Below are 72,089 nucleotides of genomic sequence, written 5' to 3' on the forward strand. Positions count from 1 at the left end.
AATCGCGTTGCGATGGTCTACATTATCGTTGCGATTTTCCCAATTCGCAATGCGAATAAGTAAATCGCAACGCGAATTGGGAAAATCGCAATGCGAATAAGTAAATCGCAACGCGAATTGGGAAAATCGCAATGCGATACTGACTATCGCAATGCGATAATAAAAAATCGCAACGAGATACTTACTTTCGCAACGCGATACTGACTTTCGCAACGCGATTCTGACTTTCGCAACGCGATAATACATAATCGCAATGCGATTTTCAAAGCGCCATTAGTATCCTGGCCAAGTATTTTATTTTTAAATTCCAAACACGAATATTAATATATTGGAACACTGAACTGTCCACAGTATATCCCGTAATCGCAACTCATAACCTAAAACCTAAAATCACAACTCAGTCCCATCTCCATCTCTCACTCTCTCACCCATCTCCGACAAAATCCGTCCCCATCTCCGACGAAATCCGTCTATCTCCATCTCTCAGAGCCACCCTCACAATCAGAAATGGAAAATAAACCAAATCAACCAACGAGGGTTAGTTTTTTTAATTATTTTCTTTTTGAAATTTTTGCATTATTATTAGGTTTTTCATATTGAAATTGATGATAAGTTTACTGGTAATTTCAATAATAGATTAACCATTTCACTTAGATTGCTTATTAAATCAACCGAGAATCGCAACGCGAAATGCAAATCGCAACGCGATTTTAGTTTCGCGTTCGATTCTCTCGTTGCGATAGTCGAATTCGCGTTGCGATTTTCATTTTCGTGTTGCGATTTTCATTTTCAGAAACTATTCTTCTTCTGCAAATTGAAACTTGAATGAATTGCATTACTTCAACCAAAAAACAAAGACAAATACGAAATTCACAGTGTTGCATATTTAAGTTTGAAGAATAAACTACTACTATTTATGTTTATTATTGTTTTTGGTATATCTTCACAGTGTAGTTTTTGGTATATCTAATTTAGTATGTTTATTGTTTTTGTAGAACTTTTATTCGGCTCAATTGACCTTGAGAAATAAAGTCAGCCTGGCCAAAACAATTGCGTCGAAGCTTTCACCTGCACAAAGAAAAATGTTTGAGGATACATGCTTCGGGCCATGGCTGAAAGTACAACATCCCGGTGGAGATGCGATGTTGACACACCTGTTTCTTCAAACCATGACTAGCGATCTACCAGAGACTATACAACGTCGTGATGAAGAGATATGGTTTGATTTTCCACCGGCGTATACGTGTTTTGGGCGGGAGGAGTTTTGCTTAATCACCGGTCTACGCTTCAGACACGATGATGTAGGTCGGTACACTAGACACATTACCCGCCCATCATGGCTATCCCGGGTTTTTCCTGAGCTGGAGAGGCCGAGTCTACACGTAGAAGACCTGACAAGATTTTTGAATAATAAAGATGGTTTTACTCGGATGGATGACGTCGACGTTGTCCGAGTATGCCTTCTAATTCTTTTGCATGCCGGCTTTTTAGGCAGAGAGGCCAGACAACCTATTCCAAATGATCTAATCAAATTGGTAGAAGACCTAAATGCGTGGAACCTGTTTCCGTGGGGCTCGTATTTATGGAAAGCTACATGGAATAAGTTATCGTCTGCCTTGGATGATCGAAAAAGTTTGCATGGCGATGGTTCCAAATACACTTTGACAGGCTTTATTTGGGCCTTTAAGGTAAGAATTTTTATATGATGTTTCCAAAATTATAAGTAATTATTTAACAATTACTAATGTTTGTTATTATATTGTTTGTAGATTTGGATATTTGAGGCCTTTCCCGCCATGAAGACATATGCAATAAAAACTTCAAATGATATTCCCAGGGCTATTTCCTGGAAGAGGAAACAGACCTTGCAATGGGAAGATTTACTATGATATACGACAATAAATAATGTAAGTTAACATAAATACTACCATATGTTTATAAACAAGTTATTACTAGTACACGTTTAACTTTGTTTGAGCTTTTATTGTTAGGAGGCCAACACTCCTCTACAGAGGCTGACACCCACGGAAGCTGAGCTTGGCACTGATTGGTGGCAAGCTAGTAAGCATTTTTTTGATGGAACGGTTGATGAGCAGTCTCCACTTCGGGAGCCATCACCTCGCCCAGAGCTATCACCTCACCCAGAGCCATCATCTGATCGACCCGACTATACACCTCCACAACGACAGCCATCACCTATTCTGTCACATCATCGAGCCTCTTCTCCACCATCACCGCAAGATAGGCGACCGGCAAAGATGCCACGACGTTTATCTCCCTGTTCTCCACCTCAACGGGATGAGTTAGGGGAGTTACGTGATGAGGTCAATGCCTTGCGTGAGGAGGTCGGTACTTTACGCAAAGACGATGGTGCATGGCGTGTTGAGGTGTCTACATTACACGGTGAGGTAGCCGCTCTACGTGAGATGGTAGCATCGTTGCAGAATGAGGTTCATACTCTACGCAACGAGGTAAGTTTAAGATTTTTCATACTCGTAATTCATTCGGTTGCTGCCAATACTGCTAAACTATTTTTGTTAGTATTTGTTTTTGGTTTTGTTTTTGTCTTTTGGTTGAAGTAATGCAATCCATTCAAGTTTCAATTTGCAGAAGAAGAATAGTTTACTTTCGCAACACGAAAATGACTATCGCAACGCGGAAATGGATATCGTAATGTGAAATGAAAATCGCAACGAAAAAATCGCAATGCGAAATGAAATCGCAACGACAAAATCGCAACGCGAAATGAAAATCGCAATGCGATTTGTGTTTCGCGTTGCGATTTTGTCGTTGCGATTTCATTTCACGTTGCGATTTTGTCGTTGCGATTTTCATTTCGCATTGCGATAGCCATTTTCGCGTTGCGATAGTCATTTCGCGTTGCGATTTTAAGTTTCGTGTTGCGAAAGTAAACTATTCTTCTTCTGGAATGTTTATATATGTTGTCCTTTTAAATGTTTATATAAGTGCTTACTTCTAGAATGTTATCTAAGCATTTTGTGAACTATGATAGAATAATGATTTGGGTGAATACAATGCTAGTTTGAAACATATTTGTCTTTGTTTAATATCATGTCTATTTATTTACTGATTTATGTATTAATTTTTTTTAGCGGCCCGATAAGGTGGATGCTTTACGTCGGGTTTTCCTTGCACGATGGAGTTCACACATCAGACGGCGTGGACGTGCTATTACGTCTCCGTTCACCCCAATGGTGCGAAGACTCCGCAAGAAGAAGCCCGACTCACCGGTCATCCCTCAAGAGCCCCCTCCAATCGTTCAAGAGGCCCCTATTCTCTCTCAAGATTCCCCCCCCCCACCGTTCAAGAGGCCACTGTCATCGTTGAAGAGGTCCCTCCCATCATTCCAGAGCCCGATTCACATGGGGTAATATATCGAAGTATTGAGAAACCCCCACCGGTTCCGGACATGATGGATGAGAGTTGGCTCTCGTATGAGTTACCGGCTAGTACCCTTCCGGTATCTGAAGTGGAGAGGAGACAACTACCGGAAACAATTGTGGATAATACCCTTTGGGCTAAGACCGCAGTTGATTTTTATCTACATGAGCGGAGCCAAGGGTGTTACACTGACATCAGTAAACTCAACGATGAAATGTTTTTGTTGCTTGATCGGTCATGGTGGGGTGTGCTATTAGGGGTTGAAGACAGTGGCTATTTGGATGGGGAGGTAAGTCTTATATTTGTCTTATATATGATTTTGATTAATTTGTTTAAAAATTAATGTAATTCACTAATATATGTATTTTTTTGTAAAACAGCATATCGATGCGTGGGTGTCACGTCTACTAATAATAAGGAAGCTTAGGAAAAATAAAAAAAATTCGCTATATACAATAATGCCGACGGCTTTTCACGCAGTTCACTTGAAGAATCAACGAGATGAATCATTTTTGTTGGGCAATGGACAAGCTAAACTTTATCCTGCATGGTGGGAGGTCGATAAGGTTAGTGTTTATTTTTTAAATTTTTTAAAGGTGTTCATAAATAAGTGCGCAAATAAATGAATTATTACTTATGATCGCAGGTGTTTATCCCTGTTTTGGAACGTCGTCACTGGCTTCTCGTCCAACTTCAGCTCCCATCCCTGAAGATAATAGTGTATGACAGCATGATCAATTACATATCACTGTCTGATTTGAGAGATATTTTCAAGGGATGGAGCTCTCATTTGTCTAAATTCTTGGATGGGATTAAGTATTGGAGTCATTCTGGACACAAGAAGCCAAAGAAGTTCAATGTCACAGTTGTCAGAGACAAGACCGCGCCACAGCAATCGCCGGGAGCCAGAGGGGATTGTGGTCCTCTCGTATGCCTTTGCTTGGCGCGTTTGACGACGGAAAGCACAGAGTTTTTACCTCCCACCGATAGAGATAGAACTGCAGTAGGCTTGTGGTTTCGGCATTATATGGCTAGAGCAATATATTTGAGACGTTGCCTACCTGTATCCGCGTTATGAAAGTGTCCATTGTTAATTGGTAAGTCAAATGCAAGTTTTGTTAACATATATACTCCTTTTGGTTTGAAAATGTTTGGTTAAGTACCTAGAATTCAATAATTTGCTGTTTGTAGGTTTTAGATGTGTAGGAAGTCTTGTTTGAGCAAATGTTTGGTTTCTGCAGGTTAATCCTTAAGTGAGCTGCGTGAAATGGATGTACGGGGTCACAAAGTTGTTGATTCATTGATTCAATAATTGATGAAGAAATAAGAATTATTATTATTTTTTGATTGTTTAATTGATTTGTAAAAGATGATTTGTAAATGTTGATTTGTTTAATTGATGTGTACATAATTTGTGTTGAAATGTAATTGTTGATTTGTTGATTTTCAATCTGCTTTATGTTGAAGGCAAAACATACTATCGCAACGCGAAATGGCTATCGCAACGAGAAAATCATAATGCGAAATGAAAATCGCAATGCGAAATAAAAATCGCAACGAGAAAATCGCAATGCGATTTTCATTTCGCATTGCGATTTTCTCGTTGTGATAGCCATTTTCGCGTTGCGATAGCCATTTTCGCGTTGCGATAGTCAAATGAATGTCTAATAAGTGATAACAACTGAACAGATCATAGCAATGTTCAAACTCAAGTTACTAATACATGCGTAACTGAAAATGTTAAAAGTGCACACATAAAATACACATAATGCAAGTTTTGTTAACATATATACTCCTTTTGGTTTGAAAATGTTTGGTTAAGTACCTAGAATTCAATAATTGTTAAAAGTTTATGCATGTTAATCCTCGTTGCCTTTTTCATTTCGCATTGCGATTCTATCGTAGCGATTTGCATTTCGCATTGCGATGGTCAAATGATTGCCTTTCGCAACGCGATTCTGACTTTCGCAACGAGATAATACAGAATCGCAATGCGAGTTTCAAAGTTCGCAACAGGTTTTAGTTTCGCAAGCCAAATTTTTTGTGTATATATATACGCAGCATCAACAACTCATAACCTAAATCCCTAAATCGCAACTCATTCCATCTCCATCTATCACTCTCTCCGGCGACATCCATTCCTATATCCAATGACATCCTTCCCCATCCGGCAACAGGTCTTAGTTTCGCATCTCGTTTGTTTAGTTACAACCATGAAATCATCTAATGTTGATCACGTTTGGATAGATTTGTGTTTTGGAGGGTCATGGGAGAATGTTCATGGTGTTTTACAATATATGCCTTTACCCATGAATCTTCAACTAAAACTGTCATTAAAGAAGTTAACTTATGAAACCCTAATGTTACGTGTTTCAAAGAAATTGAATTTAGAGCCCCTAGGTGGATTTAGGCTATCTTATCAGAGAAATGGTAAAGTTTATTTGTTAACCGACAATGAAGATGTTGAACGATTCATTACTTACATTAATGTTTCAAGTGATGATGTTACATTATATGTTGTTGAACCTAGAAGTAGTATTGTTGGGTCAGTAGCGGGTAGTAATCAACTAAGTGGGTCTCAAAACCCACAGCCTTTCTCTAATCCAAATCCAAATCAACTTTCAGCACCAAATTCCGGTTTTCGTATTGACCAATTAGACGATGATGAGCCAAGAGAAAAAATTGTGAGTACTAGTCAGTATTCGAAATTTGATCTTGGTCAATACCCGGACTTTGATATTGGTCAATACACGAATTTTGATGATGTTTCAAAAGAAGAAATAGACCCTGCGTGTAATGATTTTGATATTGGTCAATACCCGAATTTTGATGATGAAACACCCGTTGCCGAGGAAGATGTTGTTGATGATAATGAGGAGGAAGTTACGACTGTGAATGAACATGTTGAACATCCATTCTGTAATTCATATAATCCTGAAGAAGAAAAAGAAGAAGAAAAAGTCCCCGAAGAAAAGAAAATGCCACGGGAGTATAACTGGAATATGCCAGAATTACTTCAGTTACCGGAAGAAGAGTTGGCAAAGAAAGCAGTTGATTGTTACACAAAAGTTATTCGTATCAAGAAAGATGATTGTTTTGATACAAAGGAAGACTTGAAGATAGCTTTGTATACGAAATGTATGGAAGATGGCTATCAACTAAAAGTTAACAAATCAAGCAAAGATCGTTTCGAAACAAGGTGTACGATTGACAAAAACTGTACGTGGCGTATAATTGCAAAGAGGATAAAAGATTGCGCAATGTTTCAAGTTAGGACTTTTATTGATAAACATACATGTTCAAGAACCCAAGTTTTTCCTCACCATAGACAGGCAAACAAAAAGGTGTTGGGTGGTTTTCTGGCTGAGTTAATGTTTTTGAATGGCAGGGTATATCGGGGACATGAAATTATGACTGACATGAATGCTCGGTTCAAGATTAGTATATCATATTCTTAAGCTTGGAGAGCCAAATGTTATGCCTTGGAATTGTTGAGGGGGTCGCCAGAAGCATCATTTGCCCAACTGCCGGCTTATTGTCATAATTTAAAGTTGAAAAATCCTGGGTCGGTAACTCATATCAAAACAGATAGAGATGGACGCTTTGAGTTGTTGTTTATCGCCATTGGTGCTGCGGTTAGTAAATCAATATAATTCTGTTGACTCATTTCTGTTAGTTACATGCATTTCACATTTAAATGATTATATTTCTTGTGTATATTATTTTGTAGATTCGTTCGTTTATTACTTGCATGCGCCCAGTTATTATAGTTGACGGAGCACATTTGAAAGGTCGATACCTTGGAGTAAACTTATTAGCAGTAGCCATGGATGCTAACAATGGGATATTACCAATAGCTTACGGGGTTGGCAAATCTGAAACCTCTGATTCATGGACATGGTTTATGGGGCATCTTAGGGATTGCATAGGTCCTATTAGCAATCTGACAATCATATCCGATAGGGCAAACTCAATTGACAACGATGTTAGAAGGTGTTTCCCATATGCTTTTCATGGACTTTGTGGTGTTCATTTGTATAGAAATCTAAAATCAAGGTATGCTGGTATAAAAAAGCATAAATGGATATACTGGAAGGCTGTAAAGGCTTATCGGGAAGTGGATTTCAATAAGCATATAAACTGTTTAAGACGTGTTTTGCCTCAGTGTGCTCAAACACTAGAAGATGTCGGGTTTGAAAGATGGTCAAGAGTATATCAACTTGGAGCAAGATATGGTTTCATGACGTCTAATAGTGCAGAATCAATTAACGCTCTAAGTCATCATTCCCGGAAATTACCCATTACTATGTTAATGGAGTTTTTTCGAGCCTCTATTCAACAGTGGTACTACAAGAAAAGAAACCATGCAGGTATTATTTCTTTGAATTCGTAACTTATCATGTATTTTACTAAGTATTATTTATTTAAATTTACAGGAACATTGGAACATCGTGTTACACCATGGACTGAAAAAAAGATAACGAAACGTGTTGTGAAGTCAACGTCATGGAGAGTTGAACCATGTTCAAACACTTTGTTTGAAGTACTGGATAATAACTTAAATGGGCTTGTCGATCTAAATGCAAGGACGTGTAGTTGTATGAAATGGCAAACATCTGGTTATCCGTGTGGCCATGTTATAAAAGTTGCTCTTCATCTAAACCAAGATGATTCAAGCACATACGCTATGGATTGCTACACTACAGAAGTATATCGACAGACTTATGCCGAGATTGTCTACCCTATTTCATCCTTCTGAGTGGGACATACCAGATGACTTACAAACAGTTTTGCCACCAGCCATGGACAGAAGGCTACCTGGCCGACCAAAAAGTCACGATCGTATACCGTCTAAGGGTGAAGAGAAGAAGAGATCGACATATAGTCGGTGCAAGGAAAGTGGTCATACAAGGTTGACATGTGGATCACCAGTGCCATCATAATCATCTTTTCCTCTACCAAAATATGGATCATCATCAAAATCCAAAGCTCATATGGTGTCAAGAAAAAGGCGATCAAAATCGCAATCATCTTTAAAATCCCAATCACAACTGGCTTCACCTTTTGGGACTGTTAACTTAGGTGATTTTTAAATGCAAACGTTGTATTATGTAGATTTTATGTGTGAACTTTTAACATTTTCAGTTAGGCATGTATTAGTAACTTGAGTTTGAAAATTGCTATGATCTGTTCCAGTTGTTATCACTTAATAGGCAATCATCTTAATGTCTATCGCAACGCGGAAATTACTATCGCAATGCGAAATGAAAATCGCAACGAGAGAATCGCAATGCGAAATGAAAATCGCAACGCTAATTTCGCAATGCAAAATGAAAATCGCAACGAGGGAATCGCAATGCGAAATGAAAATCGCAACGCGAATTTAATTTCGCGTTGCGATTCTCTCGTTGCGATTTTCATTTCGCATTGTGATAGTACTTTTTGCCTTCAACATAATGCAGATTGAAATCAACAAAATCAACCATTACATTTCAATCAATTAAACAAGCACAAATAAGAATTATGTTAACATCAATTAAACAAATCAACTTTTACAAATCACCTTTTACAAATCAATTAAACAATCAAAAAATAAGCAATAATTATTAGAGAAAATAACACTTCTACTATTGAATCAACTTTTGCAGCCATACATCATTTTCACGCAGCTCACTTCTGAGATTAACCTGCATAAACCAAACATTTGCTCAAACAACACTTTCTACACATCTAAAACCTACAAACAACAAATTATTGAATTCTAGGTACTTAACCAAGCATTTTCAAACCACAAGCCTATAAACATACCAATTGTTTATGGACATTTTTATAACGCGGATGCAGGTAGGCAGCGTCTCGTATATATCGATCTAGCCATATAATGTCGAAACCACAAGCCTACTGCAGCTCTATCTATATCGGTGGGAGGTAGATACTTTATACTTCCTGTGATCAAACGGTCCAACGCCAAGCATACGAGAGGACCACAATCCCTCTGGGTCCTTTCGTTTGTTGTGGTGCGGTCTCGTCTCTGCTAACTGTAATATTGAGCTTCTTTGGCTTCTTGTTTCCAGAACGAATCCAATAATTTATCGCATCCAAGTATTTAGCCAAATAAGAGCTCCATCCCTTAATAATATCTCTTAAATCAGCCAATGATATGTAATTTATCATTCTGTCATATACTATTGCCTTAAGGGATGGGATCTGAAGCTCGACGAGAAGCCAATGGTTACGTTCCAAAACAGGGATAAACACCTGCAATCATAAGTAATAATTCATTCATTTGCACTTATTTATGAATACCTTTAAACTCAATCTAAATTAAACACTAACCTTATCGACCTCCCACCATGCAGGATAAAGTTTAGCTTGTCCATTGCCCAACGCAAATGATTCATCTCGTTGATTCTTCAAGTGAACGGCGTTAAAAGACGTCGGCATAATTGTATACCGTGTATTTCTTTTATTTTCCTTAAGTTTCCTAATTATTAGAAGACGTGACACCCACGCATCGATATGCTGTTTTACAAAAAAAGACATATATTAGTAACTTACATAAATTTACAAAAAAAAATAATCAAATGAAAATATAAGAAAAATATAAGACTTACCCCTCCATCAAAATAGCCATTGTCTTCGACCCCTAATAATACGCCCCCCAAGACCGATCAAGCAACAAATAGATATCATCATTGAGCTTGCATATGTCAGTGAAACACCCCTGGCTTCGCTCATGTAGATAAAAATCAACTGCGGTCTTAGCCCAAAGGGTGTTATCCAGAATTGTGTCCGGTAGTTGCTTCCTCTCCTCTTCAGATACCGGTATGGTACTGGCCGGTAACTCATACGAGAGCCAACTTGAATCCATCATGTCCGGCACGTCAGAGGGTTTCTCAAGAATCCTACATATGACGCCATGTGAATCGGGCTCTTGAATGGAGGGAGGGACCTCTTCAACGATGACAGTGGCCTCTTGAACGGTGGGAGGGGACTCTCGAGGAATGATAGGGGCCTCTTCAACAATAGGAGTGGACTCTTGAGGGATGATAGGCGAGTCGGGCTTCTTCTTGCGGTGTCTTCGCACTATTGGGGTATACGGAGACTTAATAGCACGTGCACGCCGTCTGATGCGTGAACTCTGTCGTGCAAGAAAAACCCGACGTAAAGCATCCACCTTATCGGTCCGCTAAATAAAAATACAAATATCAGTAAAAACAGACATGATATTTAAACAGTGAAAACAAAGATAAATATATTTCAAACTTTCAACCAAAAGACAAACAAAGACAAACTAACTTCACAGTGTTAAAGTAAAAAGTTTAGCAGTTTTGGCAGCAACCGAATAAATTTACTAAGCAATCTAAGTGAAATGGTTAATTTAAGTGAAATTATGAGTAAATTTATCATCAAGTTAAATATGGAAAATCTTAAACTTACCTCGTTGCGTAGAGTATGAACCTCATTCTGCAACGATACTACCATCTCACGTAGAGCGGCAACCTCACCACGTAAAGTAGACACCTCCACACGCCATGCACCATCGTTATCAAGTAGAGTACCGATCTCCTCACGCAAGGTATTGACCTCATCACGTAACTCCCTTGACTCATCCCGTGGAGGTGGAGAATAGGGAGATAGAAGTCGTGGCATCTTTGCCGGTCGCCTATCATGAGGTGATGGTGGAGAAGAGGCTCGATGATGTGACGGGATAGGTGATGGCTCTCGTTGTAGAGGTGTATAGTCGGGTCGATCAGGTGATGGCTCTAGGTGAGGTGATGGCTCTCGAAGTGGAGGAAGTGGAGGTTGCTCATCATTCGTGCCATCAAGAAAATGCTGACTAGCTTGCCACCAATCAGTGGCAAGCTCAGCCTCCGTGGGTGTCAGTCTCATTAATGGAATGTTGGCCTCCTAAAAATATAAAAACTCAAACAAAGTTAAACGTCTAATATTAATAACTCGTTTATATATGATAGTATTTGTTTTAACTTACATTATTTATTGTCGCATATGGTATTAAGTCTTCCCAATCCAACAGACGTTTCCTCTTCCAGGAAATAGCCCTGGGAATATCATTTGAAGTTTTTATTGCATATGTCTTCATGGCGGGAAAGGCCTCGAATATCCAAATCTACAAACAATATAATAACAAACATTAGTAATTGTTAAATAATTAATTATAATTTTGAAAACATTATATAGAAATTCTTACCTTAAAGGCCCAAACAAAGCCTGACAAAGTGTATTTCGACCCATCGCCCGCAAACTTTTGCGGTCATCAAAGGCAGACGACAACTTAGTCCAGGTAGCTTTCCATATATACGAACCCCACGGAAACAGATTCCATGCATTTAGGTCCTCTACCAATAATATTAGCTCCTGAGGAATAGGTTGTCTGGCCTCTCTGCCTAAAAAGCCGGCATACAAAAGTAGTAGAAGGCATACTCGGACAACATCGACGTCATTCATCCGAGTAAAACCATCTTTCTTATTAAACAATTTCTTCATGTCGTCGACGTGTAAGTTCGGCTTCTCTATTGACTCATCAGGAAAAACCCTGGATAACCATGATGGGCGGGTGATATGACGAGTGTACCGGCCTACATCATCGTGTCCGAATCGTAGACCAGTGATTAAGCAGAACTCCTTCCGCCCAAAACAAGTATACGCCGGTGGAAAATGAAACCATATCTCTTCCTCACCACGTTGTATACTGTCGTGTAGATCGCTAGTCATGGTCTGAAGCCACAAATGGGTCAAACTAGCATCTCCACCCGGATGCTGTACTCTCAGCCATGGCCCGAAGCAGGTTTCTTCAAACAATTTTCTTTGTGCAGGTGAAAGCTTCGAAGCAATTGTAGTGGCTAGGCTAACTTTATTCCTTAATGTCAATGAAGCCGAAAAAAATTTCTACAAAAAAACAATAAACATACCAAGTTAGATATACCAAAAATTACACTGTCAAGATATACCAAAAACAAAACAATAAAACATAAATAGTAGTTTATTCTTGAAACTAAAATTTGCAACACTGTTTTTGTCTTTTGGTTGAAATGAAAATCGCAACGAGATAATGAGAATCACAACGCGGAAATGACTATCGCAACGAGAGAATCGCAACGCGAAATGACTATCGCGACCAGATAATCGCAACGCGAAATGAAAATCGCAACCGCGAAATAAAAATCGCAACGCGAAATGAAAATCGCAACGCGAAATAAAAATCGCAATGCAATTTTTGTTTCGCGTTGCGTTTTTTATTTCGCGTTGCGATTATCTCGTTGCGATAGTTATTTCCGCGTTGCGATTTTCATTCTCGAAACTATTCTTCTTCTGCATTACTTCAACCAAAAGACAAAGCAAAGACAAATACTAACTTCACATGCTAAACAGTTTAGCAGTATTGGCAGCAATCGAATGAATTTAATAAGAAATCTAAGTGAAATGGTTAATCTATTATTGAAATTACCAGTAAACTTATCATCAATCTCAATATGAAAAACCTAAAATAATGCAAAAATTTCAAAATAAAAATAAAAAAAACTAACCCTCGGAGGTTGATTTTCCATTTATGAATGATTGTGAGGGATTTTTGACTGTGAATGGTTGTGAGGGATTTCGCCGGCGATGGGGACGGAAATCTTCGGAGATGGTGACGGATTTCGCCGTAGAGAGTGAGAGATGGAGATGGGACTGAGTGTTGTGTTTTTGGGTTTGAGGTTATGAGTTGCGATTACTGTGGACGGTTCAGTTTCCGATTTATTAAGAAAAAATTCGTGTTTGGAATTTGAAAAAAAAAATACGCGTTAATACGAATGGCGCTATGTAAATCGCGTTGCGAAAGTCAGTATCTCGTTGCGATTTTGTATTATTGCATTGCGATAGTAAGTATCGCATTGCGATAGTCAGTATCGCATTGCGATTTTCCCAATTCGCGTTGCGATTTACTTATTCGCATTGCGAATTGGGAAAATCGCAACGACATTGTATACCATCGCAACGCGATTTCCAACTATCGCAACGCGAAATGCAATGTGAATTTGCGATAATGGAGATCGCGTTGCGAATTAGCGATCGCATTGCGATTTTGTTGGTCATTTTGGCAAATCCAGAAAAAGTTGGTTAAAATCGTATATTATATGGGATTTTTGGTCACTGAGGTTATTTTCTCTAAAATAATTGATTTATTTTATTTTATATGCATCATACTATTTTATAATAAGTATTAAAAATAAAATAGATTTATACTAATGTAATTATATACAAAAAAATGATCATTGTGAAATAATTATATTATTCAGGGTTACTGTTGAACTATATTTTGATATAACAAATCAAGATAAAAATGTTTTTTGGACTTGAATTGAATTTATTCAAAAAATTTCAAAGTTTTCAAAAAATAATTCAAAGTCCATTAAAAGTGAATTTGAGCACAAAACTGATTTTCAACGTACGTAGTACCAATATTGTTCTTACAGAGTACCGATATTGTTCACGTGGTACTGATACCCTAGGTAAGAGAAGTATTGATACTCTATAGGTAATATCGATACTACAAGCATTGCTCAAATTCAAGAATGCAAAAATGGTATCGATACCCAAAGGGGTATCGATATTACTTTACATAGTATTATCAATACCATAGGCTTAGTATCGATACCGTCAGGCCCAACCGCTAGTTTTATTTAAATATTACAAAGATAGTATCGATACTCCCTATAGGAGTATCGATACCTTTGTCCTGGATAGTTTTATTTTGCAGAGAAAACATCCCCAAACGGCTAGAAATCATCCCAACAGCTAGAAACAACCACAACCTCATTCCAACTTATACATACAAGTTCAAGACACTTGAATGAGGGTTAGAACACATATCCAAGCAATCAAACACAAGAGAAGATTTTTCATTCTTATTTTACTTTCTCTTGTAAATATTGTGTTTTTGTGAGCTTTAATTCTTTGTAAACACCCTACCTTGTAGAGGTTTTATTGTTTACTTCTTTTTACCTTTTGTAAAGGGGTTTTGGTTCTATCTTATCAAATTGAAAAGATAGGGAGTTGTAAAGGTTATCTCTTTGTCCTTGAAAAAGAAAGAACAAATTAGTGAATTTATTGAAAAATCCCTAGTGAGGAGTTAAGGTAGTGGAGTTAGACTTAGTTGAGAAGTCGAACAACTATAAATCGTTGTGCCAAAATTGTTTATCTTTTCCTTCTCCTTATCCCCTAAAAAATTTTGCCAATTCACCCCCTTGTATATTTTTCGATTGTTCAAATTAAGTTTCATCAATCCTAATAGGTACTATTGTTCAAAGTGGAGGGAATTGTCTAATACCTAAGAAAAGGTGGAATGGGATTCTTGGGAATATAAGGTAAAAAGTGTATTGTTGGTAATGTTTCATTACCTCCTGGTGGGAATGCTTTTGAACCAAACATGAGTATGTGATTCTGAAAAAGAATATTCTCCTCGATAATGATTTTTTCCTTGATCCGAACACCCCTAAGGGTGTGTTTGGTTGGGGAAATGTGAGATTCTCATGGGAATGGAATCCACATTCCCCCGTTTGGTTGGCCGGGAATGTCATTCCCGATAATCTTACATTACCAATAGTAGATTTTTTGGGATATATTACCGGGAATGTCATTACTTTCATTTCCTTAGGTATTGTTGGATTACCGGCGTTTTGGACTAAAATGCCCTTAAAAAAATTCTTTCAAAAATATTTATATTCTGTCATTGAATAATAAAAATTCTACGAGGGTTAAATTACAAATTTATCCTTAAACTATTTTAGATTTATAAAAAAAAACTATAATTAAAATTTTATATGAAGTTCATGGGTAAAATAAAATTTTACCCTTTCATTAAACTTTTTTATATTTTCAATTTTGTAAAAACAATTATATAAATTTTATGAATTTAAATTTTTTAAAGAAAATATATAAATATTTTCCAACTTGTTAAAAAAAACAAATATATAATAAGGACAATTTTGTCAAATATACATTTCAATAATCTTTTATTCATTTAACCAAATACGGTAATCTTACATTCATGCTAAACCAACCAAACACAAAATACAACATTCTCAGTCATCCTATTCACTGATAATCTTTTATTCTCACTGGTAATCTTACATTCCGTGAACCAAACGCACCCTAAGGGGTAAATTGATGCAAAAATATGATAGGAGAAAAAGTGATAAATTAAATCTACTACAAGAGCACAGACACAAGGAAATTATTCAGTTCCATAGCCAAATATCGTAATTCGTGAACTATCAATCAAAAAGATTCTAGAGCATCTTCAGGTTTAGGTATTGTTCCCCCAATGATTGTAGTATCAAGTACTTCTTGGCGAGCTAAACATTTCTTGTAAAATATGAGAACACCAAATTCCTCTATGGCCCAAACCTCCATTTCTCCTACCCACTGTCCCCCTTGCTTGGACCTTCCTCTTAAGTAGTGGTGTTGTAACAAGTGCATAATGTCCACCGAAACGCCCATATATTTTATCAACTTGATGAATTAATTTCAAGATATAAGATTTTCCTATTAAAACAGGAGGTTCAAAAGAGTCCCCGTTCTTCCATCAAATATTCTGTTTTTTTCTGGATATTCGGGCTCAAATACCCATGGATTTGCTAAGTGGCTGACGCCGAATTATTTTTCTAAATAGGTGAAACTTAAAATGTTCCCTATCATTCCGTAGGTGAACTTTTATGCAAATAAAAACCACTAGTTTTATTAAGAAAAATAGATAGTATCCAACATTACACTAAACATCTTATAATCATTAACACAAAAAACTAATCAATTGACATAATATAAGAATCATACAAAGAAATAGTTAAGACAAAAATATATACAAACAAATCTCACTATATTGACAAACAAATAACACCAACAATCGCAAATCAGAATCTTTTATCGGGGAGTATTTCATGCCTTGCTTCACAGTTTCAATTTTTATTTATGATGTAGTAGTAGCGCGCGCTCGCACTTAGAGCAATTACTCTCTTCCAGAGACCCGAGCCAGTAGAGTGACTTTTGTAAGGCCAAGCGAATACGTCAAGGCTCCACACCTGTTGTTCCTAGGAAAGATTATGGTTCTCGGGTATCCAAACAATTAATCCCCCAAACCGGGGTTGGATCACCTTTTCAGGGAGAGCTAATGCTTGTTGGGTATTTTGGTTTTACACTGCTTCACACCGCATGGGACGAGTTTATGCCCCATACAGCTCGGGCCGAAGACTGGGGGAAGTTTAGGAGAGATGGGGCTTCTATTCCCTGATTCAAACTAGACTGACCAACTTCCCATCAGATGAATAAGAAAGTGGTCCAACGATTCCAGCTGAGCACAGATCTACTCTTCGAATAGCAAGCAACAATAGAATAGCAGCAAAACCCGATCCGGTTTTCTTATGTTCTATATGGGGGTATTATTTTGTTAAACTATCCCGCCTTCTGGACATCTGGAGGGAGTTCGAGCAGCAGGAGCAACCGGCACAGGATGACTTCTTTGTTTTATTGGCGAAACGAAGGGCTAAATAGCGCCAATGATTCTCTGACCCCCACAATGTATTGACAGGTTGGAGTAGTAGGATATAATAATCACTTTGAATGCCGAGTTGCAGACCAACCTCAGCGATCGGCCTCATTGCAGGAGGAAAGGAAGGTGCGATTCTAACCAACAAAAAAGCGGTATTCCAATTATTTTTCCCGCGTAGGTGCTAGGATAATTGAATAAAATCGAGTAGTAAAGTGAACTTGAGTTTTTTTTTTCTGCTTTCAATTGAGCGTAGTGGCTGTATTTTTCCACCCCTTCATCATACTCAAAGTCGAAGTGTCAACATGGGAGGCTCGGAAAAGTAACGAGAATTGGCATCACCTCAAATGGCGTGAGCCGCATGCGGGGAGACCCGCACATACGATTTTTAGGGGGATCTGGTCGAAAGAACGACCAGCCTTTTCACCGCTCCATGGGTAGCCCTATGCATACTCAGTACTATAGCCCCAATCATGACTACTAATAAAATCAGACTAGGAACAAAAAAGCTCTAACAATTTTTAAGCTGGGTAACGGGTAACTAGGGATGGCAACTCAACCCGAATCCGACGGTTCCGACCCGACCCGACCCGATCGGGTCGATTTTTTTAAAAAAAAAATCGGGTTCGGGTCGAGTCGGGTTTTTTTAAATGTACTGTTCGGGTCGGGTTTAGGGTGAAAAAAATCCGACCCGACCAGACCCGAAAAATATATATAATTTTATCCTATATATTTAGAGATAATTACAATAATATCCCTCCATATATAATTTTTTTCAATTAAGTCACTGTTTTCATTGAATAAAAATTTTTTTATTATTATTTCGGGTCGGGTCGGGTTTCTAAGTCATATATTCAGGTCGGGTCGGGTGAAACCTTAATTTCGTCGGGTCGGGTCGGGTCACGGGTGAAAAACCCTTTCTTCTCGGATCGGGTCGGGTGGCCCAAAAACCCGACCCGACCCATTGCCATCCCTACGGGTAACCTATCGGAAAGGGGTTTTCATCTACCCCAAAAGTAGATCCCGAAACAGTCGCCGAACTCCAAAGAGTTCAAGCAGACTTGGCAGAAAACTTCGTGAGAATTATCTTCGAATCTAAATCACGTATCCAAATCTAATCCAAAAAACTAAAGCAGATAAGATCCCACGTTGAAATGTCTATAATTGTTGAAATGTCTCGTTGGAGACTTCCAAAACGAACCGAGTAAAGCATTATTGGCCCAAGTTCTGATAATCGACATTGGAATATATTCAAGTACAAATAATAATTAAAAGCGTCCTCCAAGTATTGCCTCCAAAAATGAATGTAAACAAATATGAATTATCTTACATTTTGGTCATATGGAATAAAAATCTAAACTCTGTCGAAATAAAAATCCCACGGTGAAACATGTCCTCGTTCGCCACCCAATGTAATGTGGTTCAATCAAAGCCAATCAACCTTTAAACCTCGCTTCGTACTCATGGGGTCGCTGCATCAGTTATTCCAAAACTTAATTAACGCATAATGCACTCAACCATTACTTAGACTCAACCTAACGGCACAAAGGGAAACTAGAGATCGAAGTCCATTCAAACTTCAGTCAAGGATCAAGGAGACTGTAAAAGCCATAATATTTACCATAAATAATGCTGATATTGATCGCCCTGCAAACCATCTCATGTGCATTGCACGTTGAGCTTTACCCGCTGCTTCTGTGGAATCAAATCGGAGATACACACAACCAGCACTGTTTCTGTAGATTGAAAAAAAATGTTATACCGCAGCTGGGAGGGGGCAATGTTAATCCCTTCTTCTCCCATAACACTTTTCAGTTATTAGTAATATATGAATGGGGAAATCAGACGAATTAAAATGGTAGACCAAAAAAGACATAATACACAGAATAAGATGTCATTAGTCATTGATTATCAGCTACAAAGACTAGTCAAGTTTGTTCAATGACAATTGGAAGTATGTGAATTTCTTCTACCTTGTGTTCAAGAAAGTTGAAATACCACCAGATAAAAACTATGTGTGATCTCCACAATTTCCACACGTATGTGTACATAGTTTCTTAAAACAATAAAAACAGATTAATAGATGTGAAAAATGTGACTATCCACTGGCATCGGAGAGTCCTAAGTTTCCAGTCTATGGAGAACCTGATTGAAGGGTATAAATTTCAGTATCAAATCCATTTGCTAGTCTCTCCGTACATGATTTATATATATAACACATGTATTTGGCAATTTTAGGAACTCTAATGCAAAATCCTGCAACAATGAAAATGCAGAGTACAGATATGTCACTCAACTTGATAGTTCATTCTGATGTAGCCATCCAAAATGCATTCTCAATTACCGATTTATAGGGTAACAGAGTTATCGAGTAAAACAACCAACAATAGGTTGACAAATAGGTCCCTTGTTCAACATAGATAGAACATTTGCTCTATAATAAACAATAAATAATGGCTATACAAGATACTTATCCAGATTTGAGAAAATAAAAACAATTACTGAAATGAGTTTATCCCAAACAATAGACAGTACATTGCTTACTTGTCAACATAAATATGCTTCACCCTGCCATGTTTGCTGCATTCTTCTTCAACATCATCTTTGATATCCAAGTCAAAATCTGACTCCGTCTGGCAATAGAACTTGCAGAAAAATAACTACCTTGTACAAGGAAGCAGAAAAGAACACAAGTAACAATGAAATAGCATGTTTAGAACAGGAAAATCCAAACCTCAGTTGCAGGATCAAACATATTCTTCAACAGCAAACACTCACTGGGCTGTCCAATAAGATCAAGGGCTGTAGTAGACATGATTGGTGGTAGAACTAGTGCCGGATATGCCCCCTGGCCATTGACAGGCAATGTAACAGTCTGCTGAGCTGAAGCAGATCCATTAACGAGGGATAATCCAAGGGATCCCGTAATGCTGCAAAACTATTACATTAGATTATGATATTATTAAAAACTGGATAATACCATCTGAAAGGGTAAACGAACCTTGTTGCAATACCAGAGCGATCCAGTTTCTGCATAAGCAATGCTCTTGATTGAGCATTCAAAGCCTGGATAAAAGATACACGGGCCAAAAAATACCCACAACACTACTATAAGAATGAGACTAACTGGGAACAAACCTGTAAAATCAGCATTCTTTAAATACTACTATCTAAAATAATATGCATTTCAACTAACCAAGCCACCCCCCTCATCATCGTCAAAATCTGCAGATTTTGCTGTAGTATCTTGAGTAACAACATGGTCTGTAACAGATGAAACCTATATGCAATTTTAGCCATAAAGAAGTTAATATAATAAAAAGGCAGTTGTAGTTTTTATTTCTTTTTCTTTTTGCATTTTTTGCAGCTAAAGATAAAAACAGAGATCAGACACTGAAATTAGACTAACATAATCCTCAAATTTCATGAAATTATCAAGCCTACCTTAATGGTTCGACCAGCAATCTCCAGTTTCCCATTCAAGGCACTTTGAGCTGCTTTTGCATGTTCAAGTTGAGCAAACTGCAAAAACAAAAAGGCAACAACTACATGCATAATTATTACTGTACAGGAAAATGAACATAAGCCAAGTCTTCATCTATATCTAACCTGAACAAACCCAAAACCTTTGCACTGCCCAGTCTCAAGGTCAAGTGGTAGTTGCACAAGCTCCACAGGTCCAAAAGGTTCAAATATCTGAGCCATCAACATAAGATACGAAAAGGGTCTGAGATGAAAATCATGCACCTTAAAATGACTAAACACTAGAACTAGGTAATATCAACATGGAAAATGTGAAAAGAAATAACATTTCAAAATCATCTATGGTACTCCTTCCAATTTTCCCCCTAAGCAACTACTATTAAAATGTGCTTCATCGACATTTTTTTTCTTTTAACAGGGAGTTAAAATCCAGTCAGCAATTTGAAAGAGGGTTTAGAGAACATTCAGTCGTATTACCTGTCTAAGCTGCATTTCTGTCATGTTAAAGTGCAAATTCCCTACATATAATTTTCTATCAACAACTCCATATGTTCCCACGACACTGCCTGCGCCTGCACCAGAGGTAGTGGACTGAACAAGGTTCTTTTCAGCCTCTGAAGGTTTAACCATCACAGGTTGACTGAGTAGTAGTTGACCAGACAATGCTATTGCCATTGGCACAGACATCACATCGTAAAACTCAATATACCTGCAATTTTATCAGCATCTGTAATTAGTTTCTCTGAATATACAAGAAAAATTGCGACCAAAAATCTACAAAGAGAAGCGGGGAAAGGAAAAGCATAGTGTGGAGAGCTGTGCTGAGACTCTTTGGTTGAATCTGATGTCTCATGCAATAAAAGGTTTGCTCAGTATAACAATATTAGAAAAGTAAAATAGACTTCATACACCGAGATAATCTAACAATGATAATCAAAAAACACAAACGACTTGAAAATGAGATTAAAAGATTGGCATGTCTCAATTTCAAACGAAGGTAAAAAGATGGGGAAGATACCATCTTTAGCTTACGATTATACTCATGGAACAAAGATGTTAGAATGAACCCAAAAAATACCAAAATCAAAGGTGAACAAAGAAAACATCCCAAACACTCCAATTTATCAACCAAAAAAACAAAGTTTAACATATTAAAAGAAAAAGAAAAAGCCTAGCGATAAGTAAGTCAGTAATAAAACCATTTTAAGGTTAAACTGTATGGAGTATCTATAAATCCTTATCAGAACCACTAACAAATTGAAGAGAATTAGACACCCATGTTTATAAGATGCATTTAATGCTAAGAAAAACTGAAAGGAAAAAGTTCACATTTCTGTTATCTAATTTGTGATTTGTGAACGCAACATGAGAGCTATTCTCATCAATCCTCATCATCATCGCATTGCTAGTGCATTTAAGAATAGACTTAACCTTGATTTTGAAAGGAAGTTTTATTTCAAATGATTGCAAAACAAAGTCTAACTTTGCTCAACATGAAGGCACGTACCCAACTCCCTTTGATCGTCTTGAATTCCTATCCATGATCAGCCGAACATCCCTCACCTAAACGTGATAAAGGCAAATAGACATGAGATCAAACGTAAGATGATAACTTCAAAACATAAAATATGCAGGGAGATCCCAGACTTCCAAGCTTCCTGATGAGACACCTTTTAAGGAAAGTCCGCAAGTTTATATTGTTTAACACATGCTTTTAACTCACCCACATATATAGAATGTTGAGACACAAGAAAGTCATAATACTACTTGAAACTGAAGGCAGGGGATCATATGCTGCAAGACGAAGCAGATGTATCTCAATTATATGCATTCACATCATTCTAAACATTGCTTATGCATTAACTTATAGTTGGCAACTTGGCATCGGAAAGACAGATGAATTTCAAGACACATAGCAGATAATGCAAAATAGATATTGCTGCATTTTAGAAATTTTAAAAATAATTTGTTTTTTAAGAAAATAAACTCAGTATTTCAAATGTACAATAATTTTCAAAACATTCCATGAAGTTCTTCCCAGACCAGTCAATGTGGTGGAATCTTAGAATCCTTGAAAGCAGTGGTTGATAATCTTAGTACAACCAATGTTTCCAAAGGTGCACAGTGCATCTAGGTGCAAATACCCTTATATCGCTTCAGGCACAAGGCTTAAAAGAAAAATCAAAGAATGCTCACCTGAGTAATGAAATCCGCAATAAGTATACATGTCTCTTTGTGCGTGTGTGTGTGTCTAATAAGCTTAAGATATACGATTATGTTAATAACTCTAAAGAGTGGTAAAGTTTATTTACAGGACATGCAACTTGTTGGTAAAAATACATGATTTCCTCAGTATCATGTCTGTTGTTGAATACTTAAATATAAAAAAGTAGAGAGTTTGATACTGTCCCCTTTTATTCAAGTATACGCACGTCTAGTGGAAAAGGATGGTAAAAGAAAATATAACTTCAATTAGGCAGCCTTCCTTACTCATATTGCCTTCTAAAAAAAGCACACCTAGACGCACCAAGCATGCACCTGATCAACGTACATCAGTTGAAAGGGTATTGAGGTGCTTTTATTATCTACTGCTAAGGTCAAAGGAGTAGGGTCAACATAGACTACAACCTTCGCAAAGAAACAAAATACCAAGCTAAACCTGACTAACCTTGCCTGCTTTTGAGAAGAATTCATAGACATCTCTCTCAGTTGCTTTTAGAGGCATCTGTCATCAAACAATAATTAACAAATAGTGCAAATGAAAAGATGGGGTGCAAATTTATACACACAAAAAATATTTATGTCTGATAATCCTCTGAAGATGAAAGGGAGAAGTACAATGTATCTACCTGGTAAGCAAAAACTGTTCTCTGGTCCCTCTCAGGATCAGCTTCAGGCTCCACTGCATCTTTCTTATCCTTAAATCTCCTGAAACATCCAAGTTCATGAGATAATTTAGAATATTACGAAAATTAAGCTCTAGAAAACAGATGCAGAATATTACTAATATTAAGATCTAGAAAACAGATCTGCACAAATTTACAAGACATTACCATCCTCATTATATCAAAAATGCCCATACAAAAGGCAAAACGGTTCTGTAAGTGTAAAGGATACAACTAAGAAATCACCTCCCTTATTTCGTGAATATAAATCTCTCAAATAAATGAATTCTGAAACAGCATAAACTAGCAGGAACTTGCTTGCATAAGGGGAGGAAAGCGACCACTCCAACCATGTTTCTGTGCTAATCAAGATGGATGCAAATTGCAAATACATGTTTAATTGAACTAGCCAGTCATCTTTACAATTGGCATAAGCATTTCAAAACTACAATATAGGTTCCTACAACTCAGTTAGAATATATAATTCATTTGGAGAAAATAATACCTGCTATCCCTGATGTCAATGTCACGCTCCCTCTCTTGCTCGCGCTCACTCTCGTGCCTCCTCAACCTACTACTGCTTCTCTCTCTCCTATCTCTCTCCCGCTCCCTCTCTAGCTCACGATCACTCTCATGCCTCCTCGACCTACTGCTGCTTCTCTCCCTCCTATCTCTCTCAATCTCACGATCACTTTCGTGCCTTCTCGACCTACTGCTACTTCTCTCTCTCCCTTCCCTCTCTTTCTCCTTATCTTTGTCTTTTCTTTCCCTCTCCCTTTCCTTATCCCTCTCTCTACTGCTCCTCCTCTCTAAATCCCTATCAATATCTCTCTCCCTTTCCCTATCTCTGTCGCGGCTGTTTCCGTGCCTATCCTTATCCGGATCTCTCCTCTCCTCGTCGTCCTCAACGCGGCCGCTTCTCGATTTCTTGCTGCTGCTCTTTCCATCCCCCTCCTCTTCCTCTCTATCGCCATCTCTCTTCCTATAGCTTCTCTCACTCTTATCCTCCAATCCTCCTCCGTCTTTCTTCTTCTTCTTCTTCTTCTTCTTCTTCTTCGAATCTTCAAGTTCCTCAACGGTTTTTTCCAGATAGTCGCACTCGTCGAAATCCATTGATTCGTTTTTTGAAAATTCGAAGATTTCACCTCTTCTTTGAGGTAAAGAAGTTGGAACCTTGAAGAAATTAATTGCAGGGCTAGGGATGAGATGTTAGGGTTTTATTGGAAGGGTTTGATTTAATTTAGGTCCTCGAAATCTGGGAATTGGATTTGGATATAATTTGAAAACTTTTATTAGGTTAATTTCCAATTCTAGTCATTTTATTATGTCTAAACTATGAATTTATCCATTATAATTTAATTTAACATCTATATTATTTATAATTCTTTTTTATTAAGTTTATGTCATTGATTAATTGGTTTTCAGTTTAAGGGTATTTTTTGAAATGCCCTTATTTTAAATAACATTAAATATTATTTTATAATTATCCTCGTCTTTTCATATATATGGTTGTGAAAAATTTTAATTTGATTAATTCGATCAATTGATTTTATCTAAAAATTCAAATACTCAATTTGTTTTTCTTATTTTCAGATAATTTGGAATAGATATTTTAAGAAAAAAAATAGATAATCGGATTAAAAATCGATTAGCTAAATTCTAATTTCATGTTATCCAAAAAATGATAAAAATTGAACTTTTATAGTTTATATAACTTATATCCCAATAAGTAAGTAACCCACTAAGCCTCTAGCAAAAAAATAATAATATTTTTATAACGTCTCAAATCCCGAGTTAATAGTTTCGGGCTAACCCAATAGGATTTTAGGTAAATTCATTAACCTTGTGGGAAGTTTAGTACAAGTTTTGGTTGAATTGTATTTGGTTTGAACTTATTTGGATATAAAAAAAGGTGTATTTTTTAATAGTAACCAAAGCTAAAGGGACCAAGGAGGTAATTAACTCATTAACTCTTTCTAGTGGCGGATCTGAAAATATTTTAGGGTGGGCACACATATATTAATAAAAGAATTTTTTTTTGATACGATAAAATTTCAGGGTGGGCACCATAGAATTTTAGGGTAGGCACACATGCATTAATGAAGAAATTTTCAATTTTTAAAGAAGAAAATTTGAATTCCATAATATTTCAGGGTGGCACGTGCCAACCCTAATACCAACGTGGATCTGCCACTGACTCTTTCAAAGGCTGATTCCCCCTAATTGTGATTAGGTCACACGACTCGAAGGAAAAGGAAAAATTTGTCCTATTATCTCATTTTTTTCCACACTTCTTGTCTTTTTCTACTTTCAAACTCTTCTTCCTTTCTCTTTGGTAGTTGGACAAAGGTGGAAGCTTTATTGGCCTTCATATCTAGTCCGGTTTTACAAAGGTAAGAATTGAAATCAATATCCTTAAAGATTCCAGTTAAGACCACAAAATCAAGTTTTAGCCATAATGGCAATAAGATGGGATTTAGTGGGAGTTTAGAAACCCTTGACAAACCAGTCTATTTTTGGGATATTTGAGTCTTAGGAAACCTTCTTATTATATTTCCATGTTCTCAGTCAAGTTAGTAACTTATGTGGTTGACCTTTGTGTAGTAAGAGAAGTTGGAGGAAGTTTCAAAAATAAGGGGAAAGAAAAGATAACACATTTCTAACTAAACTATACCACTTGTAGATCACTAGATGTGTTGGTTGGTTTGCATGGAGTTCATGAAAAATGTAAGAGCATTCATGGTAGATTTCAACTTATGATGTTATTGAGCATGTAAAATGACTTATTATGACCCTTTATCTTACATAAGACTTAAATAACTCATAAGGACTTTAGATGGACGAATGGGTGAAATGAGATGTCGTTTTCATGCTCAAATAGAGATTTGGGTATCGATACTGAATGAATAGTATCAATATTATTCTTTAAATAGTTAAAAATAAGGGTTTTTTTACTGGTGGACTGGTGGTATCGATACCCTATTCATAGAGTAAACATATTGTCTGTTGGGTATCTGTAACACTCCAAATTCTGAGCTAGTAGTTTCAGGTTTACCCGAGAGATAAGTGGACCCCATAAAATTCATATTTTAAGCAATTGGGCCGAGTTGGGTTTAATTGGATTGAGTTCGGAGCCCAACTAACTAAAAATGAGTTTTTAAATTTTGGAAAATTCAAGAATGATCAAATGTGCAATTATCTCATTTTCAAAAGATGAGCCTATTTATTTCTTTCATATTCCTTTCCCCTTTGTTTCTTCATATTTTCTTCTTCTCCTCCTCCTCTCCAAGGGATAAAGCCAAAGTTAAAGAAAAAAGTGTGAGTTTTCAACCAAATCATCAAGGAAATGAGTGTGGCTAAGAAATGAGCTTCATTTTGGGTTTCTAACATCAAGGTGGTGTATTTCTAATATTTTGGAGTGTTAAGATTATCATAAATATTAAGTTTTTCTAGGATTTGAGTATTTTAACATTTTAGGGTTTATATTTGATATTATGATCAAATCATGTTTTAGAAGTTAAAAAGACATTTTTATGATACTTTAATACCCTAATTAACTCCTTAAAGTTTTAGTACATAATCAAGAATCAAATTATGGCCTTTAGGATGATTTTGGGTGCATTATCGAGCCTAAATAACCATTTCAGGGTTTAAATATCGAAATTAGGTTGAACAGTATCGATATTGCCCCTACTCAAATTCCATTGTTTATTCAATTCTTTGGATTGTGTTGTGGTAGTTGAGCAGCTGCTTCCTGGTGTGCATGAAAGATGACTGCTTCCTGGTGTGCATGAAAGATGATAGTATTGAAGGAATATATGAAACTTTGAAGGAGTGTGTTGTTATCAGCAAATCAGCTGGAGGTATTGGTGTTTCAGTTCATAACATTTGGGCCACAGGTAGTTATATTCGTGTAACAAATGGTACATCTAATGGAATTATCCCAATACTGCGGGTGTTCAATGATAATGCTCGATATGTTGATCAAGGAAGGGGAAAAGAAAGGGTATACTTAATTCTTTATGATGTTTTATGAAAATTGTCAGTTTTCTTTTTGTTAAAAATGTTGTTGTCGATTTATTTAGGTGCTTTTGTTGTATATTTGGAGCCATGGCATGGTAACATTTTTGAGTTTCTGGATCTTAGGAAGAACCATGGAAAGGTACTTTTATATTGCCTAAATTTGTTTGCATGGGCTATAATGTTTGGTTGTTAAGTTCTAAAATTTGTATTTTTCTACAATAATGTATAATATTATATTATATCAAATGATGTCTGAATTTTGTATCTACAGGAAGAGCACTGGGCTCGTGATATATTTAATGCCCTTTGGGTGCCTGATCTTTTTATGTAAAGAGTTTAGAGTAATGGTCAGTGGTCATTATTCTGTCCTAATAAGGCTCCAAGGCTGGCAGATTATTGGGGTGAAGAATTTGAAAAGTTGTATATTCATTATGAAAGAGAGGTTATACTGTTGTACTTTTTTTATTCCTTTTTCCAACAGAAAAAAATAGTTACTGAAAGTTTCTGTTTAACATCTAGGGCAAGGCAAAGAAGGTTGTCCAAGCATAGAACCTGTGGTTTGAGATCCTGAAATCCCAGATAGAAACTGGTACCCCTTACATGCTATTTAAGGTGATTTGTCCAAACAAGATTTGTATTTTATTGTGCATTTATGTTGTATGATGAGCAATGGCGAAGATACATATAGTTGAGGGTGGGCACGTGCCCATACTAGAATTTGAATTTTCTTTGGTTAGTTTCTTATGTTACTAATGGTGCCCACCTTGAAATTTTAGTTGTGCTCACCCCATTCAAAAAAAATTTTATTAGCCTATGTGTGAAAGCATAAAAAATATTTGTGGATCCACCATTGATGACGAGTATTATGATCTGAACCCTTTTCCCCTCACTTTTATTTCAGGATACTTGCAATAAGAAAAGCAACCAGAAAAATCTTGGCACCATTAAATCTTCAAATTTGTGTATTGAGATTATAGAATACACAAGTCCAACGGAAACTGTTGTTTGCAATCTGGCATCTATTGAACTGTCTAGATATGTGAGGGAAAAGAAAAGTGATACATTGTTTTAACGTTTTGGATAGTTGCTCCCTAGGGTCTGTTTATTTACACAGTTACCCTTATTACTTATCTTCTCTTCAGGGAGTTCCACTAGAGTCTCATTCGTCTAAGCTTGTTGGAAGTAGAGGTTCTCATAATAGATTTTTTTACTTTGACAAGCTTGTAGAGGTTTGATTCTTTACCTTACAAATGTACTCATCCATCTAGTACATATTTGAGATGGATTGAATGTAATAAATGTTATTGTTTTTAATATTATTATGATTGTGATTTCTTTTTGTTGGGATGTTGTGTCAGGTTACTGAAATTGTAACAAGAAATCTTAACAAAATTATTGATGTCAAGTACTACCCTGTTGAAACTGCCAAAAGATCAAATTTGTGTCATAGACCCATTGGTATTGGAGTTCAAGGGCTTGCAGATACATTCATCTTACTTGGCATTGCCTTTGATTCGCCCGAGGTAGATTTGATCACCAATACAATTATATGGTATACCTTTCAACCTTTTTAGTTTTATCTGATATTTTTCTAGTTTTCAATTTCAGGCTTAACAGCAGAACAAGGAGATATTTGAGACTATATACTACCATGCTCTGAAAGCTTCTTCGAGTATAGCAGAGAAAGAAGGTCCCTATGAGACGTATAATGGGAGTCCTGTCAGTAAGGTTGGTGATTTTGACAGTTCTTTAAAGTGCAATCAAAGAAATTAGATTTGGTCATTCAATTTTATTGCAAATTGTAATGCCTTATTTTTTAAAAAACAAATTTCAAATTGTAATGCCTTATATTCTTATTTATTGATCTGTTTTGCTCACTGTGAGTTGTTTGTTAAAATTCAGGGCATTCTTCAGCTTGATATGTGGGGTGTTACTCCTTCAGGTCGGTGGGATTGGACCGCTCTTAGGGATATGATAGTTAAGAGTGGAGTGAGAAATTCACTTTTGATAGCACCTATGTCGACTGCTTCCACTAGTCAGATTCTTGGAAATAATGAATGCTTTGAGCCATATACTTCCAATATATATAGCCGTAGAGTTTTGAGGTATGTTCTCATTTCCCATTAATAATCCCTTTCATTGATTTGTTGTCAATTGCTTAGAGCATTTTGTTTCATACCTCCAGTGGGGAGTTTGTTGTGGTAAACAAGCATCTTCTTCATGACTTAACTGAGATGGGTCTCTGGTATCCTGTCATTACGAACAACATAATACATGCAGATGGTTTTGTTTAGAATATTACAGATATACCTCATGAACTGAAAGCAATTTACAGGTATTTCCAATGGCCTTTCTCTAAACCGGGGCCAAGTCTTTTATTCTTTTTTCTCTCATTTACCATTTAGAGTAAACAGTGAAACTAAGTTTTATGTTTCATTTTAATTTACTAGGACTGTTTGGGAAATCAAGTAAAAAACACTAGTTGACATGGCTGTTGATCTTGGATGCTTCATAGACCAGAGCCAAAGCTTAAACATACACATTGACCAAACTAATTTTGGAAACCTAACTTCCTTGCACTTATATGCATGGTCTTAAGGTATTTGACGTTGATCTTTGTTGGGGAAACCAGGTTATTTCCCACACGAACGTAGTTTCAAAATTAACCTAAAATGTCAAGATCAAAACCACCAAAGGTTGCACAACGGATAAACCTGCCAAACTATTGAATATTGAAACACAATGGAAAAACCGAATAAAAAACAACAAAGGAGAGAACACACCAAAGTTATGAGGTTCAACGAGAATATCGTCTACTCCTCGGGTACCACACCAGATGATAACTTCATTATCAACAAATATTACAACAAATGGAATTCTTTAGAATTCCCAAAGTGAGAGAATGAAGAAAACAAATTGAAGAGAGAACTTGCTTTTGGGATGATTTCTAATGAAATACTTAGGCCTATTTATAGTTCAATTTTAAAGACTAAACTTATAAATAACCTAATATTTTAGGGACAAAGATGAAATTCCCATCTGCAAAGTTGGCTACCTACCAAAGATGAATTTTTTAATAAGTTGGCCACCAACCAAGATGAAATTTCCAATAAGTTGGCCACCAACTAAGATGAATTTTCCAACTTACCAAATTTGACAATTTACAAGCCAAATATAACAAATCTCCACATTGGCTTGAAATTACCAAGCCTAATCAACTTCTTCAACTCCCCAAATTTGATGTTGTGCCTCAAATTGTGCTCACAAGCGCCATATACCCGAAGGTGCTCAAACTTTCAGGATGTTAATCAAGTTCAAACAATTATTGAACTTGATTACTGTTACTACCTTGGTCATCATATCTGCAGGATTTTCTGATGTCGCAATTTTTTGAAGTAGAATCTTTCATTCTTCAAAGATCTCCCGCACAAAGTGATACCTCACGTAGATATGCTTAGTCCTTGAATGGTAGACTTGATTTTTCGCTAAGTGAATTGCACTCTGACTATCAGAATAGAGACTAATGTGACTTTGAATATCTCCCAAGTCTTCCATCAACCCGTTAAGCCAAATTTCTTCCTTAACAACCTCTGAAACTGCCATGTATTCTGCCTCTGTAATAGACAAAGCCACTGTAGATTACAAAGTAGACTTCCGACTTACTGGGGCTTTAGTAAGAGTAAACAAATACCAGTAGTTGATTGACGCTTATCCAAATCACCAACATAGTCGGAATCAACATATCCAACCACACACTGACCAAATACTTCATCCTGTTCAAAAACTAAACCAACATCCACGGTTTGTTGGAGATACCATAGAATCTATTTCACAGCTTGCCAATGTCCTTTTCCAGGATCAAGCATGTACATGCTCACAACTTCAACTGTTTGTGAAATGTCAGGCGCGTACACATCATTGCATACATTAAGCTCTCAACTGCATTAGCATATGGAACTTTTGCCATATACTTTCGTTCTTCGTTAGTTTTAGGAGATAACTGAGAACTAAGTTTCAAATGAGAAGTTAGTGGAATACTTACATGTTTGGTATTTTCATTCATGCCAAAATATTGTAATACCTTTCTCAGCTACTGCTTCTGAGTTAAACAAAGTTTTCTCTCTGCTTATCTCCATACCAAGAATCTTTTTGGCCTCACCTAGATCTTTCATCTCAAACTCATGATTCAACTGAGCCTTTAATTTATCTATCTCATTTTGACTCTTCGAAGCGATCAACATATTGTCAGCGTGCAAAAGAAGATAAATGAAAGATCCATCTTTGAGCTTTTGTAAATACACATAATGATCATATTTACTTCTAGTGTACTTTTGCCTCCTCATAAAGCTATCAAATCGCTTGTACCTCTGCCTCAGAGATTGCTTCAATCCATATAGCGATTTTTCAGCTTACAAACTCTTTTCTCACAACCACCATCTTTGTATCCTTCTGGATGATTCATATATATCTCATCTTCTAAATCACCATGCAAGAAAGTCGTATTTACATCAAGTTGAGCTAGCTCCAAATTCAACTGTACTACTAAGGCCAACAATTTTCTAATGAAGGAATGTTTTACAACAGGGGAAAATACTTCATTGTAGTCGATTCCCTCCTTTTTGAACGTAGCCTTTAACTACCAACCTTACCTTATAGCGAACTTCTTTCTTGCTATGAGATCCATCTTTCTTTGCAAATACCCACTTGCATCCAATTACTCTTTTACCTTTTGGTAATTGTGTCAGTTTCCAAGTATTGTTTTTTGGAGATATTGCATTTCTTCATCCATTGCACTTTTCCACTTATCACTTTCCAAGCTTTGTATTGCTTCTTGGTAAGTGATAGGGATATCATCATCAACAATTGGCAGAGCATAGGCCACCATATCAACAAATCGAGCAGGTCTACAAATTTCTTTCCTTGGCCTTGTAACTGTAAGTGGTTCTGGTGTCTCCAATGGTTCTTGGGTTTGAACCTCTTCATCTTCTGATTCTTCTATTGGATTTGAAGAATCAGTTGAATCAACTTCTGGGATCATCATCTGCTGAAACTCCACCTGTTTTGGAGTATGCTCCACCTGCTGCGGAGTACTACTTGTCTGGATAGCTTCATTTATTACCTTCTTTACTAGGGCAGATTCATCAAAAGATAACATCTCTGCTACAAATTATCTTCTTGGTGTCTAAACACTAAAGGCGAAATCCCTTCACTCCATGGGTGATTCCCATAAAAAGAGTCTTCTTTGCTCTCGGATCAAGTTTGGATTCCTTCACATGATAATAAGCAGTGGATCCAAATACATGTAAGGAATCATAATCAGTAGCAGGTTTTCCATACCATACCTCCAATGGTGGTTTCCTCCTATCGCTGATGATTGCAGATGATTGATGAGATGACCAGCATATGTCACAGCCTCAACCCAAAAAACCTTGTCTAACCCAACATTAGATAATATACATCGAACTTTCTCTAATAGTGTTCGATTCATACGCTCTGTCACCCCATTCTACTGTGGTGTATTTCTAACAGTAAAATGTCGAACAATACTATACTCATGGCAAACGTCAAAGAATGTGTCACTTTTAGATTCTCCTCCATTGTCTGTCCTAAGACGTTTGATCTTTCTACCAGTCTGGTTCTCAATCATATTTTTCCATTTAAGGAAAATTCGAAGCACTTCATCTTTAGACTTCATCGGATACACCCAAACTCTTCTGGAAAAGTTATCTACAAAAGTTACAAAATAATGGTTTCTTCCCAAAGACGATGTCTTTGAATGACCCTATATATCTGAGTGAATATAATCCACAATACCTTTTGTATTATGTATAGTGGTGCAAAACTTCACTCTCTTCTGCTTTCCTAGAACGCAATGCTCGCAAAAGTTCAATTTGCAAGCATTTACACCTTTCAACAATCCTTTCTTTGCCAGAATTTGCAAGGATTTCTCTCCAGCATGTCCCAACCGCATATGTCACAACTGGGTTGTGTCCAAATCATCACCTCCGGAAGCTGCTGCAACTGCTCCAATAATTGTACTACCTTGGTAGTAATACAAATTATTTTTCCTGATGCCCTTCATCATCACAAGTACGCTAGATGTGACTTTTAAACTCCATCTCTCATAGTGACTACTGAGCCATTAGATTCCAAGGCTCCTAACGAGATAGGATTTTTCTTCAAACTGGGCACGTATCGGACATCAGTCAGAACTCTGGTTGATCCATCTTGATTCTTCAATTGAATTGAACCTATCCCAATAGTTTTACAGGCATTGTCATTGCCCATATAAACAACTCCTGCATTTAGTTCTACTAAATCGGAGAACCACTCCCAATTAGGGACATATGATAGGTACAACCCGAATCTAATATCACTCATCTGAATGGAATGTTGTTGATGAAGCAACCAATGATATGTCAGATTCATTTGCATCATGCTCTGCAACACATGCATCTGGAGCAGTTTTTCCTTTGTTCTTCAGCTTCGGACAATCTTTCTTCCGATGGCCTTTCTCATGACAAAAGGCACATTCATGTTTTCCTAGTCTGGACTTCGACTTTGATCTCCCTCTTCACTTTGGCTTTTGACTTTTCGAGTGACCTCTTGCCACCATGGCATCCGCTGCTTCGTACTTGCTCTCTTTCTTGGTTTTCTTTCTAAGTTCATAACTATACAAAGCAACAGTTACATCTTTAAGGGTAATATTATCCTTACCATGAAGTAACGTTGTCTCAAGGTGCTCAAATTCATCTAGAAGAGATGACAACAACATCAAAGCCAAATCTTCATCTTTGAAGGTTTCATTCATGCCCAATAATATGCCACTAGCTCATTGAACGCAATGATGTGTTCATTCATACTGGTGCCTGGTTGATAATCAAATCTGAACAATCTTTTCTTTATATGGAGATGATTCTTAGAGCTTTTCTTTAAGATTTTTTCCTCCAATGTTTTCCACATCTTACTTGCAGAAGTCTCGTTCTTGTAGCCATACTTCTGCTCCATGGAAAGACAAGATCGAATCGTGCTGCACGCCAAACGATTAATTGTTTCCCATTCTTTCTCCTCCATATATTCGGGCTTTTCTTCCTCAATGGCGAAATCTAGACCTTGTTGGAATAAAACGTCTAACACATCGCCTTACCACATGCCAAAATGACCGAATCCATCGAACACATCCACCGAGAAATTTGCATTTGACATCATCCTCCTCACCGGTCCAGATGAAAAGCTTGATGTTTCAACTGATATGTATTTTGGCATTTTAATTCTAACGAACAATATTTAATAGCACGAACTGTATCATTTCAGCAACAAGACCACAAAGATAACCTCAACCGAAGCTCTGATGTCAATTGTTGGGGAAACCAGGTTATTTCCCATACGAACATAGTTTCAAAATTGACCTAAAATGTCACGATCAAAACAACCAAAGGTTGCACAACGGATAAACCCGTCAAACTATTGAATATTGAAACACAATGGAAAAACTGAATAAAAAATAATAAAGGAGAGAATACACCAAAGTTACGAGGTTCAATGAGAATATCGTCTACTCCTCGGGCACCACACCGGATGATAACTTCACTATCAAAAAATATTACAACAAATAGAATTCTTTAGAATTCCCAAAGTGAGAGAATGAAGAAAACAAATGGAAGAGAGAACTTGTTTTTGGGATGATTTCTAATGAAATACTTAGGCCTATTTATAGTTGAGATTTAAGGACTAAACTTATAAATAACCTAATATTTTAGGGACCAAAGATGAAATTCCCATGTGCAAAGTTGGCCACCTACCAAAGATGAATTTTTCAATAAGTTTGTCACAAACCAAGATGAATTTTCCAACTTATCAAATTTGACAATTTACAAGCCAAATATAAAAATCTTCTCTGTGATCAAACAAATGTAAATGCCACTAGTCCCGTAAAACGTTACTGATTCACACAATTTATATTGATATATTCTCGATTATATAGGGTCTGAAGACGAGAATGTATTATCTACGATCTCGTGCTGCGACTGATGCAATCAAATTCACTGTAGATACATCCATGCTTAAGGTAATGAATATAGGTTCAAACCATCATTGCAATATCAGTTGATTTGTGATATGTATTGATAACAAGCTTGCCATTTCTGGTAATGTAGGAAAAGCCAAAGGTAGATGATGAAACAAAAATGACACAGATGGTGTGTTCCCTAACTAATCGCGAGGAGTGCATGTCTTGCGGGAGCTAAGTAACTTCAAAGGACCGTGATCGATTCACTTTTTGAAGCTTTTGGAAAGTATGCATGTGTAAGAAAAGTAATTTGGTGTGAAGTTCAGAAGTCTGAACAGATGGTTTATTTGTATAGTATAATAATGATTTTTGGTATATGAAGGTTGCAATATTTTGGATTATCAATGGCAATTACATGTTAAAGCTTGCTTTAATCTATAAACTAGTAGTAGTTCCCTTTAGAGCATTGAAAATTGAAAGAAGTTGATGGATCTGACAGAGAAAAGAAGCTAACTGATTTGACTTGACACAACTTGAGTGAAGCAAAACCCCCGAAATTACAAAAGAATTACTGTTTCTTTTTGCAAAAAGAAGAAAAAACAAGACTATTAGGAGAGTTTTTTTTATCAGGTTTTAAATGAATGGATTTTTCTATAGCTAAATTTTAGATTAAATTAAGGGTAAATTAAAAAAAAATTACCATTCAACTGTCTTTTCATTCTTATTTTGGTCATTAATTTTTTTAATAATTTAATCATTTAACTTTTGAATTATTTTTTTGAGTTTGCGTTGTGTTATATTGGTTTATTTGTGTAATGTAGTTTGCGTTTATTGATGTGCTAATTTACTCTTATTTTAAAGAATGATAACAATGCTTTGCCTCAGTGTGTGTGAGAGAGAATACCACTTTTTTATCAAATTAAGCAATTTTGATGAACTCTTTGGTAAAATGTTTATTTATCTCTAATTAAGTTGATTTTTGGACAGTGATTAGAAGATATGGATACCTTGATTTAGTATGATCAAGATTTTTATTTGGGTATCACAATTTTGGAGTCTTAATTTTTCTTTTGCTTTTACTTGAGACTATCTGTTGAAGTCTTATTAGAGTCTATATGCATTGTTGTGTCTATGCATTACTTTTATTATTATAGTGTAACTTTTAAGCGAATTCAAATTTTGTTTTTCTTAGAGATCTTAAGTTTGAGAAACAATTTGTATAATGTGTGTACGATAACAATTGGTTCAGAAAATTACGAACAATACTACTTTGTATTCATTTTAGACTATTAAGAAAATGTTGATTAATTGTGTTGGTGAATATATGTTTTACTTGTCAGAATTGCACATAGTGTTATGTGGAGATGAAAATATGGATTGTACTTGCGTGGCATTTCAATAAGTTAATTGGGATTTCAACCTTGTATTTAATTGGATTTTCACTGCATGTATATGACCTGTGAGAAAACAATCAGTGCTAGTGTTAGTCCTTTCAAAATTGAAGCAATCAGTGCTAGTCCTTTCAAAATTCTTTTGCTACCAATGCCCTTTGGATTTGTAGGCAAAGCTAAGTTAGCCACCCTTTTCTGTTTTTGTATTTTGTTAAATCCCAAAGGAATTCAGCTAAGGGATTTGGTTGCTGCTGCTGCTTGTTGAGGTTGCTCTTAAACATCTTCAGCTTCACGGCGTTGGGATATCTTGAGGTCACCCCCTATTTCTCGGTCATCTTCGACTTTTTCTCATCGGTGTCCCTCTCCTGAGTTAATGCCCTGGCCAAACCCTGTTTCGTTTTCTTGTACATAAGCATGAAAGTTGTTTCTCGAAGGCTTTATCTTGGAGCAGAATACTTGTCGGAAGTTGTTGAAGCAGCCACAATCATATATTCGGGGCCTTGCTAGTCCTTGTCCTTGGTACAGAATCCGAAATGTCTCACACGTGGTCTGAAATAAATATCAGAAAGGACACATGATGAATATTCAAACTATCATCCTTCTTCAAATATATGAATTTACCACCACGGTTGGCTTGTATCGTTTACAGATAACAGGATGCTCACCTGGTTTGCCAATAAGATACAAGAGGAAGCAGGTTAGTCCTCCAACAAACCAAAGGAAAATGAAGCAATAAACCATTAGTACAACCGAAAGCGGGGACTCTTTTATTGCCTTCCTCACCGTTCTGTAGTCATCGGCAAGGAATTTTATGTTCAATGCAGACATTGGAAGGATGAAGATGCAGAGGATGGTCGATGACGAAATGAACAGAAAGAATGACCGGTAGTTGAGCTGCATATAGATAAAGAGTAAAAAGTTAAGACAAACTACTATACAATAATTGAGCAAGTCTTTCTCGCAATGACGGTGTTTATCAACATCAATTACACTACTTCAGTTTCCTGTTTCTTTGGCAACATATTTGAAGGTAACAAACTGGTTTCAGCAAGCAAATAGTCAACTACTTAAAAAGTGGGACGAACATACCAATCCGATGCACTGGCCTACCCAAGGACAATGATGATCAAATCGCTCCATGCAGTTATCACATACAGAGCAATGTGAGCAACGAGGCGGACGATTCAACTGACATGTGATACAATACTTCACCCTAACAAGCACACCATTGACAATGACTTCTTTTGTGGGTGGCAGTCGTGGGGTTGGTGTTTGTCTACCGACATCAATCGAAACTGAGGAATCGTAGCATATTTCTTCTGTCGGTGGATGTAGATTGCGAGGAACAAATCCAGGGTCTCTGGCGGAGGTTAGAAGCAGCTGTACTAATACCTATCATAATGAATCAAATAATTACAGTTGAAAATTACTCCTACTCCTACATGATCATAGGAATAAAAATGAACACACAAGGCTTTTATCAAAGGAACTAACATAGATTGTGAAAACTACTGTCACCATTAGAATTGCATAGCCAGCGATATTTCCTGACTTTTCATCAAAGAGGTTCCTTGCAACATTTGTACAGAAGATAACGGGAACAATGATAAGCAGTCAGGTGACAATCAGTGACTTAGCATCTCGACCAAATATCAACCTCCCCTTGAAAGTAAATTTCTGCAAGATGAAGCCAAAATAATATATATATATATATATATATATATATATATATATGTGTGTGTGTAGGCGTGCGCGCGCAGAAAAATCCACAAATTAGGGTAATGCTGATAAATATAATAACTCAGGACCGTAACACAAGGGTTTCTACTTTCTAGATATCGAAACATATGAACTTATAAAAACGTATCTAAGCACTTATGTACATGTATCTAAATATGCAACATAGACAAATATGCCTTCATACATTAGGGTCATTTTGCTGAATCCGGAGAAGAAGAGAACTAATATTATTGAACAATCAAAAAAAAATATCAATAATGTTTCTGAGTATCAGTTTATATATGTACTGGTGTGTAATTCATCATTCCTCAAGTTCAAAAATAGAAATATTAGCTTCTAGTTTACTGTTCATGTACAAGACAGCTCATGTTCACCTCTCTCCTCAAGATCAAATCATTCAAGTTTTCTTTTGAAAATTTTCCATCATAGTCTTGATATTCATAATGGTAGTATCTGATTAACATGCCAATGAACAACCTATCTATCCTGTGAAATGGTACAAACAAACATGTACTGAGAAAATAAATCAAAGCATGAGTATTGACAAGCAAATCAAACTCAAACGGAAAATTAAGCATGGGGAAGCACAGAAAGCATGCATTTTTGCCTTTCCAAACTTCATACTGACGCTTAGCCATTATGGAATGTGTTGAGATGAAGGGTTACCAAGTTGGGATGACAAAAGTGAGGAATATTTGAAACTTGGTTTCGGCCATTTCTTTTTGTAAATGAGAGGAAGAGAAAAAGAGGCGGTTCTGGGGTTCAAAATGAGCTGGAAAGAATGATGTGTTTTGTGGGATTTTTAAGATTTTACTTTTGGTTCGCCACTTTTCCTTTTACACATAACCCATTTTTTGGTTGTCGGAAATGCTGATTATTATACGGTTAATATACAGTGTTACAGGAAATATAATAAGATATTTAATAAAGTCGGTTTAGCGCTATCGAAAATGTTGAGAAATAATAATGTTGTAGGTGGAAATCATGAAGAAATGTTAAAAAAATTGCCAACTGGCAAACTTAGCTTGTTGGTATGTATCGATACCATTAAAATATATATCGATACATAATAATATATCAGGTAAAAATATGAGAAAACCGGGTTCAATATGACAAAACCGGTAAAGCGCCACCAGATATGTTGAAGGTATCGATTCCATTCAAATAAGTATCGACACTTTTGGAATTTAAAAGAAAAGCAGTAATAGCGCCTATAAAATATCGATACTTTATAAACAGGTATCGATACTTGTTGAAAACATTTTGATGTTTTGATATAACAAATAAAGTACTATTGAATTTTAAGATTTTATATTCGATTTCAAAATTAATATTCGAGTAAATTATTCGAATATCAAAATATTACTCCAAGTTTTCAAATGGCAATTTTAAATCCTTACTTAAGTGTAAAATTGTGTTTTAATCTTAAAATATTTTTGAAACAACTTTACAAAGTATTTCGAACTTTAATCGGGCCATAAAATAATTTTTACAAAGGGATGTACTGATACACTCTTGTATGTACCAATACACCCTCTAAATCGAATGTAATCAGTGTATCGATACATAACTGATGTATCAATACTCGTGGCTCCGAGAAACATTGAATGTAATTAGTGTACCAATACACCTGAGATGTACCGATACACTAGGTCAACTAACGGTCGAAATATTTGAATTTTACATTGAGTGTACCGATACACTTGATAGTGTACCGATACACCTACACTTCCAACAGATTTTTTAAGTGCAAAACATACAACAACGGCTCTATTGACTTCACCAATGATCCCCAACGTTCAGAAGTGATCCAATGTGTATTTAAACAAGCTCAGGAGCCATTAATCAATAAGAATTGAAAAAGAATCAAGAGAGAAAGTATCAAACATCAAGTTTGTGAAATTCAAGTCAATTTTCCTTCAATATTCATTTTGCTTTCAAGAACACATTTTGTGCTCAATTATATTCATCTTTGAGTGTTCCTTTCTTGTTCTAGAATTGTGCAAACAATCTACCTTGTGAGGTTTTTCTGTAAAGTTTTCTCTTTGGGAGAGAGTGTTCTCAAGAATTTGGGGTATAATTATTGAGGGAGTTGTAAGGTTACTCTTTGTCCTCAAAAGAAAGAACAAATTAGTGAATTTGTTAGAAAATCCTTAGTGTGGATAGCTAAGGTAGTGGACGGAGACTTTGGTTTAGAAAGTCGAACCACTCTAAATTGCTGTGCAAATATTTTCAATTTTCTATAAAAGCTTCCACCAAAATTTTTATTACTAATTCTACCCCTCTTGATCGATTCATCGATCGATTAACTCAACAATTGGTATCAGAGCTACACTCATGTGAAGGTTTAACCACCTCTTGAGTCGATTCGGGAAGAGTTACATCGATATTCAAGTCATCAATAGCCTCCACTTTAAACTTCGACTTCGTTCTTGATTCTCAGCCCGTCAACAATCCTCCTTTCTTCAATGGAGCTAATTATGCTTATTGGAATAATAGAATGAGGTACTTCATTCAAGCAAGTAACATGGGAGCATGAAAAATCATAGAGAACAGATACATCGTATCATCCACTCATTTAAATTTGTGGAGAGAAGAAGAGACGAAAATGTTCCAGCTCAACTCAAAGGCTATTCATATTATATTTTGTGCTCTTGGACCAGATGAATACGAGAGAGTTTTATCTTGTACAACCGCCAAGGAAATATGAGATAAATTACAAGTCACCCATGAAGGCACAAACGAGGTAAAAGAATCTAAAATTAGTCTTCTAACTCATAGCTATGAAAATTTCAGGATGAAACCGGATGAAGATATCAAAGCTATGACAGATAGATTTTTTGTGATTGCCAATGGTCTCAAGTCATATGGAGAGATCATTTCAAATGAAAAGTTTGTAAGGAAGTTAATATATTCTCTTTCTAAAGCTTGGCAATCGAAGAAGATGACGATCATCGAAGCTAAAAACCTAAAGTCTTTAACTCTCGATGAAATCATCAGTTCTCTCATCACGCATGAAATGATGATTCAAGAAGAGGTAGACCTCGAGAAGAAGGACAAGACAAAAAAGGAGACAGAGAAAAAGAACAACGTCGGAGTTGCTTTCAAATCTACAAAAGATGAGAGTGATTCTGATGACGATGACAAGGATATGACATTATTTGTCAAACGGTTCAAAAAATTAATGAAGCCCAACAGAGAAAGAAAATTCAAAAGAAATGAAGGCTTCAAAAATAAACCAAATGAGAAGTATCCGAACATTTGTTGCGAATGCAAAAAGCCTGGGCATGTTAAATACGATTGCCCGTAATTAAAGAAGAAATGTCAATCAAAGAAGAAGCACAAGGCACACGTGGCTACTTGGAGTGATGATGAATCATCATCAAATGAAGAGGAATAAGAAGTAGTAAACTTGTGCTTGATGGCCATCGGGGAAGATTCTCAGGTAACCTCTAGCTCATGTAATTTCGAAGATTATTCTTTTGATGAGCTGTTAGAGGAATATACTGGGTTGGCTTCAGATTATGAGAAATTATTTTTGAAATACAATAATGATATTTCAAATTTGAAAAACGAAAATAATCTCATATCCAAGACTAACTTTGATCTTGAGAGTAAGATTAAAAATTTGCAAATCAAACTATATGAGTTTGAAAAAAAAATTATTGATTTACATAACTTACTTTCAAGAGTTAATGATGATCATTAAAAAGAAATTGATGATCTTAAAACTTCTTTTAATAAAGTTGGAATAAAACATTTTGAAAATGGAGAAAGTTCAAAATCCAACTTTGTTAGAAAAAAGTTTTAAAAACTACAATCATAGAGGTCCCCAAAGAACCTCTAATAGAAAAATCATTAGAAGTATATGTGTTCCTAAATGACTCATTACTACTAAAGATAAGGATATCCTACACAAATGGATACCCAAGAGGACTAGGAGCTTAGAAACTAATGAATATGGACCTAAACAAATTTGGGTACCAAAAATAAAAAATTAATCTATATTTGTAGGAAAAAGAGCATTGCTAAAAGGCGCAAAATACAAGTTCAAATTCATGGTTCCTTGATAGTGGATGCTTAAGACACATGACCGGAGACAAGAGCCAGTTTATAGAGCTTAACGACAAAAATGGAGAAGTGATAACCTTTGTTGACAACTCAAAAGGTTACATTGAAGGTATAAGTACTATAGGTAATACATCTTCCATACAAATAGAAAAAAATTTATATGTGAATGGGTTAAAGCATAATATATTGAGTATTAGTCAATTATGTGATAAAGTATACAATGTCTTATTTGAAACTAATGGTTGTAAAATTGTTGACATTGCATCTAATCGAATTATGCTTGTTAGTCATAGAATAGGAAACTTTACATGGTGCAGTTAGATACAATAAATATTACTAACTTGTGCCTAGTTGCTAAGGATGAACATGATAGTTGGTTATGGCATAGGAGACTATGACATACTATGACATACTAGCATGAGTGTTTTACAAAGACTAATTCAAGGAGATTTAGTAAAAGGGTTGCCAAAACTAAAATTTGACAAAGATAAAATCTGTAATGCATGTGCTAAAGGAAAACACAAAAGAGCCTCCTTTAAATCCATTAATGATGTATCAACTAGTAGAGTATTACAATTGATCCATATAGATTTTTTTGGGTCAATTAGGATTGTTAGCTTGGGTGGAAAACAATATTGTTTTGTATTGGTAGATGACTATTCTAGATATACTTGGGTTTTATTCTTAAGTACTAAAGATGAAGCATTAGAAAATTTCATCACGTTTTCAAAAGTAATCCAAAACGAAAAAGGTTATTTCATTTCTAGTGTTAGGAGTGATCATGGTACTGAATTTGAAAATCTTGGATTTACTGCGTTTTGTAATTCTTATGGTGTTAGCCATAATTGTTCAGCACCTAGAACCCCTCAACAAAATGGAGTTGTTGAGAGTAAAAATCAAACTTTATAATAAATGGCTAGAACCATGCTTTGTGAAAACAATTTGCCAAAATATTTTTGGGCGGAAGCCACAAATACCGCTTGTTATGTTATAAATCAAATAATGATTAAGCCTATTTTAAAGAAAACTTCATATGAACTTTTCAAAAATAAAAAGCCTAACATTAGTTATTTTCATCATTTTGGATGTAAATTTTTTTGTTTTAAACAACGGTAAAGACAATCTTGACAAATTTGATGCTAAAAGTGATGAAGGAATTTTTCTGGGTTATTCCTTAAATTCTAAAGCTTATCTGGTATTTAATAAAAGAACTCTAGTGGTAGAAGAGTATATACATGTTTTCAATGATAATCCCCTTCTGATGAAAGATTCTTGTGTTGATGATGACGTAGGTATTGTAAATACAAATGACGTTGGAGAACCATCATCACAAGAATAAATGAAAGATGAGAAAACTCACGATGCTCTCGAGAATCTAACCATTGAAGAAAGGAAAATCTCTTACCCAAGAGAATACAACTATGTCAAGGATGGTGAAATTATAGGTGATCAATCCAAAGGGGTAACAACTCGACATTCTTTTAGAAATATATGTAATTATGTTGCATTTATCTCATGCATAGAGCCAAAGAGTATCCAAGAAGCATTAAAATATGAAAATTGGATTATGGCTATGCAAGAAGAATTAAATCAATTTGAGAGAAGTAAAGTATGGACATTAATTGAGAGGCCTAATAACAAATCTACTGTAGGTACTAGATGGGTATTTAAGAATAAGCTTGATGAAAGTGGTAATATAGTGAGAAACAATGCTATGCTTGTTGCTCAAGGCTATACTCAAGAAGATGTCATAGATTATGATTAAACATACGCTCCCGTAGCTAGAATGGAAACAATTAAGATATTATTAACATTTGCATGTTTCAATGAATTTAAATTATATCAAATAGATGTTAAAAGTGCATTTTTAAATGGTTTTATAAAAGAAGTATATGTGGAACAACCTCTTGGTTTTGAAGATTCAAAATTTCCAGATCATGTTTTTAAATTGACAAAAGCTTTATATGGTTTAAAACAAGCTCCTAGAGCTTGGTATGAATGATTGTCAAACTTTTTAATAGAAAAAGGTTTTCCAAAAGGGAAGGTTGACACTATATTATTTTTAAAGCGAAAGGGTAAAGATTTATTAGTAATTCAAATTTATGTTGATGATATAATATTTGGTTCTACTAATGATGCTCTTTGCCAAGAATTTTCTAAGCTAATGCAGAGTGAATTCGAGATGAGCATGATGGGGGAGCTCTCATTTTTCTTGGGACTCCAAATCAAGCAAAGAAAATATGACATCTTCATCAATCAAGCAAAATACATCAATGATATGCTCAAAAAGTTTGGATTGGAAGATGAAAAATCCCAAGCCACTCCAATGAGCTCATCTACAAAGCTTGACAAAGATGAAAGAGGTAAATATATAGATTTAAATTATATAGGTCTATGATTGGCTCTTTGCTTTATCTAACCGCAAGTAGACCGAACATAATGCTTAGTATTTACTTATGTGCTAGATTTCAATCATGTCCTAAAGAATCACATCTAAAAACCATTAAGAGGATCTTTAGATACCTTAAAGACACTCCTACTTTAGGACTTTGGTATCCTAGAGACTCTAACTATAGCTTGCATGCCTTCTCTGATGCGGATTATGGAGGATGCAAAATAGATAGGAAAAGCACTTCCGGTACTTATCAATTCCTAAGAAATATGTTGATTTTGTGGTTTTCAAATAAACAAAATAGTGTTGCATTATCTACCACTGAAGGGTATACATTACAGTAGGTAGTTGTTGCGTACAAGTTTTATGGATGAAATAACAACTTTTAGATTATGGAATTGAAATTGGTACCATACCTATCAAGTGTGACAATACTAGTGCTATTTGTCTCACTAAAAATCCCATCCAATACTCTAGAACTAAGCACATTGAAATTAGTCATCATTTCATTAGAGATCATGTCACTAAAGGAGATGTAGTTCTAGAATTTGTTGATATTTTGCATCAAATAGCTGATATTTTTACAAAACCTTTAGAAAAAGAGAGATTTTGGACACTTAAGAGATAATTAGGTTTGACAAACCTACATTGACTTAGTGTTTAAAATAATTTTAGTACTTTTAATTAGAATTGAAAAATTCTTATAAAAAGAACACTTTTGATTGCATTATTTGCTAATAGTTAGGGGGAGTATATGATCTTTAGTGAAAATTAATTATATGTTCAAATAAAATTTAAAGATAGATTTGATTGATTGAACATTGTTAATTTTTGAAATATGAGTTGCCAATACCACTAGAGCTAATTAATTTAGCATTATAAGTGTTTAGAAACAGATCTTGACATTTTTATGCAAAGTGTATCGATATCTATGTATCGATACACTATGAATGTGTACTGATACATTCCTTGAATGTGTATCGATACACTCAGGAGTGTATCGATACACTCAGGACTGTACCGATATACCCGTTGGGTTTAGGGTTTAAATCCCTAAAAATAACATTTTTGCAAAACCCATAAATACTCTAAAGCACCGTCGTTTGTCCCTCTCTCTCACCCTACTCTCTACATTGATCAAAACCTTCAATCTATAATCAGAATTCGATAGTTCTTCAACTTCTAAACTTGTTGGAATAATCAAATTGGTGCAATCAACATCACATTTTCACTCAATCCAAATTTTCAATGTAATATTTCAAAAACCTCAATTTTATTAATTTTGAACTTAGGACTAGTTTTCATTAGTTTTAGGTTGAATTAGATATCGGGCATTGTTTATATTATGATTCTAAACTAGATTCTACAACTAATTTCATCAAACACATAATATTTTCCAAAAAAATTTAAAATTTTTGAAATAAAAAAATTTGTTTTTAAAATTGTTGTTTTTGATTTAATTATGTTGTTTTTTTTGAAAATTATACATAATATGATTTTTCAAACATTGTTTTCAATATAGGTTTCAAAATTTTCCCATTAGGATTTTTTAGCGAACATTTAATATTGAGGACTCATATTGAGTTTTGAGAATTGATATTATTGGATACATATATTTTCAAATTGCATGTATTCCTTTATCCCATTCTGATTAAAAACCATGTCTCATTCCAAACGCCCTAGGACTTCGTTTAGTCGGTCGTCAAACCAACCTCAAAACCGACCTCCTATTCCACCTCAAAATCCAAACCCAAACGCTCCCGATATGAATATCCTTAATTCTTGCTTTAACCAACCTGGTCATCAAGAAGATCTCTACCATAGGTTCGTTAACTCATCAGAGTCATATAAAATCCGGGAAGAGCGTATCCCCTCAATCCAAGCTATGGTCGATATGAAATTTCAATATCTTTCTACCCTTAAATCTTGGAAATTTGATAAACTTTTTCAGCTCAAACCTATCGTTTATCACCAACTAGTCCGCATTTTCTATTCCAATGCGGTTTGTGTCCAAAACGAGTCTCGAACTGCCACCGTAGGATTCGATCCTATCTCTTAGGTCAATTCGTTTATATCGACTCTGACACAAATGCTAACACCTTTGGTTTAGAAAATGAGGGTTTAGATAACGAAAAAGAAATTGTGGCTACACGTTATAAAGCTAAGGCTAGTGCAAGTACCTTGTTAATTCATCACGAGCGTTTTCTTCATTTGATCATCTCTTGGTGGTTTAGACCATCCGGAGGTAGGCACTCTACCCTTATAGTTTTAGATTTATGGTGGATACATTGTATCCAACATCGAAAAAAAATAAATTTACCACAAATCATTTTTGGTGAGCTAGTTGAAACCTTAAACAACGTTCCCTCCAAATACATAGAAACCTTAATTTACGGTTGTCTTCTTAGTAATTTGTTTATCAAATCCATTCTTTGGGTCCAGCTTGATGTAGCCATCCCTCTTAAAAACCCAATAAATTTCACAACCTTGAAGAAATTGGATGGTCCGGGAAAAAAACAATAGGTTCGATCAACCGAGAAAAAACAAGGTGCTAGCTTTTCACGAGCTGCTCCAGAACCGGCATCGGCAGCTGACGATGATCCCGAGCTTGGAAAACTAATATGAGATATTGATGATCTCGTACCCGATGACGAGTCGGTCCAGCAAGAGGATCAAATGTCTCCATATTTTCGATCGTTCTTGGAGTCATTTGATATGAGGTTTGCATTCATAGAGTCCTATTTAACCGCTATGGGGGCTCAACAATTGGAAATCCAACGAAAGATGCGCGCCAACAACGAAGCTATTAACGAGAAACTACATGCGCTTTCACTTGATATGGACGCTATGTGATTGCGTTATCCTCCTCCCGATCCACCTATGGATGATTAAACATTTTCTTGCTTAGTTTTCTTGGATTGAATTTGAACTTATTGTTAAAACATTTTGAATGTTTTGGATTTGTGTGTTATGGATGTTTGGATGATTAAACTTTGATGTTTATATATATATATAATTATTTGACTTTAATTGTTTGAATTTGGTTTGGTTGAATATTATTTTATATGTTAAAAATATGCATCATTCACATTTTCATTACACATTATTTATGAATATTGATTATGGACTAATGTCTAATCTTTATCTTGATTGATCTTAGTAGTTTAAACTATAACTATATAAATCAATTGGCTATTTTTTCTTAAATACTTGTTTAAAAATATTTTATAGTCTTTTTGATTTAACAAAAAGGGAGAAAATAAAATAAACTAAGGGGGAGTAATTTTCAAAAATGATTTCAAAAATGATTTTCAAAATAAGGGGGAATAATTTTCAATTGATTTCAAAAATGATTTTCAAAAAAAATCTTAAAATTACTAAAATATTTTTTATATCAAAAAAGGGGAGATTGTTGAAAACATTTTGATGTTTCGATATAACAAATAAAATACTATTGAATTTTAAGATTTTATATTCGATTTCAAAATTAATATTCGAGTAAATTATTCGAATATCAAAATATTACTCCAAATTTTCAAATGTCAATTTTAAATCCTTACATAAGTGTAAAATTGTGTTTTAATCTTAAAATATTTTTGAAACTTTACAAAGTATTTCGAACCTTAATCGGGCCAGAAATATTTTAGAAACCATGATGAATAGATCGCCTATTTCAGTTGCCACCGATGCGGATAGGGCAATGCAAAGGGCTATAAAATCTGTTATCTCTTCCATTAAGCACAAATTATGTTCTTGACATCTTTCTCGCAATGCACAAGCTAACATTGATGACCCAAAATTTACAGCATCATTCTCAAAATGCATGGCTTCCTGGTGGACAATCGAGAAATTTGATACTCAATGGCGTTCAATTGTTTCAGAATTCAATGTCAAAAAACATCCATGGGTGATTGAAAAAGGAAATACTCGGCACTTATGGGCACAAACATATCTAACCGGTCATTTCTTTGCCAATATTTGCTCAACACAAAGGTGCGAGTCTATGAATGCTTCACTCGAGATTGAACTGAAAAACAAGAAGATATATTTAGATGTTATTCGTTAATTGAAGAAGGAATTAGTATAATGCATATGAACGAGTTGAAATCAGATTACTTAAGTTCTCAGATGAAACCCTTCCAGATCACAAAACTAATTAACCTTTAAAGTCATGCTGTTGAGATTTATACGCGCAAATCTTTTCGTTTGTTCCAAGAAAAACTTCAATGGGAGACATTGTACCGACTTCATGAAGAGATTCATTCCTTATCAGATGAATGTCAAAATTACATTTTGACAAAGTATGAAGAAAAAAATAAGACATTTGAAATCAATTTTGATTTTGGTATGAAAACCCTAAATTGCTCGTATAAAAAATTCTACCCCAAGACGGCTACATTACATGGGACCCCCCAGAGAAAATAAATAACCACCATATTTAATCATACATTGTTGAACATCGAATTGCTCTACCAAGGATCGACACAATTCCCTTCGAATTAGTCAATCCCTTACTCCGATCAAAGATCCAAACCCCATTTCTTCGAGCACATTAACTTTATTCTTCTCCTTAAGGTGTTCAATTAATGAGTTCACTCTTTTTATGCTGCACCTTGTCGACACTTCCTACATTTTTAAAAAATATATAATGTAATTGTTCTTATATATATTTTATCAAAGTATTTACAAGTTTAATGAATACCTTCTTTTCATTTGTTTTCCTCCAAACTTTGTGTTCTTGTCTATCCATCTTTGACCGTGTCACGTAAGGTACCTTCTCAGCCTCAGTCATCGACTTCCATTTCTCCAACACATCATTTTTCACCTAATATTAAGCATAAACGTTTCTTAATCAATACATTAACGGTAAATAATACTCAATGTTAATTTCATTTTACATAATGAACCGATATGATTACCAACTTCCTTCATCTTTTGTCATTTGATCATACTATCAACATTTAAAATTTGTAATCAATTTAAAGTTCTTAAATGCTTTAATCTAATTATCATTTCAACAATAATAACAAAAATACATTAATACTTACTAGAAGTACATATATCCACCCTTTGGTTGCTTTCGACTCTCGGTCTCAATTTCAAAGTCATATTCGCCAACAATAATTGCAAGATCCGTTAACTTCATTTTTCCTTCATATATCAGTTTACGCAAATCAAAATCAAATACTAGTCACATACAATTTATTCAATATACAAATATCGATAACTACTCTTCTAGTAAAACGGTTTCCTTCAAAAGAATTTGAATGACCACTACTACAAGTATCGGTACATTTATACAACCTACAATATCGTTTTCTACCTATAATATTATATACATATATCGATATTTATTTTCTACCTATAATATTATATAATCGGTCATAAATCCTTATTGGCTTCGAAATCTCCAAACCAAACCCAAAAATCCTAATCCCTATTTTCTTCAAACGAATGAGAATACTCAATACCACAAGTATCGGTACATTTATACAACATACAATATCATTTTCTACCTATAATATTATATAAAAGTATCGATATTTATCATCTACCTAGAATATCACTTTCTACCTATAATCGGTCTCAAATGCTTCTTTACTTCGAAAACTCCAAACACATAAAACCCTTATTTCCGATTACTGTAATAATAAAAAACTAAGGTTTTAAAAGCGTACTTTTCGATTCGACTACAACAAACAAACAAACAAACATCGCTTTAAAAACGCCTTTTGAAATACAGCAACAATTACACTTCGATTTCAAAACCTCGGTCGTGTTCTATCTATTTTCAGAAGAAATTTAGCTGTGCCTTTTATATTTTAACCGGATATGTTATTTATATTTAATCAACATAATTACCCAAGTCTCGATACTTTTATGTCAGGTGTTGATACTTTCGATACGTTATTTACCTATTTATTTTAAATGTATCGATACTTTCTTAAGTATACTTATTAAAGTATCGATACATTCAATATATCTGGTAGCGCTTTACCGATTGTCATAATGAAACCGATTTTGTCATATTTTTACCTGTTATATTATTATGTATCAATACATATTTATAAAGTACCGATACTTTATAGGCGCTATTATTTTTTTCTTTTAAATTCCAAAAGTATCGATACTTATTTTAATAGAATCGATACATTCAACATATCGGGTAGCGATTTACCGGTTGTCATAATTTTACCTATTATATTTTTATTTATCAATACATGCTTATAAAGTATCGATACTTTATTGGTTTTATTTTTTCTTTTCTTTTAAATTCCAAAAGTATCGATATTTATTGGAATAAAATCGATACATTCAACATATCCGATAGCGATTTAGCGGTTTTGTCATAATGAAACCGGTTTTGTCATAATTTTATCTGTTATATTGTTATGTATTGATATATGTTTATAAAGTATAGATACTTTATAGGTGCTATTATTTCTTTTCTTTTAAATTCCAAAAGTATCGATATTTATTTGAATAGAATCGATACATTCAACATAACCGGTAGCGCTTTACCGGTTTTGTCATAATGAAACCCATTTTGTCATATTTTTACCTGTATATTGTTACGTATTATTGAGTTAATCAATCGATGAATCTGCCAAGAGGGGGTGAATTGACAATAAAAATTTTGGTGGAAGCTTTTGCAGAAAATTGAAAATATGTGAACAGCGATTTAGAGTGGTTCGACTTTCTCAACCAAAGTCTACGTTGACTACCTTAACTATCAACACTAAGGATTTTCTAACACAATTGTGTTATGGTGATGATTGACACCGAAAATAGGCATAATTGGTCAACCATACAAATTATCTTTATACGTTGTGTCGAACGCAATTACATCACCGAAGCATGTGTAATCTGATCTCGATGTAGAATCCGACCAAATAAGATTATGCAATGCTCCTAATTCGTCTAACGATTATGTCATAAAAACTCGGGATCATCATGTTTCTTATAATCAAAACAATAAGCGCATTCACATCCCCATTCAAGATTTCCTTTGTTTTACCTCTTTGAAGTGCATTGTAGAGGTCTTTATGTGTAAATCCAACATTATGATAACCCCCTGCCTACTGCGTTAAATAGTTGATTACTTGTGACGTGCCAACACCGACGTCTTTCAATGTTATTGCTCATCGACATTAGCCTTACTCACAACTCTATTAGAACGCATAAATGGTGTCATAGAAGGTGTGCATAATTCATAATTATGTTTATGAGAAGACTTACTTACAACCCACTGATTGTTTGTATTTATTGTTGTAACTACGACTTTAGCCTTATATCATGTTCTTGTGACTGACGTATGAGCACGTTGACGATCAACAATATTGACTTTGGATACTTGAAACCCTTCTTTTGAATAACAAAATTCTTGTGTCTTCACATTCCCTTCCATATCAAGCCGTGTTGTTCCATGACGTGCACTAAAACCATGTTTCCATGCGCATCCATTGTAAAAGTCTTAAGCTTGATAACGTGAAGAGAAGAGCTGACCAACCAATCTGTCAGATTATCAACAATATGTACTTCATGGTATTCATCGGCTGGCTTAATATTGTCTGATGCAGTATGATCCATATGAAAAAAATTTGTTTGTGCAAGTTCAGTGGTCCCAACGGAAGTTGATGGAGATGTAAGTAAAGGTTTATAGAACAGCATGTTTCAGTGGTGCTTTCAATAAGATATGATCGTTGAAGGGTGGGCACAACATTAATTTCTTATGAATTTCAAACAAGTATATCATATCTGCAACACCGCCGGCAAGAAAACTTGTAATATTTGATGTTAATGGTGTCATTGCCTACTTCTCAAGAAATCCAAAAGGTTTTAATTATGTTCATTTGTATCCATTATTTTAACATATACACGTATAACTTTAATCTCGTTTTCTTCATGTTGCAAATGTTATCATGAGAGTATGAGTATATGAATTTCTACATTTTGTTTAGAAAATTTTGTTGTTGCATTTGGTATTCTAAGATGAGGTTAGCATTGTTAAGCAATTGAATTACTATAGACAAAATCATTAATATACAATTAGATGTTAATATTCGAAATTGATTACAATCTCAGGCCTAACATCGACGTGCACTTCAGAAGCTACCTTTGTTGTCTGACCAGTTTCTATTCATTTGGGTAAGATGAATGTCATTAAACTTTGTTGACTTTTATTTGTTTATGATTCCTACATATTTATGTTCGACTGTCTATAAACAGGATCAATGAAAGTGCAAAAAAAAAACAGTGTTACCTACTTTAAAGATCTCCATGATGTTTGGAATGCGTATCCTCATTTTAAGGCCCAAAATACATTGTTGGTCGATGATTCAGCGGGAAAAATGATTTATAATCCGATAAGTTACATTTATGCCATATGTTTTTACAGTTAAATAGGTGTTCATACATTGGTTGATTAACAATTTATGTTTTTATATAGCAATACAGTTACATATGTACACATCCCTTTGACGTTTCCTATTCAGAGCACAATGCTTTAGGTATGACACAAATTTATTCCTGCTTATACAAATTTAGTTTCTTGTTAGTAAAATTGCACCTGATTAGTTTGATAATTAAAATTATTTATATATGGCATCATAAAAAGGCGGTAACATACGAGATTATTTGGAAAATTTGTGGAATGCGTCTAATTTTCCGGACTTCGTTAGAAATAACCCTTTTTCGTCGGATTAATTTCTTTGTGGGTATAATATTTGAACATTGTTATGTATAAAATTGTTGTGTATGTATGTTTGGTTTACTTATATTGTGTGTATATTTTCATTCGATTCACATAATACACATAATGCACTATTTTCAATTTAAATATAATAAAACATATAACACAGTAACTGTGTATTTTAATATTCCACAATATAACATGTGACTTACAAAGTAAATATTCCATTTGGATGAGTTGTACAAAGATAACAATCTAATTATCTCATCTTTTATTCTCTTCTCTTCCTCTTTTCCATGAGAGTACTTATTCCCATGTGAGAAGTGTGACAACTCCATCAACTCACAACTAAGTTTTGAACTGAATCAGTATTGTCTTTTACCAGTTTGATGGTTCATAACGCATGTTACTTGAACTGTATGAATCAATTATGCAATTTTCATGTTAAATATTACACTGCATTTCATGTTCATTTCATCTTTAATTAGAGTTTGAATTTAAATATAAATTTCGGCTCCACTATAAATATGAGCTGAAGCTTTTGTTCCATCCAAACAACAACTTACTCAATGGATGCATCGAGAGGTAACATCAAATTCCATTTCTAAGATAACAACCATCTTTTACAATACTTATTAACTTAGACAATTTGAATGTTAACATTGATTATTCCTAATTTACATTATTTTTCCCCCCAACTTGAAACGCGAGGGAAATCCCGACCATAATAATTTTGAGTAACAAACAGGAAGATTGGATATCCAAAGAACACCTTTCGGATATTATCCATTTCAGCCACCTTATTGAGATAGGTTAACCCTAAACTAAAATCATCAGAGCAAAACATACTAGATGTAGAAACAGCTGCAGATTTAAAATCTCAACGGTGATGTATTTGGTTCTCGTTAAAGTCTAAGAAACGGTTCGGACGTATGATTTGGGTGGTATACGGGAAATGCAACAAAAGACAACTAAAAATCTCGATAATTGAGGGCTACAACTTGTAATAATAATAAAAATAATTAAATGATACACGTGTATAAAATATCGATACTTAGCTAAATTAACAATGTAAACATTAAAATTTTACCGGTGCAATGATAATAGGCGTACATGACAAGCGTCTTAACTTGTCATTTACGACTATTTTCATTATACCGGAGCACTTTTATCCGTTGACATTGTTAATTTATCTATTACTTTAAAGTAATAGCTTTTGAAATTCCAAGCACCGGTACTTATGAATTACGTATGTATCTTCCATTATTTAACATTATTATTAAAAGATTTAGCATTCAATTCTCGAGAATTTTTTGATGCATTTTTTTACATTTCCCGTGTAGCACCCAAATCATAAGTCTAAAATGCTTCTGATGCTTTAAATGTTTAAGAACCAAATGGATCACCTTCGAGATTTTAAATATGCAGATGCTTCTACTTCAGCTATGTTTCTCTCAGATGGTTTCGGTTTACAGTTCTCCTATCTTCATGAGATGAATGAAATGGATAATATTCGAAAGGCATTCTTCGCATATCAAGTCTTCTTGCTTGTTACTCAAAATTATGATGGTCGAGATTTCCCTCGTGTTTCATTTAGGTTGATTGCTCCGAATATATAACGACATTTGATCTTCGAATCATTGTTGGTTGATTGGTCGGGCTTTTATATCCATATTTGCTCTCTGTATAACGATACATTTGAGGATTGCAATCAAAATATCAATACTAGTTATTAATGTATTTTATATCTGCATGCAAATGTATCGATACACATTATTAAAGTATCATTTTCTATAATCTCCACAATAAAATTTCCATTCTTAGAATTTCTAAATCGGTTAAAATTTGAGAAAACGGTAAAAAATTTAAACAATCGATGAAATATAACAGATTGAAAATGGACACAACTGGTTTCTATAATTTCGCCTATAAAGTATCGATACCTTACAAACATGTATCGATACATGACAATATAACATGTTGAAAATTGACAAAACCGATTTCAATATAAATAACTTAACAGGTAAAAAATTGACAAAACCAATTTTCATAACTAAGCTTATAAAGTATCGATAAAACGTATGAAAAGTATCGAGTCTTATAACTTTGAAACTGATTACTTTAAAGTAATAGGTAAATAAATTATGTAAACTATAAAAATATACAAGTTTAATGGTAAAATACATTTACATAAATTATCGATACATTTTGTATATGTATCGATACTTTTATGTATCGATACTTTTTGTCTAGTATGTTTCCCAAACAAGATGAACGTAGGAAGTATCGATACCAATGACACATGTATCGATACATGACAATATAACATGTTAAAAATTGATAAAACCGGTTTCAATATAACAAAAAGGGTAAATTGCTACAGGCTTTGAAAAAAAAAAAGAAACATCTCGAAAGTATCGATACCGAACATAAAAGTGTCGATACTTCTGTAAGAGTAATGGTATCGTTTTAAAATAACATAACATGTTCATCTTTTTAACAAAACTGGTTTCTATAATTGCGCCTATAAAGTATTAATACACGTATGAAAAGTATCGATTCTTAAAATTTCAAAGCCGATTACTTTAAAGCAATAGGTAAATAAACAATGTAAGTTGTAAAAATATATCGGTTTAATGGTAACATAAGTTTATATAAAGTATCGATACTTTTTTATATGTATCGATACTTTTTTATATGTAGCGATACTTTTTGTCCAGTATGCTTCTCAAAACTACATGCACGTAAGAAATATCGATACCAATAAAAATGTATCGATACATAATGATATAAAAGGTTAAAAATTGAAAAAACTGGTTTCAATATACAATGTAACCGATCAATAGATACCAGTTTAATGGTAACATAAGTTTATATAAAGTATCGATACTTTTTGTCTAGTATGCTTCTCAAAACTACATGCACGTAAGAAGTATCTGTACCTATAAAAATGTATCGATACATAATGATATAAAAGGTTAAAAATTGTTAAAATCGGTTTCAATATACAATATAACATATTAATAGATACCGGTTTTGAAAAAACAAAACGTCAACAAAGTATTGATACCGTACACAACAATATCGATACTTTTGTAAGAATATTCAATATAAATATTGGGTTACAAAGGAAACCCTAATCCAGACAACTCATATAAAAGACGACTAGTTTTACAGGGAAGTTAATTGATGTAAATAGTGGTAGCGCATTTATTGAAGCGTAGTTGTTTGTTTGTTGATGCAATCGAATCGAAATGTATGTTATCAAAACCCTAATTTTTTAGTATTGCATTCTTCGGAGATAAAGGTTAGGTTTTTGAGTTTGGTGTTTTCGAATTAAATAAGCATTTCTTCGCGAAGATGATGACCTTGAAATGGACCTATTATAGGTTGAAAGTTCAATCTTTGTTCGCGAAGATGATGACATTCAAATGGAGCCCCAACGTATCAACATTGAAGTAAATTGAAAACAACCAGTAAGTATCAATGCATTCATGTAATTATTCCTGAAATGGTTATTGGATTAAAGTTTTTAAGAACTTTTAATTGATTACAAATTTTTAATCTCTAAAGTCTGACTGAATGCCAAAGGAAGCTTATAATCATGTTGACTGCATAGCCAATAAAACCCCGTTGCAGGGTCCAAAAGATAAGCTAAGAATTGGTAAGAGAAGCTTTCTTTGAGGGTTTAGGGAGGGAACCCCTCCCACATAAGAAGTGCATAATTGAACATTACATATAATAGTTGTATTCGATTCTTGAAGAATTGTTCTTCATTGTATATAAGCATAGTTGTAATGATATCCGTTCATGTTTCGAAACCAATTAATTAGATGCATGCAATACCCTATATCCTCGAGGCAGAGGACAAGAAATCTGACACTTTTAAAGATTTACCAAGAGCGGTAGCTTCTACTCTGCATGAAGACTGAATCTAGATTCAACATCGTCATTACCAATTATGCCTATATTGCCTGCTGAATGATAGGATTTGAACACAACTGCGAGTGTTTTACAATATAATCCCGACTTCAAAGTGATAAAAGCAAAGAAGTTGAATGATAAAAAAAACAATATCATTTAATTCGAGTTGGAACGCTCTACGAGGAAACACTCGTATTAAAATAAAACCTCTTCTTAAGAGTTGTAATAGGGATTATATTGATTTTTACAACCAAACTTGTAGTTGGTATGAACCAACACATTAAGAGGCGTACTAAAATGCTAGTTGCAAACTGAAGAAGGGAGAACAAAGTACGAGATTAAAGCAAACAAAAAAAATGTACAACTCTTCAGGATGACAACCATAACTGGTTTACTAGTTTTCAAGTCTTTACATATGCAATATTAAACCCCATAAAACACTACAGAAAATAAATAGCAAAGTCGAAAACATACCAGACATGAAAAGAAATAGATCCAGAACATAAGTAGCCGCAGTGACAATGCTAAAAGATAGCACCGACGAATTACTCCATAATTCTTGGGGCAGCAGCGAAGAGGAAGCTTGTCAGAGCCATTCAGATGTCAGCTTTGCTTTCCTCCCTCTCTCTTCCTACTATTTCACTGCATACGAAAAGGCAGAAATATCATACACAATGAAATGATGAGTCTCCTCGAGTAGAATGACCTGTGTTACCTAATTCGCCCCCACCCCTACCAATCTCCTTTCAATTCGTTCGTGTTCCAATTCGGTAAGGAACGCGTATTAGAACGACGAGATTGGTGTATTAAAAATCCAGCACAATAAAAGATATTTTAAACCATATTTTTAAGTATTCAACCTAATTAATCCAAATGTTAACAGAGTTAGAATTAAATTTCAAATTCATCGAAAACCACCAAATTTTCAAAATTTTCAAAAAAAATTAATCCGAATTTTTCGTTTAAAATCGTTATGACAAGACTTTTATATACAATTATTAACAGTATCAGAAATATTGAGTAAGTAGTTAATAAACCAACCGGAGCATTTCAGTGAGAGTGGCCGCGGTACTCAAGTCGTCGGCTTCCCTTGCTTTGAGGATGCGAAACATAAGAGCAAGTTTAACCTGAGTCCTCGCACTTTGTTGGATTACGAGTCTAGTTTCCCTCTTCAATTCCTCGCACTCCGACTCAACCATCTCAAATTTTTCTTTAACTTGTCTTTGCCCTTCCCTGATGCTCTTTTGCTCCTCGCTTATCTCCTCCATTTCTGATTTCAACCTTTTGAAGCTTTTTTCCATGTTCTTCATCCCCTGATCACCATATCAGTTATATAATTGTAAACCGAAATCTGAATCTGCAGCAGGAAGTATAATTACCTGCTTAGCCTTTGGTTTGAAACGTTTATTGCTCAGCGCGGAAGTCTGGAGACGGCAACGTAAAGAGAAAGGAGCCATTGCTACAGATGCAAAGGGTTTCCTCATACACTAAAAGATAGATTGATTTACTGAAATATTTCTCTCGTATAGTTATTATATACTTAATATTATTAGGTTGTCAGACTCGCGTCATCGCGCGAGATCGCTCGACGAAGAACCAGAGTCGCGCGACTTTAGCCTTTTGGTAAAATAAGTTAAATGCGCTGTTGTTTAATTGATTGTTGCTTCCTCCGCCCACTTGAAGGTGGACCCCTTTTAGATTCGAAAGTCTAAACTATTTAGTTGAATTGGACAAGAAATAAATATAATATAAAAGTATATTAAATGAATTAATTTTGGCGATGGTAATATTTGAGTTATAATAGTTATAAATAGTTTATTCATTCTGATTTGAATAAATGATTTAGGGTCTGTTTGTTTTCAGGAAAACCAATTACGGGAATTGGTTTTCCTTCAATTCCCGTGTTTGGTTGCCGTAAAAGCTTGTGGTCAATGTAAAAACAATTCCAGTCAACGTAAAATAAACTCCTTTTGCCCGTAAATCAACTTACCATGGAAAAATCGGGAATTCATTTTACGAACCTGCCTCCCATTTTTCTTTGCCTTTGATCTCCTTCATTCTCCGATCAACTATCACTATCTTCCTTCTCACCAACAACAAAATCAGCAGATTTTTCCAGCAAAATCAAGGGAGGCGTTCTAGGATTCCAAGGTAATATTTCGAATTCCTAATGTTCTTCCTCCCCTTTTGCTTTTCTCTTTGATTTCCAAAGGTAAATCTCTTTAAAATGCACCAATCGCACTGTCATTTTCCCTCTGTATGTGGTGATAGATTCGGTAACCACAGAGGTCGAATTTCATGTCGGATGTTTTTGGTTCTTAAAACCCATTTTTATAACCCATAAACATAATAGAATTCATGCTTATGAATTTTTTGTCTTTTTCGTTGTTTACTGTCCATATACTTTCCATATTACCATTTAGGAGGTCGAACTCAACTTTTCCTGATTACCATTTCCAGATTACCATTCGTCGGTTTCTTCTCGCTCGCAAAGCGGAGTCCGATTGTTATCACTGACTTGTAAGTTCTGTGTTTCTGTTAATTCTACTATGTTTATGGGTACGTTCAGTGATGGTTGGGTCTTTTTTTCCTATTCTTCAATGGCGGATTGAAAATCTTTAGTCATCGTAGTTGTGGTTTTGCTTTTGACAGTTCAAAGTAAGTTTGATGTCTAGCTTTCATGGGCTTTGGCCATGGCAGCCGATTTATATAGTCTTCCATGACAACTCTTGGAGTTGTTATTTTTTCCTTTTTTACCAAGCCCTAGTTTTGTTGGTTTCATCTTGTGCTCTGAACTATAGTTTGTAAACTCTCTCAACAATGTAACGAGTTCCATAATTACTTTCCTTGGTCACATCCCATAGACCAGTACAACCCCCTCCCCCCACACACACAAAACAAAAACAAACCGAGTGATACAAGGTCCTACTGAAAACTAAAGCCAAAAACAATATACAATAATATTGATTGTGATTGAGTTAAAGACACAAGCATATCAACAGCTAAATACTAGCACTCTGTGAACCCATGTCACATGATGGTAAAAAATAGTGTGATCTCATCAAACACCGTTAAAATTTATAATAATTAGTAGCCACATAATGAGAAATTAAAAGAGAAAAATATAGGAAAACACCACAAACAATGAACAGAGATAAATAAGAAGACTCCACAGAGACATTTCGAACAAGAGGATTAAAATACAATCCATAATCTAAACATCCCACAGACCTGTTTCTTCCCATGCTTCGAAAGCTCCAATTGAGTGAGAACATCCTTAAGTTCTTTTATTCGAAAGTATGCCAACTTATCCTACAATAGGAATATTAAATAGAAATTAGCTCTCCATGAACAATTTCTTTTCGGAAAAAACAAAGCCAGTGCAACGTGTTAGAATCAAGCATAACACACATATATATAACTACTAACTCTCGGCTTTTGAGTTTGGTTTTATACTCTGACTAACAGAATAACACAATGTTAAGTGACTTTTGAGTTTAGAACTAAACGAGAACGATGTTCTTGACATTCTGAATCACTGGATTTTCTGCTAAGTTGATGTTATCAGGATTTTTCGCAAAAATTAATATTTCGTATTGTCAATTTGTTCTCATCGATTAATATTTCGTATTGTCAATTTGTTCTCATCGATTAATATTTCTATTATATGATTTTATCTTATTAGTTGTAATATTTCTAACAGGTTCTTCTTACTAGAGTCCACCTGTACATTTGGTTAAAATTTTCTCCATTACGAGGATCGACCATTGAACCTGACATATCATTGATAACAAAAGGGAAACGAGGTATGTTTTTCAATATATGATATATGACATAAATTCTTAATAGTATATCGACATAAATTACATCCACTTTAGCTTAGGTAAAAGCTTAAACGTAATATGAACTTTAGCTTTAGGTAAAAGCTTAAACATAATATGAACTTTAGCTTTAGGTAAAAGCTAAAACGTAATATGAACTTTAGCTTTAGGTTAACTAAATTCTAATAAAACTATCATTTGGAACATTTAGGATGAGACAATGGAGATGTGAAACTGTTTTTAAAAAAAGAAGGAATATAAGATCTTGTGATGTCCTATATTTGGCATTAAAACTCAAGTTGAAATAAGCATACAAGTTGAAATAGGTAAACTAAAGATATACATCCAAGTATATCGACATAAATTACATCCACTGTAGCTTAGGTAAAAGCTTAAAGGTAATATGAACTCTAGCTTTAGGTAAAAGCTTAATACTTATGAAATAAAATTGAAAAATAAAATTGTTTAGAATTGAACTTATGAACTAGGATATTTTATCAAGTTTTGGCATGTAGTATATCAATTTTAAGCGTAAAATATCTTCAAGTTTCTAATCAAAATTTAATTAATTTGTTCACGTTTGTCTTAAAATTAATAAATATTCATAAAAATTGGACACATGTTGGAATATCAAACCAATTAAATATGTAGCTTAGATGAGTCCAACAAGCGAAATTAGGCAAGTTTGAATGCAAGTTGCAGGATCGAATTCCACTCATATGGTGGTGCAATAATCAGCCCAACTTACAGTCGAATTAACCTTTGAGGTTTCTTATTAGTTACTCTTGGGCATCATGTAGGTTACACATAACTGATTTTGATTTTCCAACTTGTTTTGAACAAATAAAAACATTATACATAATATTGAACATAATTTTATTCATAAAACAATAGTGGTTATAATTTATTATAAAGTTCACAAATTCATAAATATTATGTTCAATATTTTTTTGTAGATGGAACGTAATTCTATTCATAAAACAATAGTGGGAGTCGCTGCTTCAGTATTGGCTTTTGGGGCTCTTTGGATTCACAGACTAAAATCTAGAAAACAAATAAGTCATGAACGTCGTGTGAATCGAGATTGTGAAAGAGAAAACTACATCAATAGTATTTTATATAGAGGTGACCAGAATTGTATCGACATAATACGGATGCGACCAGTTGCATTTTTTAATCTGTGTGATATCCTTACTAGGAACAATTAGTTGCAGTCGACAAGAGCGGTGAATGTTAAAGAGCAAGTTCTCATATTTTTACATATAATTGGTCATAATGTAAGATTTCGAGTGATTGGATCAAGATATTATAGATCAATTGAAACAATTCACCGTTACTTTAGGATTGTGTTGAAAGCTATTTTGAAATTATATCAATTAGCCATTAGATTACCTGATGAGTCAACTCCTCTTGAGATAAGAAACAATTCTAGGTTTTACCCATATTTTAAAGATTGTGTCGGAGCATTAGATGGAACTCATATTCGTGCATCTGTTCCACCTAACATTCAAGGAAGATTTCGTAGTCGTAAAAGGGGAACGACACAGAATGTATTGGCTGCCATTACTTTTGATTTGAAATTTACTTATGTTCTAGCTGGTTGGGAAGGTAGTGCACATGATTCTCGTGTTTTAACTGATGCACTTACACGTCGAAGAGGATTTAGTATTCCAGAAGGTAATACTTAGCTTTAAAATAAAAAATAATTCACTTAATTTCATAATATATTTAGTAATAATAACATTTTGTCAAATTGTAGGTAAATATTATCTTACTGATGCTGGATATGGCATCCGAAATGGAATTATTTCTCCATATCGTGGTGTTAGATATCATTTAAAAGAGTTCACCAATCATCGTCCAGAAAATGCAAATGAATTGTTTAATCTTCATCATTCATCATTGCGAACCACTGTTGAGCGAGTATTTGGAATTTTAAAGAAACGTTTTCGTGTGTTGGATGCTGAACCATTTTGGGATTTTCAAACACAAGTAGATGTAGTGTTGGCTTGTACTGTCATCCATAATCATATAATGAGAATTGATCCTAATGATTTAATTAACGAAGAATTATATGAGGAATACGATCCTCATTCAATAACATCAACTCTTACACAACGAGAAGAGAGGGAAGAAGCTAGAGAATGGGCTACTAAGAGAGAAGAAATTGCATAAGCTATGTGGAGTGATTATATACATAGAAACATTTAATTTTATTTAGAACATTTTGTTTAGTATTTCTTTGTTACGTATGTTGGATATTGTTGTTTTTAGTTTGTTGGATATTGAAGTTGAAAATGTTTTTAGATTGTTGGACATTGAATATATAATTTGTTGAATGTTGAAATTATTATTTTAAAGTTTGTTGGTTTTATAAATTTTATGTTTTATGCTTGTTGGACATTTACATATGCTTGGGAGTTGAGTTCTTGGCGTCTTATGTATTAGGTGCTTGGTGTATATTTGAGGGTTGATATTGCAAATTACTACATAATTGTTGGATAATTTATGTTTGTTAGTAGTCTATTTACTTACTTTTTATGATTATTAATGTAGAAATGAGTACATCAAAACATTTTAGGTGGACAAAACCAATGGAACGTCTATTTCTCGATATACTTGCTGAGGAGACGCAAAAAGGTAACAAGCCATCTAATACATTTAGATCAGTTTCTATAAATCGAGTTGCTACAACTATTTCCGAAAAATTTCAAGTCCAATGTGCCACCAAACACGTGGAAAATCATTTGAGGACAATAAAAAATACATGGAAAACCATATGTACAATTCGTGAAGAAAGTGGATTAGGGTGGGACGAGAACCTGAGAATGATAACTTGCGACGAAGTGACATATGATGCTATAGTGACGGTAATCTTTATATACTTATTTTAATAAATGATATTTGAATTTTACTTTTTATGCTAACTGTGTATGATATTTAACAAGCACACCCAAAATATGGACCATATTTGAACAAAAAAATTGATTTCTATGATGAGATGGCTCTTGTTGTTGGTCAAGATATGGCAACAGGGAGTTTTGCTAAAACCTTTGCTGATATAGAATTGTATGATGTTAATGAAGGTTCAATGCCATTAAATATCGATACTCAAGATATCGAAGAGGAAAAAACAAAATTATCTTCATCTGGTACATCAAAACGTAAAAGGAATAATGTCCAAGACAATGTCGAGGATGATCATATTAAATTGGTAAGTGAGAAACTTGGAGAGATTGCAGAAGCACTAAAAAAATGTACACAGGATCAAACACCACATCTGTATGAAGAAGTTATGTCGATGGAGAAAGAAGGCTTTGATGACGAATTTCTTTGTGAGGTGTTCGATTATTTGGGTAAAAATGAGTTGGAGGCCAAAGTTTTCTTAGCAAAAAAACCAAAACATGGGAAACTTTGGCTTCAAAAGTTTCCTCAAAGTTAGGATGTGAACTTTTAATGTAGAGTACTACTAATTATGACTTAGACAATATTTAAACTTTAATATGTTGTTGTACTATTTATAGACTTTAATCATATGTCGGTTTGATGTGTTGTAGCACTAATTATGAATTAGAAAATATCTTTGTATTATTATGGTTGGATAATATTGTTATCTTAATGTTTCTAATCAAATCTTTCTCCATCATATCTGCCACCTTTCGAGGATTATGTCTATATCGGATCCAATAGTAGTTTTTGTCTTTTGAAATTCATTGTTCCAAGCAGAATGCTCAAACTCCTCAAGCTTTCTATAAGCCAGTGCCAATGTATGCAATCCAGCTTCTCCGTAATTACTCAAATGCTTTAGTAGTATCTTCATCATACATTAGTAAAAGTCTTGATTAATAAAGGATGCTTGCAAAACCTTCACTACCTCAATTGAAACATAAAGTGAAATAGGAATTAAATAACCATAAAGGATGAGGGCAGTGACCAAATAACCTAATAAAATTGTGTATTTATAACACAATCAACATAATTAGTATGTTTTCTACAAGTTTAATTTCATGTATTTATACAAATAAAATATTTCATTTCAAAATTTTATAAAATACAATTTTATAAAATAACATAAAAAAATAAAATGTAAATAACAACAAAAATATAAAAATATATACTTTTTTACAAAAAACAGATTTCATAAATTGTTTTCAGGAAAACTAACCAAACAGCGTAAAACATTTTACAATGCAGCATCCAAACAGCGTAATTGGTTTTCTGGAATTGGTTTTCCAGAAATGTAATTGGTTTTCTGGAATTGGTTTTCCGGAAAACCAATTACAGCCAAACAAACAGACCCTTAATGACGATAGATTAGCTTATTTACAAACAATATTTGATTCTTCATAAAAGAAAAAAGGAAGAAAAAAAACATGTGAAAGCCCTCTCTTAATCATGCATGATGAATGCTGTAACAATCCTTAGTGGTGTGTTCTAGAATTATGATTGTTATTTGTAATTTAATAATGTATATAAGATATGCAAATTTGACAATTGAATTTTAATATATCACACGAGTTTATCAAGGGCTAAACTGCCACGATAGTGCATGGGGAATATATTATTTCCCAAAATAATGTAGTCATGCTATTATTTTTCCAAATGGGGGTGATTTACATAGTTAACATAGATTTCTAGTCGTCTTTAGCATATTTTAAAATGCAAAATGGATCTCTAGGCGTCTTTAAAATCATTAATGGAGGTTTCGGCGTCTTCTACTTACAACCCATTACCTCGCTTCATCCTTGTTTTGCTGCAACATGCATGGCTTCTCGATCGGCTTCATCCTGGTTTCGCTGCAACATGCATGCTTTCTTGTCTTTTTCAGCTGGCTAATCTTAAAAAATACCGACCATTGTTTGTTTGTGTACCGTTTTTTGTAGTCGAATTCAAAGCTCGGGAACTGGGATACGAATCAGTTGTGCATCTGCTGATGAATGAGCTTCAGCGTAGAGATCAGTAGAGGTTGATTTGCAACAAGTGATTACAGCCTCCTTTTTGAGATCTTGACAATGTTAATGAAATCCTCCATATTCTTGTAAGGGAATCAAGCAGTGTACTTGACACTGACTTCTAGCAACCAACTGGAATATTTGTAAGATGTATCCCCTGAATTATATGAATTCTGAACCATTCAGGGTAAATTCAGCTGTCATAACGTTTTTATAACGAAAAAAATTTAAAAACGATTAGGACTTCCATATCTAAAACAAATTATAACGACTGTAAATAGAAGACAAGAAAGCATGCATGTTGCAGCGAAACCAGGATGAAGCCGATCGAGAAGCCATGCATGTTGCAGCAAAACAAGGATGAAGCGAGGTAATGGGCTGTAAGTAGAAGACGCCGAGACCTCCATGAATGGTTTTAAAGACGCCTAGAGATCCATTTTGCATTTTGAAATCTGCTAAAGACGCCTAGAAATCCATATTAACTGTGTAAATCACCCCATTTGGGGAAACAATAGCATGGCTACATTAATTTGGGAAATAATATATTCCCCATGCACTATCGTGGTAGTTTAGCCGTTTATCAAGTATATCAAAAGAAATAAATTTTCTAAAACATTAACCTGCAAAGAAATTCTTATACAAATCTCGATATTCAAAGAAAGGATAACAAAGATATTATTCATGAAGAAAATCATAAGAAATGTAATAGTTTTGAAAGAATTATGATAATTGGATGAAATAATTAATATATACAAAAATCTTAATTTTTTTTCTCTTTCTTCATCTTTTTGTTGTTATGGATTCTTTTTCTTTGATCCTTCTTTGCTTTTTGTTATTGTCGTAACCGTCCTTCATGTAGACCCGAAATCAGGCTTCGACTTAAATAAAACATGTTAGAGCCGCCATCGTTCATTTATATTTTTTAAAAATTAAGTTGATCGGACACCTTAATTTATCATCTTACATGATCTGCGTTTTATCAGAAATATGTTGGATTCGGGAGTCGATTACAGTTAATGGAGGATTAACATCGTTGTACTGCCTTTTCGGTACCAATTTAATTTTCGGTTATCTTAATTACAAAAATTAAAAGTTAAATTAAAATTTAAAAGTTCGATCAAAACTACTTATCATTGAATGATTTGAAATTGACCTAAAAATATAAATCAAATCAGTTTTAAATATTAAAGCAAAACAAAATTAAATTAAGAAATATAAAGTAAAAGAAAACTTTAAATTAAAAGGATTTAAATGCAACAAATTTAAAATTAAGGACCAAATTGACATTATTTGAATGATGCAAGAAAAAAATAAAAAGTCAGGAGGGGTCAATTTGCGAAATATAAGAAAGTTGAACAAGGATTAAATTGAATAAATTCAAAATTCAAGGGCAAATTTATAAAACGTGACCAAAACGAATTACACATCAAAAGTTCATGGACTACGCAAATAATTAAACTATTTGCTAATTATGCTTTGATCCCCCTATAAATAGTCCAAAATCCCAAAAAAAATCATTCCAAAAACAAACTCCCCCCCACTAAACTCTCTCAACCCAAGCCCCTCCGCCCAATGGCGGGTCATCGCCCGGTGGCCGTCCGTCGTTGCTCCGCCGCCATCGGTGGTCAGAAAAACCAAACTACCCCCAAAAGATTCCTCTTGAGCCCGCAAACCTAAAACCGAAGCGAAAACAACCTAAAACCACCCCATCAACGTATATTTAAAATGAAAGGTCTCGGATTTTACCTTTTTTGCGAGACTTTTTGCTTTCCCGACGACCTTTTACCTTCCGATGAAGCTCCTCTATGTCCCCGATGTTATCCCATGAAAAAAAGTTTTAAACTTTGTTTTTCTTCACTTTCGGTTTCAAAAGTTTGATTTTTTTGTTGTTGATGGCTTTTTATTTTTCGAATGTTTCTTGTTTGTGTTTACTGTTGATATTTGGTTGCTCGATTTTCTTGTTGTGCTCTTCTCGTTGCATGGCCGGAGGCTTTTATATCCCCGTAACCGGCCCTTATGGTCTCGAATATCTCGATGTGTTGATGATTCTTCCGGGATGGTTGATTGTTGGTGCGGCCGGAAAACTCGGGATGGGTCAGTCTTAGGTTGTTCGGCCGGAAATCCCGATGGTTGCTAGCGTGTGGCCTCCACGCGCGCTGCTTCATTCCTCTCGTGCGACGCCCCTGATTAACATAAACCTTAGTTCTTTGTTGAGCTTACCGGGTCGGTTTGCCGGGTCAGACATGCCTACCCCATCTGCTAGGCCCTTGGACTGCTGGACCTTGACCGAAAATAAAAATTAAAAAATTAAAAAACAAAATAAATAAAATAAATAATAATATGTAATTATAACAACTATAGAATATTATATGTTTTCGTTTTTTTTAAAAATATACGTTTTCAACATCCTAAAAAACCATATATTATACGTTTTCAAAACATTTCGAAAAATATATTATATATGTTTTCAAAACTATTTTTTAAAAAACTATATATTATACGTTTTTCAAACTATTTTAAAAACTATATATTATGCGTTTTTCAAAACTATTTTTAAAACTATATATTATATGTTTTCCAAATTATTTTAAAAAATATATATTATACGTTTTCAAAACTATTTTTAAAAACTATATATTATATACGTTTGCAAAACTATTTTAAAAAACTATATATTCTACGTTTTCAAAACTATTTTAAAAATTATATATTATACATTTTCAAAATTATTTTAAAAACTATATATTATACGTTTTCAAAACTATTTTAAAAAAACTATATATTAACGTTTTCAAAACTATTTTAAAAACTATATATTATACGTTTTCAAAACTATATATTATACGTTTCTTAAAAATAAGTTTTCAAAAACTATATATTACATAGTTATATATAATATAATAACGACCCCGGACGGAAATAAGTGTCTACAATTATCAATGATGATAGGTCAAGTATAGATCAAGAGTGAGCAACTAGAAGAGTCGTCTTTTTAAAATATTCAAATTATCATATATTTTAGATATTCTTATTGACATTTTATTTTTTTTATAAATATTTTTTACTAGTATTAATAATTTATTTTTACTCTCTCTCAAAATTTTATAAGTTTATCATTTTTAAATTTTTTAAAATTTATTCCTAACATGAAATCATATGTCCCCTTATTATAAATAAATGAAGAATCAATCATTTTTTTACCTTTAAAACTCTTGTTTTTCCATGTCTTTTCTAATTCTCTTTCTTGTGCTTATTGTTTGATTTTGAAGGGGTTAATTACCCTATTCATACATGAACTATACCAAATTTTCAGTTTCATATATATGTTTGATGTTTTTTGTCATTAACGGATTCATCTACTTCCGTCACGAAAGGTGACGTAGAACCCTATGACCACTGACACGTGGCACTTGGAAAAAAATTAGTTACTAAAATGGCACGTGTGGTGATCGTAGGATTCCACGTCACCTTTCGTGACAGAAGTAGGTGAATCTGTTAACGGCAAAAAATATCATATATGAAATTGAATTTTTTTAAATAATATGTATAAAACCGAGAATTTGATATAATTCATATATGAATGGTTATTTATCTCATTTTAGAGTGAGCGGCTAATGCCTTTTTCTTGCTTCTCCATTTTCACCCTGTAGTGATTAAAAGTTTACCTTTCCTCTTAAACCCAACAATTCTTGTTCAGCCTTCAAGTTTTGAAGTTTTCGATATCACCTGTTGTGATTAAAGTTTTTCTTGCTTAATTTTTTTTACAACAATAAGGATAACCCAAATAAAAAGATCCAGAGTATGTTTGAAAATTACAATATATATATATATATATAATTACTATAGTTGTAATTATACCACCTGCAATTATAAAAAAAACCCTTATTTTCTAGAGTTTAATTAGCATAGCATAATAGTATCTTAATTTTTTACATCATAATTATAATTATAAAATTGTATAAAATTTGAAGAAAAAAAACTATCACGACTATTTGTCTAATGTAATTTTTCTAGTTTTCTTTAAATAATCTAAGATGATTACATTTGTTCAAAATTTTCTTAGCCTATTGGCAATGCACACACTCTGCAAACTTAACTTAAAGAACACATAACCCCTAAAGAGAATGATCTCCCTTTTATGATTAAAATGAGATTTATATACTTATCTAAATATGTCATACATATATAATTATGAATAATTAGTTCAAATTTAATTACTAGGTGACACTTCAAACACTAAAGAATATATTAACCAATTACAATATTTGAGTTGATTAATATTTGTAGTATAATAGATGCTATCACACATACAATCGGTAAAATCAACGAGATAATGCGTTGAATTTTTTTTTCACGAGATAGTGCCCTCGCCAGATTAATTGCTCAGATGGGGTGATCTCTACAGTCCCACGTCCCTGGGGGTAGGTCGCCATGCACGCCCAGCGACCTACCAGGTCGCCATGCACGCCCCAACACGCAGGGCATCCGAGGCCATCCGACCGAGGCCATCCGAACGAGCTATGAGAGGGCATCCGAGGGCAACCGAGCGAGCTATGCGAGGGAATCCGAGGGCAACCGAGCGATGGTAGATCGCCCGGAGTACATGGCGACCTACAAGGTCGCCCGGAGTGCATGGCGACCTACGTAGGTCGCCATGCACTCCGGGCGACCTACCCTCGCTCGGTTGCTCGGATTCCCTCGCATAGCTCGCTCGGTTGCCCTCGGATGCCCTCGCATAGCTCGTTCGGATGGCCTCGGTCGGATGGCATCGGATGCTCTCGGATGGCCTCGGATGCTTTCGAATGGCCTCGGTCGGATGCCCAACGTGTTGGGACGTGCATGGCGACCTTTGGGGGCTACATGGATTGCATGGCGACCTACCTAGGTCGCTGGGCGTACATGACGACCTATATGGGGACTGTAGAGATCACCCCATTTGAGCAATTAATCTGGCGAGGACACTATCTCGTGAAAAAAAAAATTTCAACGCATTATCTCGTTGATTTTGCCCATACAATCATACTCAATTCAATGAAATCATTTGACTTTGAAGGAATCTATATAATTTCAAACATCGGGGGTTATTTCTTAGTTTCGTCCCCCTTGATTTTAAGGGTGCAAGATGTACGAAGTGCAAAATGTTCTAGGAGTCTAGGCGCAAGGTGTAAGACGCAGGCGTGCCTTTCGTATGCGAGGCTTACATTTTATACTAAAAGATTTATAAATCAATTCTAGACATATATCTACACCCATTATCCTCAATTCACTCATGAAACACTTAAATTCTTCCCCACAGTCTATTCCTTAACCATTGTGTAGACACTTTTTTGACCGAAACATACATATATGCGTATTATATATATATATATATAAATATATATATATATGTAATATTGTTATTTTTATTAGCATATATTCTTTTTTTACAGGCCCCACTACTCCACCATTATCTCAACTACATACCGACCCACCTACTCCACTACCACATGCATCAGGGAGCAAATGGGAGCAAATGGTGTGAATTTGGAGTGTTTGAAATCAGCTTTAAATAAGGTTGGTGGAGGAGAGTGGAAGAGGGAGGAGAGGAATTGAAGGGGGGCCACGTGAAGGGGGTTATTATCTCTTTGATTGTAAAAAGCACTTAGCTTTTAATATTTAAAGTGAGTCTTCAGATCCAGGGGGAGAAATAAATTTGTACGTTCATCGTCTTCCTTGCTTTCTCTTCTTTGGCTCAACCATGTGTTTGCTTTCACCGTCTT

General features: G+C 34.7%; 3 protein-coding genes, 1 long non-coding RNA gene and 2 pseudogenes across 5 annotated transcripts; 3 read left to right on the plus strand and 3 right to left on the minus strand.

The window, feature by feature from the left end:
* Positions 1-18,279: 18,279 nt before the first annotated feature.
* On the minus strand, positions 18,280-24,555 carry LOC120207470 (RNA-binding protein 39-like). 2 transcript variants are annotated; one of them, XM_039206929.1, is made up of 14 exons: positions 23,989-24,555; positions 23,822-23,922; positions 23,281-23,359; positions 23,100-23,156; positions 21,939-21,994; positions 20,909-21,140; positions 20,558-20,644; positions 20,393-20,470; positions 20,145-20,228; positions 19,950-20,014; positions 19,683-19,878; positions 19,493-19,581; positions 18,570-18,684; positions 18,385-18,420 (listed from the first exon to the last, which is right to left on the minus strand). In XM_039206929.1, the coding sequence occupies exons 1-14, from the start codon at positions 24,427-24,429 to the stop codon at positions 18,385-18,387; spliced, it is 1,716 nt and encodes a 571-aa protein (XP_039062860.1). In that variant the 5' UTR covers positions 24,430-24,555. The 2 variants fall into 2 exon arrangements, with proteins under 2 accessions (XP_039062859.1, XP_039062860.1); XM_039206928.1 differs by having other exon boundaries at positions 18,280-18,420; positions 23,822-24,429.
* Positions 24,556-27,079: 2,524 nt separating this feature from the next.
* On the plus strand, positions 27,080-35,622 carry LOC120207433 (annotated as a pseudogene).
* A 1,208-nt stretch (positions 35,623-36,830) lies between these two features.
* On the minus strand, positions 36,831-39,453 carry LOC120207473 (annotated as a pseudogene).
* LOC120207474 lies at positions 39,256-58,672 on the plus strand. Its single transcript, XR_005524215.1, has 3 exons — positions 39,256-39,266; positions 57,293-57,297; positions 58,539-58,672. It is a non-coding gene; the product is annotated as an uncharacterized LOC120207474 (long non-coding RNA).
* Positions 57,932-59,053, minus strand: LOC120207472. Its single transcript, XM_039206932.1, has 3 exons — positions 58,937-59,053; positions 58,599-58,870; positions 57,932-58,199 (listed from the first exon to the last, which is right to left on the minus strand). The coding sequence occupies exons 1-3, from the start codon at positions 59,039-59,041 to the stop codon at positions 58,154-58,156; spliced, it is 423 nt and encodes a 140-aa protein (XP_039062863.1). The 5' UTR covers positions 59,042-59,053; the 3' UTR covers positions 57,932-58,153.
* A 3,281-nt stretch (positions 59,054-62,334) lies between these two features.
* Positions 62,335-63,553, plus strand: LOC120207434 (putative nuclease HARBI1). Its single transcript, XM_039206881.1, has 3 exons — positions 62,335-62,341; positions 62,759-63,055; positions 63,138-63,553. The coding sequence occupies exons 1-3, from the start codon at positions 62,335-62,337 to the stop codon at positions 63,551-63,553; spliced, it is 720 nt and encodes a 239-aa protein (XP_039062812.1).
* Positions 63,554-72,089: the final 8,536 nt, after the last annotated feature.

The sequence above is a fragment of the Hibiscus syriacus genome, unplaced genomic scaffold (genome assembly GCF_006381635.1).
Source record: "Hibiscus syriacus cultivar Baekdansim isolate YM2019G1 unplaced genomic scaffold, ASM638163v2 tig00014773_pilon, whole genome shotgun sequence".
Taxonomy (NCBI): domain Eukaryota; kingdom Viridiplantae; phylum Streptophyta; class Magnoliopsida; order Malvales; family Malvaceae; genus Hibiscus; species Hibiscus syriacus.

What these genes read in the sequence shown, in the direction of transcription:
- LOC120207470 (XM_039206928.1), bottom strand. Translation starts at nt 24,429, where the DNA reads ATGGATTTCGACGAGTGCGACTATCTGGAAAAAACCGTTGAGGAACTT. An exon ending in TGTTTGATCCTGCAACTGAG is followed by an intron (nt 19,582 to 19,682) that starts GTTTGGATTTTC and finishes TTCTATTGCCAG; the next exon opens with ACGGAGTCAGATTTTGACTT. An exon ending in AAGCATATTTATGTTGACAA is followed by an intron (nt 18,685 to 19,492) that starts GTAAGCAATGTA and finishes TTCAATCTACAG; the next exon opens with AAACAGTGCTGGTTGTGTGT.
- LOC120207472 (XM_039206932.1), bottom strand. Translation starts at nt 59,041, where the DNA reads ATGAGGAAACCCTTTGCATCTGTAGCAATGGCTCCTTTCTCTTTACGT. An exon ending in TCAAACCAAAGGCTAAGCAG is followed by an intron (nt 58,871 to 58,936) that starts GTAATTATACTT and finishes TATGGTGATCAG; the next exon opens with GGGATGAAGAACATGGAAAA. An exon ending in ACTCTCACTGAAATGCTCCG is followed by an intron (nt 58,200 to 58,598) that starts GTTGGTTTATTA and finishes TTTCGTATGCAG; the next exon opens with TGAAATAGTAGGAAGAGAGA.
- LOC120207434 (XM_039206881.1), top strand. An exon ending in AGGATTTAGTATTCCAGAAG is followed by an intron (nt 63,056 to 63,137) that starts GTAATACTTAGC and finishes GTCAAATTGTAG; the next exon opens with GTAAATATTATCTTACTGAT.